The sequence below is a fragment of the Heloderma suspectum genome, chromosome 2 (genome assembly GCF_057233095.1).
Source record: "Heloderma suspectum isolate Gila_16-S chromosome 2, 16-S_ref, whole genome shotgun sequence".
NCBI lineage: Eukaryota > Metazoa > Chordata > Lepidosauria > Squamata > Helodermatidae > Heloderma > Heloderma suspectum.
Genome location: NC_139459.1, coordinates 393,976,283 through 394,047,372, shown reverse-complemented (window position 1 = coordinate 394,047,372; position 71,090 = coordinate 393,976,283). Strand labels below are relative to the sequence as shown.

Sequence of the window (71,090 nt, the reverse complement as noted above, 5' to 3'; positions counted from 1 at the left end):
AGGAAGTTTTGTAAAGGTAAAAGATGTAACACCTGGAATGTTTCAGTAACTGCAGTTAGTTCCATTAAACCTTCCGTTAGATTGGATTTTTCTCCATGAACTAAGTTTGTGGGTAACCAACTTGTTATTGTTGTTGTCATTTCATTCGTATTTGTTAGACACTTCTTCCAGAAAGAAGATTCAAGACATCTTCAAAGAAATTATTAAAACATGCAAAAATGTAAAATAGCTAAAAACAATTAACCATAAAATACCATTGTCTGTATTTTAATGTTTAAACTGAGAAGTAGGAATCAAAGAAGGGCTTTAAGCCACTGAACTTTAGGTATCTTTTCTTTTAAGAATTGTCACTGAATTGTCACAATCTCCTGGCTTGTTATTTCCTGCCCTACATTCCTCCACTGCCTTCTTCTGCTGCTGAACACTCTTGCCTATAACTTTCCCAGATATACTAATGCACACACTGAGCATTTTTACTTGAGGCTATTATTGTACGCTTGTGATTGGCCACTCACGGAAGTTTGCAAGTCCTTTTCATGACACCGTCAACCTCCAGAACATCTCCTGCACTTTCTCCCCTTTCTCCCACTTTCACAAAGATTGGAGATAAGCTGTAATATGCCTTAATGGCGCCATATTGGCAGCATGAAATGCCGCCGTTGCTCTATAATTCAGCCACTAGGTGGTGCTGTTTCATTGAACATATAGAGCATTGCCAAGAAGGGAGGTTTCCAATTGCAAATCACGCTGGACTCGCTGGTCTTGTACGCCCCTACCAACCCTACTGTTCTATGATTCTGTGTGTTTGCAGTCTAAAGGAGCCCACTGTACACCCAGAAAGACTCCAGAAGAAGAAAGCCTGGTAAGGGTGTGGGGAGGGGTTGCTTCATGTAGAGATGCTCATTGATGTCATGCAGGGCACAAGTCACACTGCTGGGCCTCACTATTCTCCTGTGTGAACAAGCCACATGTGTGTTTCATGTGTTTAAACATGAGACTGCCCCAATCATATTAAAGAAGGGGGCATATTGACCATTACTCCATCCACTCCCCACCTCCAGTTCATCCTCCATGATCATGGCTTGCTACTCACTTTGAGAAATAAATTATGGACATTAAAAAAATAAGCAAGACAGAAAGGATCTAAGTTTATAAATGCCGAAACCACTTTAACCCAAAATGGCTGTGTTAATCTTTGCCATATTCCCCAAAGGCTGCCCTTTCCTCCAGAGTCACCCACCTTCCTGAGCAGAGATGGTCCCTTCCGCACAGGGAACACAGTCATAGCAGCAAAGTGGCTTGCCTTCCTGAACCACCTTGAAGAATCCAGGGCGACAGCTTTCCACACACCTGGAGCGAGGAAGTGACTATGGATACATTCAAGAAACATCAAGGAAAATAGGTTAAGGTGAATTAATCTATGGGAAGAGACACCGAACTGGAAAGATCCCAATAGCATCTCTGGTCCCAGGTTTAACTAGGTTCAAGTTCAAGCCTGTATCCAGACCTAAGCACTTGCAACTGATACAACTGCATGTTAGTTCCTGCCAGGCCCACCTTTCTGACACACACTGGCTAGGGATGGCGGAGAATTTCTCCCTGAATCTTCGGGGGGCTGAGCGCCAATGCATTCACCCCCCTGAAATCGGTGGTGAAATTCTCCGCCCCCCTGCCCCCCCATGACGGGACTTACCTTTGGCGAATGTCCCTCCCGGCGGTGGGTCCTGGCGGCGTTTCGGTGGCGTTTCATCGCGGGCGGTGGCGGTGGCTGGTCACCCGACCAGCTGCTGCCGCCGCCATTGCAAAAAAAAACACCTAAAGTAAAAAAAAAAACCACACCTGTGATAGGCTACGTAATGATTTACGTAGCCTATCACGGCTAGATTTCCAAAGTCAGCCGTGATAGGCTACGTAAATCGTCTCGTAGCCTATCACGGGTGACTTCGAAAAAAAAAAAGCGCGTACGCAAATGGCGGCGGCCCATGGGCGCTGCCATTTGCGTTCCTTATTTTGGCAAGTCTAGTCTACGTAAAGATTTACGTAGACTACGGCGAAAATAAGGGCTTTTGCCGTAGTCTACGTAAATCTTTACGTAGACTAGACATGCCAAAATAAGGAACGCAAATGGCGGCGCCCATGGGCCGCCGCCATTTGCGTACGCGCTTTTTTTTTTCCCAAAGTCACCCGCGATAGGCTACGTGACGATTTACGTAGCCTATCATGGCTGACTTCGGAAATCTAGCCATGATAGGCTACGTAAATCGTCACGTAGCCTATCATGGGGTCTTTTTTAAAAAACTTTTTGTTTCGCGGCCAGGGAGACAGGGCTCTTCTCCCCGGCCTGAATTTCAGCCGGGCGAGGCGGGAAGCCTCCCCCCTGGCCTGAACTTCAGGGGGAAAAGCGAAGCGCCTCCCCCCCACCGTGAAGCCAAGCTGCGAAAAGGTAAGTGACTTTCGTACATCCCTAACACTGGCAATCCGACACAGAAGACAAAATACTCTTTATTGCAGCAGATCAGGTTATACAGACCAGCTTTCCAGGGCTTGTGGCAAAGCTTACAGCATTTATAGACCCCGATAAAGCAAATAGAGTTGACAGAGGCTATTGGCACAGTGCTTATTTTAAGAGAAAGTTCCAAGGATAGAATCCACGCCGAGTCAGCATTCAGTTCCAGAGAGATAGATACATAGATGTTCCCAGTCAGAGTCTTAATGAAGCAGGATTCAAGGCAGACAAGAGTTCAAGATTCAGGAAAAGTACAGGCAAGGAAGAATTCCTGGCCATTGAGATGTTCTTAGCAAAGGCCCTTTGGCTTCTGCACCCGCTTAAATATAGCAATGAGATGGCTAAAGCTTCCCTTCTGATGCCGAAGCCTGAGAGGGGAATCTGGCCTGTAAGGGAGCACCAGGTCTAAGAGTGGGTCTCTGTTCTGCCCACTTCAGTTGATGTGGTAACTTGAGTGACACTCCCAAAGAAGCCTTAGACGGCTCGGGACCACAATAACTGACAGAGCCCCACTCGCGACATGAACATATCCATAGACTATGCTCAACAACTAAGGACCTCCTCTGGTTGCCTACACCAAGGGGAGCTCGGAAGACAGCAACTAGGGAGAGGGCCTTCTTGGTGGTGGCCCCCCATCTGTGGAACCATCTTGGTTATCATTGTTATCTTTTCGGCACCAGGTTCAGACCTTTCTCTTCTCCCAGGCATTCAGCAGCATGCAATAAGTTTTAATCGATCCTGGACTGTCTTACAGTTGTTTGCTTTAAGATTGCTTGTCTGAAGTCGTTCTGGATATATCTTCTCCTGTGTAGATTGTCTGTGTGTTTTTAATGTAATTGGCTTTTAATCTCTGAATACAGTATTCTTAATGTTCTTAATCTTTGTAAACCACTCAGACAGCTTTGGCTATTGAGCGCTATAGAAATGTTAATAATAATGATAATGATAATGATTGTAAGCTCCTCGGGGTTGGCACCCATACACTTGAACTTCATAAACTGCCGTGCGCACACCGAGGGTGCAGTTAACTAACTAATTAAACAATTAATTACCAAGACACACACATACACCCAGCCTCTGTTTGGAAGGCCGTAGTTTTGACGCCCAGCTGGGGAGTGTCGCCTGAGCTCTCTCTGAGAGTGTGAAGAGCTGCTGCTAGTTGGAAATGACGGTCCTGGGCACAGAACTGAAGAACCATCTGACCAGTTACATGGCAGTTTCATATATTTCAGGCCTGATTCTTTGCCAGGCCTCCCTGGTTTAAACCTGGGATGGAGCCAGGTACCTTCTGCATGCAAAACAGGTGCTCTACCCTGGAGCTATGATTCCTCCCGGAGCAGTAGGGGATGGATGATTCCGGGGCCTCCTGCTTGCTGCATTTCAGGCTTCAGCTTCTCCAGGTGCCAGCTCAAGCCACTCCCCATGGGAGCTTAGACAGGCCTTCCGGGTGTTTCCAGCCTGCCCCAGTCCACTGCTAACACCTTCCGAACCAGCGGTTGTTTAGCACAGGGATGTGGTGGGCTCTCCCACACTGGAGGCAGTAAAGACAAGGCTGGACAGACACCTGTCAGGGGTGCTCTGACTTGGATTCCTGCATTGAGCAGGGGGTTGCTCTCGATGGTCTTATAGGCCCCTTCCAACCCTACTGTTCTATGATTCTATGATTAGACCATTGTGAAGGGGCTGAAGGGGCCTCCTTAGGTGCAGTTACTAAAAAGGCCCTGTCTTGCATTGCTTGTGGAATGCATGAACAGAGAGAAAGCCCCCTCCAAAAGACCATAAAACCTAGGCTTGGGAGAAGGCAGTCCCTCAGGCAACCTAATCCCAAGGAATTTATGGTTTTAAAGATTGTTACCAGCTGGAAAAGGACTGCTAGCCATGAGCTAGCAAATCTGTTTTTGCATGGGAGTCTCATAGCCAGCCAGCCTTGCTCATCTGGCTGCAACGTGCTGGGGAACATGGGCAGGAAGGTGCTTTTGCACCCATGTCCTGCTTGTGGGTTTCCTGTCAATAGCTAGTTGGCCACTGTAGGAACAAAATGCTGGACTAGATGGAACCTTAGTCTGATCCAGCAGGGCTCTTCTCATGTTCTTATGTTCTGACACTCAACCAGCTGAAGTTTCCAAACACTCTTCAAAGGACCATGTGAATACCATGAGATGAAGCAAATGGTTGTCCCCACCTTGTTGAGCCATGTGGGCCACACAATGGCATCCTGGTTGATTGTCATCTTGAGATCCCGCGATCCCTGTCTTCCTACGCTCCCAAATTTCACTCTTTCAACAGACCTATTGGGAAACACCACCCAATTCACAATGTCAAAGTGGGCTGCCAGGTCTCCGTTCTCATCCAAATAAACTCCATCCATGGAAGTATTGTAGAACTGGGAGTTTCTTAGGAAAGGGTGAAGCTAGAAGGACAGAGAAGACATCAGCATTTAGAAAACGGATTGGACATCTCGGTTCTGCCCATTTCAGGCTAGAATCTCCTGTAGCTCAGAGCTGGTTCCAGCTTGGAGTGGCTGTGTGTCTTTTTACATTTGCAAGGGACCTGATTTAATTCCTGAATGCCCTTTCCTTGATTTAGAAGTTTGGGAAGCTGAAGCTAGTAGACATCCACATTTGTTTGTTGCACCCTAAGGAGAATACTGAAAACTGATCCGTCACGGTTTGGGAACTATTAAAACGCTTCCAGCACACAACTCTAATCTATTAAATATACAAACAAATAGAAGAAATACTGTCCTATACAGTGGAAGAAAATGTAAGTTTAATACAAAACAGTGGGGAGAAAGGTGGCTTGTATAGACAGCATAGTAAGAAGCAGAGACATCACCTTGCTGGCAAAGGTCCATCTAATCAAAGCTATGGTTTTCCCAGTAGCAACATATGGCTGTGAGAGCTGGACTATAAGGAAGGCTGAGCGCCGAAGAGTTGATGCCTTCGAACTGTGGTGCTGGAGAAGACTCTTACGAGTCCCCTGGACTGCAAGGAGGTCAAATCAGTCCATCCTAAAGGAAATCAATCCTGAGTGCTCATTGGAAGGACAGAGACTGAAGCTGAAGCTCAAATATTTTGGCCACCTAATGCGAAGAGAAAACTGTCTGGAAAAGACCCTGATGCTGGGAAAGATCGAAGGCAAAAGGAGAAGGGGACGGCAGAGGATGAGATGGCTAGATAGCATCACCGATGCAATGAGTATGGACTTGAGCATGCTCCGGGAGAGAGCGGAGGAGAGGAAGGCCTGGCGTGCTATGGTCCATGGGGTCACGAAGAGTCGGACAAGACTTAACGACTGAACAACAACATTGCTGACACCTGTTGGATGTTAAAAAATCAGCAGCTTATGAAAAATCTTTCTCCTTTTCATGTTCTTTTTTTAATTTCTTTTTCTCCTCTTGATACTGAGAGATCTCTCTTTTGGCATTGGAGGATCAATAACTTACTGGATATTCAGATAGATTAATTTATAAAGGAAATAATGAAGAAGATAATTGTATGAGTGTTATGAATTTGGATAACCCAGCAAAGGATATCAGAACAACTCACAGCAGAGCGAATACCTGGGAGATGCCTACAGAACAATTAAGTAGAAATGCAAAATCCAGGAAAGGCTCTCTAAAAGAGACTCGGATAGGAGCTACGAAATTATCGGTGCAAGCAACATCTCTAAGCAAGGAAGAGGTACCTGAGCAGAAGCAAGATATACAAAAGATGGCCTTGGAAGAACAAACATAGAATATTATAGATGCTATAAGCAAAAGGATGGAGGCTTTTGAACTACGCGTAGAACAAAGGATGGGCACCTTTGAACAACGTATAGAAAAATGGATGGAAAGGCAAGTATTGGAAGTAAAGGAGGAGATTAAAGACACAAAGGAAGAATTGAGACAAGAATTTAAGAAATAAGATGATGCATTAAATCAAAGAGCAGCAGAATTTAAAATAATGACAAACAGAGTGGAAGTACATTTTAGAAGTGTTGCAGGACGTTATGGCAGTGCAGAACTTGACCTCAGAAAGAAATTGGTAAAGACTATAGCAGCCTTTTTGAGTAAAGAAGAGAAAACCATGGAAATGGAAATAGATTGAGCTTATAGACTGAATTTGACATATGCAAAAACAAAAGGTCTACCCAGAGATAATATTGTCCATTCTGTAAAGAAAACTACAAGGGATTCAATTCTCCAGCGGCACGATAAAACTAAACTGAAGATGGTGGGCAAAGAGATTATCGTCATCAAAGAAATTCCTGGAACATTTCTGAGGAAAAGGAGAGATTATGCATTTTTAACAACAATCCTGAAACAGAAAAAGATCATGTTTAGATGGGAATTCCCAGAAGGTGTGGTTTTCTCTTACAGAGAACAGAGATTTTAGCTGAACTCAGTTCAAAAAGCAAGAGAGTTCCTTCAAACTTTGTATATGAGGACCAAAAGTTTGTATATGAGGACCAAAGTGGTTTGGTTTCTTATCAAGGAGACAGATGAGAGATAATGTAAGAACGGTCTTGAATGTGGTGGAATATTTGGAAAAACACTCAGAAAAACAAACAGCTCTGATCTTTTTAGATGCAGTGAAAGCATTTGATAATCTCACCTGGAATTTTTTAATTAAGACTTTAGAAGAACTGGACTTTGGAGAAAACTTTATAAAATCGGTGAAATCGGTATATACTGATCAAAAGGCTCAAAACATTATAAATGGGGATTTGACCAAACCTTGTGAGATACAAAGAGGAACAAGACAAGGCTGCCCATTGTCACCGCTATTGTTTATATTGGTTCTAGAATGATTGAACAGAGATATAAGACAAAATGATCGAATTACAGGAATAAAGATTAAAAGGGAGAAATATAAGTTGAGGGCTTTTGCAGATGACTTGGTGTTTATGTTGGGAGAACATTTAAAGGGAGTTGAAATTCTAATGAAAAAAATAAAAGAATTTGGAGCAGTGGCAGGGTTCAAAGTTAATAAACAGAAAACAAAAACTTTATCAAAGAATATGAATGTTCAAGAAAAAAAAAGTTGATGGATAAGACTGGCTTCCAAACTGAAAAGAAAGTAAAATATTTGGGAGTCTTCTTGACAAATATAAATTGTATGCTTTTTCAAAATAACGATGTTAAAGTGTGGAATGAAATTAAACAAGACCTATTAAAATGGGGAAAATGACAACTATCACTTTTGGGAAGAATTGCAATGATCAAAATGAATGTATTACCTAGAATGTTATTTTTGTTCCAAATGATACCCATTATTATATCAGATTTACCTTTCAAGCAGTGGCAGGGAGATACAATGAAGTTTATATGGCAAGCAAAAAACCCGCAAGAGTTAAGATAAAAAATTTTTAAAAGATGCAAAGGAAAGAGGTGGTTTGGGACTACCAGATTTTAAAACCGATTTTTCTGCCTGCTGCTTGATGTGGATGAAATAATGGGTGACGTTGCAAAATAGAAGACTTTTAGAAATAGAAAGACATGAATTGAGATATGGGTGGCATGGTTATTTGTGGTATGATAAAACAAAAATGAATGTAGATTTTAATAATCATTATATAAGAAGGGCTGTATTAAGAAGTTGGAATAAATATAAATTAAGGTTAACATCACAGTGATCCAAATATACGCCCCAACCACAGATGCTGAAGAAGCAGAAGTAGATCAGTTCTATGAGGATCTGCAGCACCTACTGGATAGTACGCCAAAAAGAGATGTTATTTTCATTACAGGAGACTGGAATGCTAAGGTGGGTAGTCAAACGACACCTGGAATTACAGGCAAGCATGGCCTGGGAGAACAAAATGAAGCAGGACATAGGCTGATAGAATTTTGCCAAGACAACTCACTGTGCATAACAAACACTCTCTCCCAACAACCTAAGAGAAGACCTTATACATGGACTTCACCAGATGGTCGACACCGAAATCAGATTGACTACATCCTTCGCAGCCAAAGGTGGCGGACGTATATGCAGTCGGTAAAAACAAGACCTGGAGCTGATTGTAGTTCAGATCACGAACTTCTTATTACACAATTTAGAAGCAGACTAAAGAGAAATAGGGACGACCCACAGAGCAGTTAAATATGAGCTCACTAATATTGCTAATGAATATGCAGTGGAGGTGAAAAATAGATTTAAAGGACTAGATTGAGTAGATAGGGTCCTGGAAGAAATATGGAGAGAAGTTCTCAACATTGTTCAGGAGGCGGCAACAAAAAATGTCCCAAAGAAAAAGAAAATGAAGAAGTCAAGATGGCTGTCTGCTGAGACACTGGAAGCAGCCCAAGAAAGAAGGAAAGCAAAAGGCAACAGTGATAGGGGGTTGTTGTCCAGTCATTAAGCCGTGTCCAACCCTAGTGATGTCTCTGCTTCTCACTATGCTGTCTAGGTGTGCCATAGCTTTCCTCCCAAGGAGCAAGTGACTTTTAATTTCATGGCTACACTCACCGTCTGCGGTGAGCTTGGAGCCCAAGAAAATACAATCTGTCACTGCTTCCATTTCTTCCCCTTCTATATGCCAGGAAGTGATGGGGCCAGATGCCATGATCTTCATTTTTTAATGTTGAGTTTCAAACCAGCTTTAGCACTCTCCACTTTCACCCTCAACAAGAGGCTCTTTAGATTCTCTTCGCTCTCTGCCATTAGGGTGGTATCATCTGCGTATCTGAGGTTGTAGATATTTCTCCCGGCCAAATTAATTCCAACCTGTGATTCATCCAACCTGGCATTTCTCATGATGTACTCTGCATATAAGTTAAATAAGCAGGGCAACAATATACAGCCTTGTTGTACTCCTTTCCCAATTTTGAACCAATTGCTTGTTCCATGTCCTGTTCTTACTGTTACTTCTTTTGACCCTCGCACAGGTTTATCAGGAGACAGGTAAGGTGGTCTGGTACTCCCATCTCTTTAAGAATTTGCCAGAGTTTGTTGTGATCCACACAATCAAAGGCTTTAGCGTAGTCAATGAAGCAGAAATAGACATTTTTCTGGAATTCTCTTGCTTTCTCCATGATCCAGCGAATGTTGGCGATTTGATCTCTAGTTCCTCTGCCTCTTCGAAACCCAGCTTGTACTTCCGGTAGTTCTTGGTTCACATATTGCTGAAGCCTAGCTTGTAGGATTTTGAGAATAACCTTGCTGGCGTGTGAAATGAGTGCAATTGTACGGTAGTTTAAGCACTCTTTGGCATTGCCCTTCTTTGGAACTGGAATGTAAACTGATCTTTTCCAGTCTTGTGGCCACTGTTGAGTGTTCCAAATTTGTTGGCATATTGAGTGCAGCACTTGAAAAGCATCATCTTTTAGGATTTTAAATAGCTCAGCTGGAATACTATCATCTCTGCATCAAGAATGCTTCCTAAGGCCCACCTGACTTCACTCTCTGGGATGTACGGCTCAAGTTCAGTGACTGCACTATCATGGCTATCAGGGACATTCAGATTTTTCCTGCATAGTTCTTCTGTGTATTCTTTCCATCTCTTCTTAATCTCATCTGCTTCTGTTAGGTCCCTGTCTTCTTTGTCCTTTATCATGCCCGTCTTTGCACAAAACGTTCCCTTGAGATCTCCAAATTTCTTGAAAAGATCTCTAATCTTTCCCATTCTATTCTATTCTTTCCCTTTCCTTTCCTTTTTCTTTGGGATGGATTTAGTTGCTGCCTCCTGAACAATGTTACGGACCTCTGTCCATAGTTCCTCAGGCACTCTGTCTATCAGGTCTAATCCCTTAAATCTATTCCTCATTTCCACTGTATATTCATAAGAGATATGATTTAGGGCATACCTGAATGGTTTAGTGGTTTTCCCTATGTTCTTCAATTTCAGCCGAAATTTTGCAATAAGAAGCTCATGATCTGAGCCACAGTCAGCTCCAGGTCTTGTTTTGACTGACTGTATAGAGCTTCTCCATCTTTGGCTGCAAAGGACATAATCAATCTGATTTCAATATTGACCATCTGGTGATGTCCATGTGTAGAGTCACCTCTTGTGCTGTTGGAAAAGAGTGTTTTCTATGATCAGCGTGTTCTCTTGGCAGAACTCTATTAGCCTTTGTCCTCCTTCATTTTGTACACCAAGGCCATGCTTGCCTGTTATCCCGTATGTTGAAGAGGACATCTTTTTGGTGTTAGTTCTAGAAGGTGTTGTAGGTCTTCATAGAACCAATCAACCTCAGCTTCGTCGGCCTCAGTGGTTAGGGCATAGACTTGAATTACTGTAATGTTGAATGGTTTGCCTTGGATTCATACTGAGATCATTCTATCGTTTTTGAGATTGTACCCCAGTACTGCTTTTCCCACCCTTTTATTGACTATGAGTGCTGCTCCATTTCTTCTAAGGGATTCATGCCCGCAGTAGTAGATATGATGGTCACCTGAATTAAATTCGCTCATGCTTGTCCATTTTAGTTCACTGATTCCCAAGATGTCGATGTTCAATCTTGCCATCTCATGTTTGACCACCTCCAGTTTACCTTGATTCATTGATCTGACATTCCAGGTTCCTAAACAATATTGTTCTTTACAGCATCGGACTTCCTTTTCACCACCAGACACATCCACAGCTGAGTGTCCTTTTGGCTTTGGCCCAGCCGCTTCACTCTTTCTGGCACTCCTTGGAAATTCCCTCTGCTCTTCCCCAGTAGTATGTTGGACACCTTCCGACCTGAGGGGCTCACCTTCCAGCGTCATCTCTTTCAGCCTTGTGATACGTTCTTAGGGATGTCAGAGAATTTCGCCACAAATCTCGGGGAGGCTGAATGCCAGCGCATCCGCCCACGCGAAATCGGTGGTGAAACGGTCTGCCCCCCCCACCCCCCCGGGACAGGACTTACCTTGGGCGAATCTTCGTGGCGGTGGTGGGTCCAGCGGCGGTTCGGCAGCGGTTCGGCGGCGGTTCGGCGGCAGTGACTGCGGCAGCCGGTCTTCCGACTGGCAACTGCCGCTGCCATTTCCAGTAAAACAAAAACAAAAAACGTGATAGGCTACGTAAAGATTTACGTAGCCTATCATGGCTACATTTTAAAAAAATACCGTGATAGGCTACGTAAATCTTTACGTAGCCTATCACAGCTGATTTAAAAGAAAAAAAAACATGCGCGTACGCAAATGGCGGCGCCTATGGGCACCGCCATTTGCATTCCTTATTTTGACACGTCTTAGTCTACATAAACATTTACGTAGACTACGGCGAAAATAAGGGGAACGCAAATAGCGTAGACGCTACACTATTTGCATTCCCCTTATTTTTGCCGTCTTAGTCTATGTAAATGTTTACGTAGAGTAAGATGTGTCAAAATAAGGAACGCAAATGGCGGCGCCCATGGGCCCCGCCATTTGCGTATGCATGTTTTTTTCTTTTAAATCAGCTGTGATAGGCTACGTAAACATTTACGTAGCCTATCACGGCTGACTGCAGGGAGGCAAACGGCAGTGGCTATGGCCGCCACCATTTGTGGACCTGGCTGGCCAGAATTCGGGGGGGGAGGGATGGAGCGCCTCCCCCCCCAGCCAGAATTTTGGGGGGGAGGGACAGAGCACCTCCCCCCACCAGAATTTTGGGGGGAGGGACGTAGTGTCTCCCCCCCCACCGTGAATTAATTTTGTTAAAAAGGTAAGTGACTTTTGTACATGCCTACGTTCCATGGGGTTTTCTTGGAAGGAATAGTGGAGTGGGTTACCATTTCCTTCTCCAGTGGACCACATTTTGTCAGAACTCTCTGCCATGACCTGTCCATCTTGGGTGGTCCTGCATGGCATAGCTTATGGCTTCACTGAGTTACACAAGCCCCTTCGCCACAGCAAGGCAGTGATCCCTGAAGGAGTGATAGGGGGAGATATGCCCAATTAAATGCAGAATTCCAGAGGTTAGCCAGAAGAGATAAGGAATTATTTTTAAACAAGGAATGCACAGAAGCGGAAGAAGATAGTAGAACAGGAAGGACCAGAGACCTCTTCCAGAAAATTAGAAACATCGGAGGGAAATTCCAGGCAAAAAAGGGTATGATCAAAAACAAAGATGGCAAGGACCTACCAGAAGCAGAAGAGATCAAGAAAAGGTGGCAAGAATATATGGAAGATTTGTATAGGAAGGATAATAATATCGCGGATAGATTTGACAATGTGGTCAGTGAGCTAGAACTGGACATCCTGAAGGATGAGGTTGCCTTAAGAAGCATTGCTAATAACAAGGCAGCAGGAGATGATGGTATCTCAGCTGAACTGTTTAAAAACTTGCAAGCTGATGCTGTCAAGGTGATGCATGCCATATGCCAGCAAATTTGGAAAACACAAGAATGGCCATCAGATTGGAAACATCAACTTATTTCCCCATACCAAAAAAGGGAAACATCAAAGAATGTTCAAACTATTGAACAGTGGCACTTATTTCACATGCCAGTAAGGTAATGCTCAAGACTCCACCAATTCATGGAATGAGAATTGCCAGATGTACAAGCTGGGTTTAGAAAAGGCAGAGGAACTAGAGTTCAAATTGCCAATATCTGCTGGATAATGGAGAAAGCTAAGGGGTTTCAGAAAAACATCTATTTCTGTTTTATTGACTATTGTAAAGCCTTTGACTGTGTGGATCGTAACAAATTGTGGCAAGTTCTTGGTGGTATGGGGATTCCAAGTCATCTTGTCTGCCTCCTGAGGAATCCGTATAACGACCAAGTAGCAATGGTAAGAACAATGGACTGGTTTTAGATTGGGAAAGGAGTACGGCAGGGTTGTATACTCTCACCCTACCTATTCAACCTGTATGCAGCAGAACACATCATGCGACGTGCTGGGCTTGATGAAGCCAAGGCTGGAGTTAAAATAGCTGGAAGAAACATTAACAGTCTCAGATATGCAGATGATATGACTTCAAAGGCTGAAAGCAAGGAGGAGCTGAGGAACCTTATGATGAAGGTGAAAGAAGAAAGTGCAAACGCTGGGCTGCAGTTAAACCTCAAAAAACCCCAAGATTATGGCAACCAGCTTGATTGATAACTGGCAAATAGAGGGAGAAAACGTGGAGGCAGTGACAGACTTTGTCTTTCTAGGTGCAAAGATTACTGCGAATGCTGACTGCAGCCAGGAAATCAGAAGACGTTTACTTCTTGGGAGGACAGCAATGACAAATCTTGATAAAATAGTGAAGAGCAGAGACATCTCACTGACAACAAAGGTCCGCATATGGTATTCCCCGTAGTAACCTATGGCTGTGAGAGCTGGACCATTAGGAAGGCTGAGCGAAGGAAGATAGATGCTTTTGAACTGTGGTGCTGGAGGAAAATTCTGAGAGTGCCTTGGACTGCAAGAAGATCAAACCAGTCCATCCTCCAGGAAATAAAGCCAGACTGCTCACTTGAGGGAATGATATGAAAGGCAAAACTGAGGTACTTTGGCCACATCATGAGAAGACAGGACACCCTGGAGAAGAATATTGCTAGGGAAAGTGGAAGGCAAAAGGAAGAGGGGCCGACCAAGGGCAAGGTGGATGGATGATATTCTGGAGATGACGGACTTGACCTTGGGGGAGCTGCGGGTGACGACGGCCGACAGGAAGCTCTGGCATGGGCTGGTCCATGAAGTCAAGAAGAGTCGGAAGCAACTGACCAAATAAACAATTTATTTATTTTATTTATTTATTGCATTTATACCCCGCCTTTTTTCCTCTTGCAAGGAACCCAAGGCAGCTTACATTATCCTCCTCCTCTCCATTTTATCCTCACAACAACAACCCTGTGAGGTGGGTTGGGCTGAGAGTCTGTGGCTGGCCCAAAGTCACCCAGTGAGCTTCCATGGCTGAGTGGGGACTAGAACCCGGATCTCCCAGCTCCTAGTCCAACACTCTTGCCACTACACCACACTGGCTCTCAACAATAAATTAAGGTTCTATAAAAAAAAAAACACCACGTTGGATATCTTCATAAGAAGCAATGCATAGAAGAGAATTTGATAGCATGCATAAATGGATAAGATATAATGATTTACTGGAACTGTCACAAAGGGAATATAAGTTAAAATCAAGGGAAAGCTTATTGGAAGAAGGTCATGTATGTCAGTGGTTTTCATATCTGCATATTAAAGAAATCTTTAAAATAGATGAGAAAAATGGTGGATTTGAACAAACAGAATCTGAGTTTGAAATAGTGCTGTGTACAAATGATGAATACGTTATTGCTAAACTGTATAATTTACTGTTACGGCATGAGACAGAGGATGACCAAGTAAAAGATTGTATGACAAAATGGGTACAAAATGTTGGTCATAATATATCAGTGGAAGAGTGGGAAAGTATGTGGGGAAAAGATTTAAAATTTACTTGATGTACAAGTCTTAATGATAATTTTTATAAAGTTGATGGTATATGTCACCATTTAAATTGCCTAAAATGTATAAAGGTGTTTCTGGAAAATGTTGGAAATGTGAAGATCAAGAGGGAATGTTTTATCATTTATGGTGGACTTGTAAAAAAAGCTAAAACATTTTGGAAATGAATACAGTCTTTAGCTCAAAAAATATTAAAGACTACTATAGAATTAAAGCCAGAAATTTTTTTATTGGGATTAAGAGACAAACATGTAAAAGAGAAGGGGGGAACCCTCTTTCTCTACATGACAATGGCTGCAAGGTTATTGTATGCACAAAAGTGGAAGGATGAAACTAAACCAACTGTGAGCGAGTGGATCATGAAAATGATGGAGCTGGCAGAGAAGGCAAAACTTACTATTATAATTAAAGAAGAATCACCAACAAAATTAATGTTACATTGGAAACCTTTCATAGAATTTGTACAACGAATAGAGAAAAATGACATCTATGCATGTGGATTTTGAACTTTGAGATGGTTGGTTCTCTTTGTTGTTGTTAAAAATTAGAGAAATGAGATAATGTCTGTGAACTCAATGTATGATATACAACTAAGATAAGAAGTAGAGAATAATAATAAACATTTGTTGTGCAAGGGGAGCCAAAGGTAGATATCTTACAATCTTAAGAGACGTTTTAGTGTATGTGTATTGTGTGCTTACGTTGTTGTTGTTGTGTTTTTCTTTTTAAAAATAAATAAATAAATATAACAGGAATTGTACAGTGGAATACCTGCCATGGCTGTAGCCTTTGACACTCCCAACGGTCTCCACCCACCACCCTCCTCCTCCTTCTCCTTGATCTGGATGAATACGCAGCATCTAAGGCATGGGCCACTGCCTGGACAGTGTTGTGAATGATGTAGCTGTCTAGAGACAGGATCCTCCCAATGTCTTCTTGGGGCAGGGCCTCCAGTTCCTCATACTCTCTGCATCTTGTCCAGCCTTTCACAAACAGTGCATGATTTGAATAGGAACAATGAAAAGATTTCTTCCAAAAATTCCTAATAGCAGAGAAAAAGGCTCGGAAGTCATCATATTTTGTCCCTTTATTTGTCTGGATAAAGAAGGAAAGAATTCCATGTATGTGCTGTGAAGGTAGATCATTATACATCAACTCAAACATGATGTCCCATAAAGCTGTTGTGATCCAGACCTTCCCTACAATGGGTTTTATTTGGCGTTCAATTGCACGTTGCATAAAGAATATCCCCCCTAAGAAGATATTAGTCTCCACATGATAAATAAATACATGGATTTGTCTCCACTTCTCAAACAAAGCATAACTGAGTGTCAGTCGGTTTTCCTTCAGTCCTGAGAGGCTTTGTGAGAAGACAACACAAATACCATTCCGGCTGAGCACAGGTATCAATGTCCTCATGAATCTCTCTCCGATGTCAGTGTCTGGTGCAATGAGACCAACTGAGGTCCATCTGAAATGAAGAAGCAGTTTGGCAATCCCCCAGTACTGGGTTCCTTCTCTTGGCACCATCCGGTAGAAAAAGGGGAACTGAGTTTTATCATTCAGAACATGAGAAACAAATGCATAAGTGGCCTGGCAAAGAAAGGAAGAGACTAGTCATTTGTTTTGTTTCAGATAATTGCTCAAATAATTGTTACTCCAAAATTATTAGTAATGACTGGAGAGATGCTGGTTGTAATGATGTAGGAATGTACGAAAGTCACTTACCTTTCGTGGATTATGTTTATGGTGGGGGGGAGGCATTCTGTCCCTCCCCCCGAAATCCCTGATGGGGGGAAGATGCTCCGTTCCTCCCCCCTGGAATCCTCCACGGCCGGCTGAGCTCCGTGTCACCTCCGTGGAGCAACCGGCCAGGCCCAGCCAGGCCAGAGCCATCCACAGCCGAATTTTCGGCCGCAGAGGGCTCTAGGGAAAAAAAAACAAGAACAACCTGCTTACGCAAATGGCGGTGGCTACGGACGCCACAATTTGCATTCCTTAGTTTGGGCCGTCTTAGTCTACAAAAATATTTACATAGACTAAGACGGCGAAAAAAAGGGGAATGCAAATAGCTGCATCTGCTTCCATCGGTAGTACATGCCCTGGTCTCCCCTCGTTTAGACTACTGTGATGCGCTCTACATGGGGTTACCCTTGAAGATGGTTCGGAAGCTTCAGCTGGTACAGAACGCGGCAGCTCGCCTGATTAAAGGCAGCCGCCGGCGAGATCACATCACTCCAGTGCTGAAGGAGTTGCACTGGTTACCAGTTGTTTTCCGGGCCAAATTCAAGGTGTTGTTTTTGACCTTTAAACCCTATATGGTTCCTTAAGGAACACCTCCAGCAACACCAGACAGGCTGCTTAACAAGATCAGCCTTGGATGGCCTTTTCTCTGTCCCATCAGCCAGGACAGCTAGACTGGTGGGGACAAGGGAGAGGGCCTTTTCTGTGGTGGCCCCCGCTCTGTGGAACTCCCTCCCTAGGGAACTCCGCCATGCTCCCTCTTTAATGAGCTTCCATCGTCCATTAAAAATGTGGTTGTTCAGGCAGGCATTTGGGGTGGGTTAGGGTATTTTAGAAAACGTTTTTATTGTAGAATTTTATTGTTTTAAACTGTTTTATTATAAGCTGTGCATCGCCCAGAGTGGCTGGGTGACCAGCCAGATGGGCGATTAATATATTTAATAATAAATAAATAATAAAAATGATGGTTTACCAGTCCCACATCTACACAAGCCTAAAACAAAGACACCACACTTTTATCATAGAATAATAGGGATGAAAGGGGCCTATAAAACCATCGAGTCCAACCCCCTGCTCAGTGCAGGAGTCCAACTCAAAGCATCCCTGACAGATGGCTGTCCAGCTTCATCTTTGAATGCCTCCAGTGTAGGAGAGACCACCACCTCTCTAGGTAATTGGTTCCATTGTCATATTGCTCTAACAATCAGGAAGTTTTTCCTGATGTTCAGCTGGAATCTGGCTTCCTGTAACTTGAGCCCATTATTCCATGTCCTGCATTCTGGGATGATCGAGAAGAGATCCTGGCCTTCCTCTCTTTGACAACCTTTCAAGTACTTGAAGAGTGCTGTCATATCTCCTTTCTTCTTTAATGAAGAAGAAAGAAATGAAGAAAAACAGCTTTTCTCACAAGTAATCTTGCACATAAGATGCAGGCACAGCATAGGGGTTCAAGAGGAGTTTGTTCATTCCATTTTGTGTTCCGTTACACAGGCAGAAGTGAGAGGAAGCATAAGTCCTCTCAGCAATGGAGGAAGGCAGACAGAGGGGAGGGGGAAGGAATGGGGGGAGCAGGAAACCACATGTATGCTACCGAGATCCTAAGGCTAGCTATGCCGCAAATTCCCATGCATTAACTAGCTAACTGCCAAACTGCCCCCTTCCTGTAACTTGCAGATGAGGTTGCAATATTCCCAACACATTCTTCGTCAGACATTTCTGAAATGTGATCAAATAATGCTTCTGAGCAAGTAGATCCTCTGTGCTGAACCCCAGACTGATAAGACACATTGTCTTCATTTTCTAATGAATGACATTTTCAGGCTTTATAATGACAGAACACTGGAAAATGAAGAGTCCCTAAACTGCAGAGCCTCTCCTTTATCTCCATAATGGATTCAAGTGTCCTACAGTTCATCGCACTTTCCCAGCAATATTCAATGTGGCCAAAAAACAAAAGCCCATCGGAAGGGTGACCAATAGCAACACACTAGATTGCTGTCCCCTCCTCTTGGGTCACTGAGTGCCCCTGCTTACTTTCTCAGGTATAAGCATATGGCTGCTATTCAGCCCTGGGGTGGGTTAAGTCATCAACTGTTACTCTTGCAGCAAAGTTGCAGTGGAGGAAAACCTGCCCATTATCCCAGACATTCAGTGGCCAAGCCAAAGTGGATTCTAATCTTATCATACACAAAGAGGGTCTACTTAAAATCACCCAACAAGACTCATTGCCCATCCCTCCTTTAAAAAAAAGAAAAGAGAGAAAGATGCAGAAGACATTGATTACACAGTATATCCCATTGAACTCAACAGACTTCCAAATAAATACTTCGGGGATTGCGTTGCACAGGTCATCCAAGTCTCGAGACTGGTGTTATTTTCCCCCCATTGAGTACAGAGCAGTTTCAAAGAGGGATTGCTGGTTATGGTGTGTCCACTCATCCCATGTTCATTCCTGAGTGGACATAAGATCTTGTATGGCTTTGAAATTATTAAAGGCCCATTTGAGTGGAGATGGGAATGTGAGAAGAGAAAGATTTGTGACTGTCCTCCACAAGGAGGGAAACCTCTCTCAAATCACTTGCAACACTCTATAAAAACCGTTGTCTTTCTCTAGTCTCACTTTGGATGTCCACTGCCCATGTTTTGATTCTCTAGAGAAAAGTTGCAAAGTGGAATTAGGCTAAGCCTGAGAACACCCCACCCTTGTCCATCCCTACCTGTGGGATTTTGTAGATGCCCAACATGGTCGAAATCTGGATAGAGTTTTCAGAGTCGCTCCCTTCAAGAACAGCCAACACGTGATTCTGTCTTCCACAGTTGTAGTTTGGCACATTTGCCTGCCCGGTAGAGAAAAGGTCTATCAAGGCATCAGAAGTCAGTCTGGCATCAAAATAGTTATCATAGATGTTATAACCCAGGGTGATGTTGGGTAAGAGCCTGGGGTTGTGGTTGATGTCCTGGATGGCAAACAAGAAAGAGAGGAAGTACCAGTACTTGGTGGATCGTTGCCTGCAAAAAACAACAGAACAAAACAAAACAAAAAACCATGCACCATGTCACCATCCTGCTTGGAATGAAAATAACACAATCAGGTCTTGCTTCTTCAATTCCATGACCTTTTCCAAGCAATGCAAAGCTCTAGGTTTTAATCTCTAGAACTTTTCACATGCTAGCACTGATCCAGACAGAGCCAAAGCTGGAAACACAACAGCCACTCCCCTCTTACTGGTTTGTGCATGTTGGAGTGAGGGTGAATCTCGTTCCAGGTTCAAGAGCCTGTATCCATGTGAAAACAAAATAAGGGGAGACATAGATTCCAGCCCTGGAGTTAGGCATGCATCATCTTTTGAAAAGCCACCAAACCATATAGGTTATAGGAAACTGCCAATTCTAATAAACATTAAAAACAAGGTTTTAATAAAAGATTACTAACAAGGTTAGAAAGATCTACGAACAGTCCTCAAGTATTCCCTACATACATACTATAATAATTGGTGTCTATATCTGGGCTATACCAATTTTACAATACCCCTGTCCCATACGCGCTTCGACCCAAACGGTCCTCATCAGTGGGAAAATAAACACAAATGACAGCCCATATAATCACCAATTACAAATCATGTCTCATAACTGCAGAGATTCTACATAAAGCCAACAGTTTTTAAACTCATAAGATTGCTGGCTTCTCACCAAGTAGTATGTATGTGCGTCTGCTGGATAAGGGAGTCTAAACATTTCCTCCTGTACCCGAGATGGTAAAGTTCTTCCATCAATATATACTGAGCAGGACTGTATCTAGCTCTATTCCAAGAAAGAAGAAGATTTTTTAACACTACGTGCTACTCCACCATGCAGCTTGGACCCTGTGTTTTATTAGAATTGGCAGTTTCCTATAACTGATATTGTTTGGTGGCTTTTTTGTGTGGTTTAGGATATGACCTTTTTTCTGTGACCATCTTTTGAAAAACCATATCAGGGGAAAGGATTTGACCAAAAGGTTCGTTAAATGGAACATTTTCTGAGTGAATTAGAAGGTGAAGAGTGGATGTACTTGCTTGTGCTAAAATAGACCATCAGTGAACATTATCCTTCATGCGTGTGAGAGAGAAAGATGGGCTGAATTCATGTGAGTTGCCATCTCTTCGAGCTCTTCCTTAAGTCATCGGCCCTGCATCTCCCCCCTGCCTTTTTTGTTAGATTTCTGCCCTGCAGGTCGCTTGCCTCCGTTCAGAGTGTTTTAAAGAAAAGTGGGTGCTTATTTTGTATATCAAAGCGAGGGCAGAGACAGCTCACTATCCTCCCTCATAATGCTAGAACCCGGGGTCATCCCATGAAGCTGATTGGTGGGAAATTAAGGGCAGATAAAAGGAAGGACGTCTTCACACAGCACATGGTTAAACTATGGAACTCACTACCACAAGATGTTGTGATGGCCACCAGCTTGCATGGCTTTAAAAGGGGACTGGGCAAATTCATAGAGGATACAGCTGTCAATGCCTACTAGTCCTGACAGCTATATGCTACCTCCAGTATCAGAGGCAGCCTGCCTATGTACACCAGTTGCTGGGAAACATGGGTGGGAGGGTGCTGCTGAGCTCATGCCCTGCTTGTGGGTTTCCCACAGCCAGATGTTTGTCCACTGTGTGTGCTAGTCTTGATGGACCCGTAGTCTGATCCAACACGGCTCTTAATATGTTTTTATGTTCCTGTGTGTTACCAGCTTTTGCAATTCAAAAAGTCCCTGATGGCTGCAGCCCATGAAACAGCAGGCGATTGTGTGTGCTGTTTGTTTGTTTATTTATTTATTAGATTTCTATACCACCCAAGAGCGAAAGCTCTCCGGACAATCACTGAATGGTGCATCCCCAAAGTCTTCCCCCAAAAGGCAAAACAGAAAAGTGATTGATCAGGTACCAGAGAACTGGCCCAGACCCTGGCCACGAGGGGTGACTGGAGCTCACAAAACCCCTGGAGGGTGAAGCAGCACTCACTCCATCACCACAAAAGGACTTGCCAGCGAAGACGTCGGCAAAAGGGAGGCATGCTGAAGTTGTGTTGATGGAAGCGAACCTCCGTTGCGAAGAGGACCCCGCTGATGAGGTGGTCTCCCGGCCTGTAATGATTCAGGGGGTATATTTTGCCCCGTTTCCGAGTTGATGGACACTCAGCCTTCAGGATCCCACAGCCTACGTGGGGCAACAGCAGCAGCAGAAGGATCAGCAGCAAGATCATTCTCCGTGTGCCTGGGAAAGTCGCCTGCCTTGCGACTGCGTCTGCAGCAGCTTTGCTAATACGGATGGAGCCCAGCCGTGGCATCACGTCTGAAGGGGACGAGAGCAAGAACAGCAGCACAGCCCCTGCCTGCCCTCAACCTGAGCGCTCAGTGGCTCCGGAGGCATTTATGCGCCTCTCCTTGCACTTCATTGCTGCTCTTGATTCTGATGTTTATGTCAGAGACAATCTTTGGTGGAAAATCCCTGGAGCTCTGGACAGCAGAAGAAGGATCAATCACCATGATTTGTATAATTATAAGGAGAAGAAGCTTCACCTCTTGCAATATCCTGAACTCTCTCTCTCTGTGGCTGTGTGTGCAGCTGGAGAAAATATATTTGCAAAAGTTCCTAGTTGGGGCTTCCCACACAGGCATGGGTTACTGAGGGGGCAGTTGAGCTTGGCTGACCTTTCGTTTAAAACACACACACACACACACACACACACACATTACCAAGAGCCAGGATCAAGACTTCCCTTAAGGAGTGATGGTGTTAATGGTTTTGAGGGGTTCAGTCAGGAAGGAGTTAATGGGGCCAGACTGACTGCAAATGCCCCTTAATAGTTTCCCAATAGCCTCTAGAATCAGAATCATAGACTAGTAAGGTTGGAAGGGGACTACAAGACCATCGAGTCCAACCCCAGCTCAATGCAGGAATCCAAGCATCCCTGACAGATGGCTGTCCAGCCTCATCTCGAATGCCTCCAGTGTGGGAAAGCTCACCACCTCCCTAGTTCATGGGTTCCATTGTCATCTTGCTCTAACAGTCAGGAAGTTTTTCGTGATGTTCAGGTGGAATCTGGCTTCCTGTAACTTGAGCCCATTGTTCCATGTCCTGCATTCTGGGATGATCGAGGAGAGACCCCGGCCTTCCTCTCTGTGACAACCTTTCAAGTTCTTGAAGAGCGCTATCATATCTTCCCAGTTCTTTCAGTCTCTCCTCAGAGGGCTTTGTTTCCAGTCCCCTCATCATCTTCGTTGCCCTCCTCCGAAGCCTCTCCAGTATTTATTTATTTATTTATTTATTTATTTATTTCTATACCACCCAATAGCTGAAGCTCTCTGGGCTTTTCACAAAAATTAAATCCGAACAGCACACAATAAAACAATTTAAAATATGTAGAACATTAAAACCACAATATAACAATGCAGCCACATAAAACCTAGCAGCGGTGCAGAAATTTAAAATACAGATTTAAAACAGCTAAGCTAAAAGTCTAGAAAGCTAAAATGCTAAAATGCCTGGGAAAATAAAAAGGTCTTCACCTGGCGCTGGAAGGAATACAATGTAGGTGCCAGATGAACCTCACTAGGGAGCTCATTCCAGAGCCAGGGTGCCACAGCAGAAAAAGCCCTCCTCCCTAGTAGCCACCCGCCTCGCTTCTGTCAGCAGGGGCTCATGGAGAAGGGCCGCTGAGGATGATCTTAAGGTCCAGGCAGGCACATATGGGAGGAGGCGATCCTTCAGATAACCTGGCCCCAAGCCATTTAGGGCTTTGAATGTTAATACCAGCACTTTGAATCGGGCCTGCAAATGGACTGGCAGCCAGTGCAGCTGAAAAAGTACTGCCGTAATATGAGCTCTCTGGCCAGTCCCTGTTAACAATCTTGCTGTGCTGTTTCAGACCAGCTGAAGTTTCTGGACTGTTTTCAAAGGCAGCCCCACGTATAACACATTGCACTAATCCAGACGAGAGGTTATCAGAGCATGGATAACTGTAGCTAGGCTATCTCTGTCCAGATAAGGATGTAGTTGGTATACCAGCCTAAGCTGATAAAAAGTGCTCCATGCCACTGAGTTCACCTGCGCTTCAAGTGACAGTTCTGGATCCAAGAGCACCCCCAAACTATGAGTGTGATCCTTTAGGGGGAGTGCAACCCCCTCCAGAACAGGTTGAATATCACCTAGCCAGGCAGATGGACCACCCACTAGCAGTACCTCCGTCTTGTCTGGATTGAGTTTCAGTTTATTGGCCCTCATCCAGTCCATTCCTGTGCCCAGGCACTGATTCAGAACAGCCACTGCCTCACCTGGTTTTGATGAGAAAGAGAGGTAGAGCTGGGTGTCATCTGCATATTGATGGCACCTCAGCCCACACCTCTGGATAACCTCCCCCAGCGGTTTCATGTAGATGTTGAACAGCATGGGGGATCAAACAGAGCCCTGTGGAACCCCATGGCACAATTGCCATGGCACAGAGCAATAATCCCCCAGCACCACCTTCTGGAATCGGCCATCCAAGTAGGAGCGGAACCACTGTAGTGCAGTGCCTCCAACTCATAACCCAGACAACCTATCCAGAAGGATACCATGGTCAATGGTATCGAAAGCTGCTGAGAGGTCCAGGAGAGTCAACAGTGTCGCACTCCCCCTGTCCCTCTCCCAGCAGAGGTCATCCCACAGGGCGACCAAGGCAGTTTCCATTCCAAAACCAGGCCTGAAGCCCGATTGAAATGGATCTAGATAATCCATTTCTTTCAAGAGTGCCTGGAGCTGTCCTGCAACCACCTGCTCAAGCACCTTGCCCCAGAAGGGGATGTTGGCCACTGGCCTATAATTGTTAACATCCTCTGGGTCCAGGTTAGGCTTTTTCAGGAGTGGTCTAATTACTGCTTCTTTTAAAGTGGCAGGCACCACTCCCTCTCTCAAGGAGTAATTTATAACCTCCTGGACCCAGCCGGACATCCCCTCCTTGTTTGATTTAATAAGCCATGAAGGGCAAGGGTCAAGCACACAAGTGGTTGATCGGACTTGGCCAAGCACCTTGTCCGCATCCTCAGGCCTCAGTAACTGAAACTCATCCAGTAAAACTGGACCAGACGCATGCAGGGAAGGAGCTTGTGTTCCAACCTTCTCAAGGATAAACATGCCCAGTTCTTTCAGTCTCTCTTCATAGGGCTTTGTTTCCAGTCCCCTGATCATCTTTGTTTCCCTCTTCTGAACCCTCTCCAGTTTGCCTGCATCCTTCTTCAAGTGTGGCTCCCAAAACCAGACACAGTACTCAAAATGAGGCCTATCCAGTGCTGAGTAGAGGGGAACTAGTACTTCATGGGATTTGGAAACTAGACTTCTATTCATGCAGCCCAAACAGCATTTGCCTTTTTTTGCAGCCACATCGCATTGTTGGTTCATATTCAGCTTGTGATATACAACAATTCTAAGTTCCTCCTCGCTTGTAGTAGATACTTGTAGATACTTGTTGAGCCAAGTATAGGGATGTCAGAGAATTCCGTGACAGATCTCAGTGAGGCCGAATGCCAGTGCCAGTGCATTCGGCCCCCGAAAACCATCACGGAACGAAGCCCCCGCCCCCCCAACCCACAAAAGGCGCACGGGACGAAATGCCCGCTGCCCCCACCCCACGAAAGGCATGCGAAACGGAGCACTTACCTGCTCCTGTCCGTGCTGCTGTGCGAATGGCTGCTGTCCTGCGGCCGCCATTCACTTCCTCCTTCTTCAGCCATGATAGGCTACGTAAATACTTACGTAGCCTATCACGGCTAATGCAGGGATGCCATTTGCATCCCTATGGAGGCCGTGATAGGCTACATAAATATTTACATAGCCTATCACGGCTCACTACAGGGACGGAAATGATGGTGGCTTGGCCATGAAGTGGAGCCGGCCAGCCAGGATTACGGGGGGAGGGACGGAGCATTCCCGCCACATGCGGAACCTGGCAGAGCCAGGTAAGTGGGGTTTCGTAAACCCCTAGCCAAGTATCGCCCATCTTGTAACTGTGCATTTGGTTTCTTTTTCCTAAGTGTAGAACGTGGCCTTGATCCCTATTAACATTCATTCTGTTGTTTTCGGCCCAGCACTCCAGCCTATCAAGATCACTTTGAATTCTGTTTCTGTCTTCCAGGGTATTAGCTATCCCGCCCAATGTTGTGTCATCTGCAAATCTGATAAGCATTGCCCCTAAGCCATTTGGGATTTTACATGTATTTTCCTTGCTTTTCAGGCAAATTTTGCTACCTGGACATCAGTGTCAGAAAGGAGCACACATATGACTGGAGAATGATGGCAAGATATGTAAGCCTAGGACGGTCATAGAGCACGCATCTGAGTAAACAGGGGGAAACAATCATGATCTACCCAGACCCACAAACGTAAAGTATTTGATGGACTGGAATTTTATCACGACTTCCTTCCAGAAAGGCGGATGGCCTCTGGTTTCTCTTCAGATCGTATAACACAGTTGTGTGAAGAAAGCCATAAAAGCAGAGAGATGTAAAGTTAAGTGTTGTTGTTGTTGTTGTTCAGTCGTTCAGTCGTGTCCGACTCTTCGTGACCCCATGGACCATAGCACGCCAGGCCTTCCTGTCCTGCGCTCTCTCCCGGAGCGTGCTCAAGTTCATATTCATTGCATCCGTGATGCTATCTAGCCATCTCATCCTCTGCCGTCCCCTTCTCCTTTGGCCTTCAGTCTTTCCCAGCATCAGGGTCTTTTCCAGGGAGTTTTCTCTTCGCATTAGGTGGCCAAAATATTGGAGCTTCAGCTTCATTATCTGTCCTTCCAATGAGCACTCAGGGTTGATTTCCTTTAGGATGGACTGATTTGACCTCCTTGCAGTCCAGGGGACTCGTAAGAGTCTTCTCCAGCACCACAGTTCGAAAGCATCAATTCTTCGGCGCTCAGCCTTCCTTATAGTCCAGCTCTCACAGCCATACATTACTACTGGGAAAACCATAGCTTTGATTAGATGGACCTTTGTCGGCAAGGTGATGTCTCTGCTTTTTACTATGCTGTCTAGGTTGGCCATAGCTTTCCTCCCAAGGAGCAAGCGTCTTTTAATTTCATGGCTACAGTCACCGTCTGCGGTGATCTTGGAGCCCAAGAAAGTAAAATCTGTCACTGCTTCCATTTCTTCCCCTTCTATATGCCAGGAAGTGATAGGGCCAGATGACATGATCTTAGTTTTTTTAATGTTGAGTTTCAAACCAGCTTTTGCACTCTCCTCTTTCACCCTCAACAAGAGGCTTTTGAGATCCTCTTCGCTTTCTGCCATTAGGGTGGTATCGTCTGCATATCGGAGGTTGTTGATAATTCTCCCAGCAATCTTAATTCCGACCTCTGATTCATCCAACCCGGCATTTCTCATGATGTACTCTGCATATAAGTTAAATAAGCAGGGTGACAATATGCAGCCTTGTCGTACTCCTTTCCCAATTTTGAACCAATCGGTTGTTCCATCTCTGGTTCTTACTGTTGCTTCTTGACCCTCGTACAGGTTTCTCAGGAGACAGGTAAGGTGGTCTGGTACCCCCATCACTTTAAGAATTTGCCACAGTTTGTTGTGATCCACACAATCAACGGCTTTAGCGTAGTCAATGAAGCAGAAATAGACGTTTTTCTGGAATTCTCTTGCTTTCTCCATGATGCAGCGAATGTTGGCGATTTGATCTCTAGTTCCTCTGCCTCTTCGAAACCCAGCTTGTACTTCCGGTAGTTCTCGGTTCGCATACTGCTGAAGCCTAGCTTGTAGGATTTTGAGCATCACCTTGCTGGCATGTGAAATGAGCGCAATTGTGCGGTAGTTTGAACACTCTTTGGCATTGCCCTTCTTTGGAATTGGAATGTAAACTGACCTTTTCCAGTCTTGTGGCCATTGTTGAGTGTTCCAGATTTGTTGGCATATTGAATGCAGCACTTTAACAGCATCATCTTTTAGGATTTTAAATAGCTCGGCTGGAATACTGTCATCTCCGCTAGCTTTGTTGTTACTAATGCTTCCTAAGGCCCACTTGACTTCACTCTCGAGGATGTCCGGCTCAAGTTCAGTGACCGCACTATCATGGCTATCAGGGACATTCAGATCTTTCCTGTATAGTTCTTCTGTGTATTCTTGCCACCTCTTCTTAATCTCATCTGCTTCTGTTAGGTCCCTGCCTTCTTTGTCCTTTATCATGCCTGTCTTTGCACAAAACGTTCCCTTGAGATCTCCAATTTTCTTGAAGAGATCTCTAGTCTTTCCCATTCTGTTGTTTTCCTCGATTTCTTTGCATTGTTCATTTAAGAAGGCCTTCTTGTCTCTCCTTGCTATTCTCTGGAACTCTGCATTCAGTTGGGTATATCTTCCCCTTTCTCCCTTGCTTTTCGCTTCCCTTCTTTCGTGAGCTACTTGTAAAGCCTCATCAGACAGCCACTTGGCTTTCTTGCATTTCTTTTTCTTTGGGACGGATTTCGTTGCTGGCTCCTGAACAATGTTACAGACCTCCGTCCATAGTTCCTCAGGCACTCTGTCTATCAGGTCTAATCCCTGAAATCTATTCCTCACCTCCACTGTATATTCATCAGGGATATGATTTAGGTCATACCTGAAAGGTTTAGTGGTTTTCCCTACGTTCTTCAATTTAAGCTGAAATTTTGCAAGAAGCAGCTCATGATCTGAGCCACAGTCAGCTCCAGGTCTTGTTTTTACTGACTGTATGGAGCTTCTCCATCTTTGGCTGCAAAGGACATAATCAATCTGACTTCGATATTGACCATCTGGTGACGTCCATGTGTAGAGTCGCCTCTTGTGCTGTTGGAAAAGAGTGTTTGCTATGATCAGCATGTTCTCTTGGCAAACCTCTATTAGCCTTTGTCCTGCTTCATTTTGTACACCAAGGCCATGCCTGCCGGTTATCCCGGTGATTTCTTGACTTCCTACTTTAGCATTCCAATCCCCTAAGATGAAGAGAACATCTTTTTTTGGTGTTAGTTCTAGAAGGTGTTGTAGGTCTTCATAGAACCGATCAACCTCAGCTTCTTCGGCCTCAGTGGTTGGGGCATAGACTTGAATTACTGTGATGTTGAATGGTTTGCCTTGGATTCGTACTGAGATGATTCTATCATTTTTAAGATTGTACCCCAGTACTGCTTTTCCCACCCTTTTGTTGACTATGAGTGCTACTCCATTTCTTCTAAGGGATTCTTGCCCACAATAGTAGATATGATGGTCACCTGAATTAAATACGCCCATGCCTGTCCATTTTAGTTCGCTGATTCCCAAGATGTCGATGTTCAATCTTGCCATCTCATGTTTGACCACCTCCAGCTTACCTTGATTCATTGATCTGACATTCCAGGTTCCTAAACAAGATTGTTCTTTACAGCATTGGATTTTCTTTTCACCGCCAGACACATCCACAGCTGAGTGTCCTTTCGGCTTTGGCCCAGCCGCTTCACTCTTTCTGGCGCTACTTGGAAATACCCTCTGCTCTTCCCCAGTAGCATATTGGACACCTTCCGACCTGAGGGGCTCATCTTCCGGCGTCATATCTTTTAGCCTTGTGATACGTTCCATGGGGTTTTCTTGGCAAGAATACTGGAGTGGGTTGCCATTTCCTTCTCCAGTGGACCACATTTTGTCAGAACTCTCTGCCATGACCTGTCCGTCTTGGGTGGCCCTGCACGGCATAGCTTATGGCTTCACTGAGTTACGCAAGCCCCTTCGCCACAACAAGGCAGTGATCCATGAAGGGGAAAAATTTAAGTGTATTATAACCCAAAATATTAAAACAACGACAACGTTACTGGATTCTTTCCTACATGCTCTTTTGTTAAGCATCATTCTAATTCATTATGCATTATTCCATAACCAGACAGGGAGAGTTCAGAGATAAGCTCTCAATTGTTATCTCTGTTTTAATTGATGGAATTGGGAGCTGCCCCTTCATGGATCACTGCCTTGTTGTGGCGAAGGGGCTGCGTAACTCAGTGAAACCATAAGCTATGCCACGCAGGGCCACCCAAGACGGACAGGTCATGGTGGAGAGTTCTGACAAAATGTGGTCCACTGAAGAAGGAAATCGCAACCCACTCCAGTATTCTTGCCAAGAAAACCCCATGGAACGTATCACAAGGCTAAAAGATATGATGCCGGAAGATGAGCCCCTCAGGTCGGAAGGTGTCCAATATACTACTGGGGAAGAGCAGAGGCTATTTCCAAGAAGTGCCAGAAAGAGTGAATCAGCTGGGCCAAAGCCGAAAGGACACTCAGCTGTGGATGTGTCTGGTGGTGAAAAGAAAGTCCAATGCTGTAAAGAACAATATTGTTTAGGAACCTGGAATGTCAGATCAATGAATCCAGGTAAGCTGGAGGTGGTCAAACATGAGATGGCAAGATTGAACATTGACATCTTGGGAATCAGCGAACTAAACTGGACAAGCATGGGCGAATTTAATTCAGCTGACCATTATATCTACTACTGTGGGCAAGAATCCCTTAGAAGAAATGGAGTAGCACTCATAGTCAATAAAAGGGTGGGAAAAGCAGTACTGGGATACAATCTCAAAAACGATAGAATGATCTCGGTACAAATCCAAGGCAAACCATTCAACATCACAGTAATTCAAGTCTATGCCCCAACCACTGATGCTGAAGAAGCTGAGGTTGATCAGTTCTATGAAGACCTACAACACCTTCTAGAACTAACACCCAAAAAAGATGTCCTCTTCATCATAGGGGATTGGAATGCTAAAGTAGGAAGTCAAGAAATCACCAGGATAACAGGCAGGCATGGCCTTGGTGCACAAAATGAAGCAGGACAAAGGCAGAGTTTTGCCAAGAGAACACACTGATCATAGCAAATACTCTTTTCCAACAGCACAAGAGGTGACTCTACACATGGACATCACCAGATGGTCAATATCGAAATCAGATTGATTATGTCCTTTGCAGCCCAAGATGGAGAAGCTCTATACACTCAATAAAAACAGGACCTGGAGCTGACTGTGGCTCAGATCATGAGCTTCTTATTGAAAAATTTTGGCTGAAATTGAAGAATGTAGGGAAAACCACTAAACCATTCAGATATGCCCTAAATCATATCCCTTATGAATATGCAGTGGAGGTAAGGAATAGATTTAAGGGATTAGACCTGATAGACAGAGTGCCTGAGGAACTATGGATGGAGGTCCGTAACATTGTTCAGGAGGCAGCAACTAGGGATATACAAAAGCCACTTACCTGTCCTCGAAGCTTTTCACGGTGGGGGGGAGGCACTTCGCTGCTCCCCCCGCAAAGTTCAGGCCGAAATTCAGGCCGGGGGGGGAGGCTTCCCGCCTCGCCCGGCCGAAATTCAGGCCGGGGAGGAGGCGCCTCGTCTCGCCCGGCCGCGAACTAAAAAGTTAAAAAACAACAACACGCCCCCGTGATAGACTATGTGACGATTAACGTAGCCTATCACGGCTAGATCTGCAAAGTCAGCCGTGATAGGCTACGTAAATCGTCACGTAGCCTATCACGGGTGACTTTTTTTTTAAAAAAAAAGCGCGTACGCAAATGGCGGCCCCCATAGGGAGCCACCATTCGCGTTCCTTATTTGGTCGCCGTAGTCTACGTAAAGATTTACGTAGACTACAGTGACCAGATAAGGAACGGGAATGGAGTTCTTCTGCCAGTTCCTTTATGACTCTAGGATGCAGTTCATCTGGCCGTGTCCCTTGACCATACACCTATCATTCTCAAGCTGCAATCCTGCCCCTTCAGCCTGTACTTCGCCTTTGCTACGGGGGTCATAGACCCTCTTTTGGAAGAAGACTGAGCCAAAGTAGGAATTGAGCACCTCTGCCTTTTCTTTGTCATCTGTTATCGTTTTGCCATCCTTATTTAATAGCTGAACAACCATTTGTTTCCTCTGCCTTTTATTATGCACGTAGCTGAAGAAAGCCTTTTTGTTGTTTTTAGCATCCCTCGCTAACCTCAGCTTGTTCTCAGCTTTAGCCTTCCTGACGCCATCCCTGTAATTCTGTGCTACCTACCTATACTCTTTCTTTGTTACTTGGCCTTCTTTCCACTTCCTATATGTGTCCTTTTTTGTTTTCAGGTCATCCCTAAGCTTGTTGTGAAGCCACATTGGCTTCTTCTGTTGTCTTCCACCTTTTCTTCTTGTTGGAATGGTTTGTGATTGTGCCTTGAGAATTTCCTTTTTTAAAAGCTCCCACCCATCTTGGACTCCTTTTCTCGTTAGCGTCACTTGCCATGGGACCTTACTGATCATTGTTCTGAGTTTATGAAAATCAGCTTTCCTAAAATCCAGGGTACGCGTTTGGCTACACTCGGCTCTTGCTTCCCTTAGAACCAAGAACTGAAGTGCAACATGGTCGCTTTCCCCCAGAGTTCCTGTAACTGCTACTTGATCCACTAAGTCATCTCTGTTGGTTAGGATCAAGTCAAGGATAGCCAGTCCTCTAGTTCCTTCCTCTACTTTCTGTAGGAGGAAGTTATCCGCCACACAAGTCAGAAATTTCCTGGAGGGGCCATGTTTTGCAGAATTTGTCTCCCAACAAATATCGGGGAAATTGAAGTCCCCCATTACTAGTCCATCATGCTTCCTTAAAACATTGGCTATTTGCTTTTCAAAAATTTCATCCTCATCTTCTCCTTGGTTGGGTGGCTGGTAGTAGACTCCGACCACCAGGTTCCTTTTATTCTTTGCTCCATTTATTTTGATCGAGATGCTCTCGATGGGGCTACCAAGCTCATCCTCCTGTATTAATTAACCTAATCAATAACTACAATTTCCAAACAAACACTATTCTTAAGAGGTCACAGCAATAATGAAAAAAGAAAAAGAAAACAGAAGAAGGAGAGGGAAGAAAAGAAAAAAAACATAAAGAAAAATATATATAAAGAATTATTTAAAAAATAATAATTTAAACTCCATTACATAAAAAACTTCAGATCCCATTCTGCTTAAAAATTATATCTATAACATTGGTAATATTACGATTCAATGCAACGTAAATAATGAACCTAACATTTCAATATCATATCATCATTCTTATAGCAAGGAAGCAAGCCTACAATTCATTTCCAGTAACCATATATTGCCCTTCAGCTAACATATAGTAATAAAGCTTAACAATTTAACCAACCAAAAATCTTACTAACCACTAATAATAACAATAGAGATTTAAAAGTATACATAATAATAATAATAACAATAATAACAACAAATCACTAATAACTTTTATAATATTATATAATAAGCTTAAAATTGACCTCACAACCATCACTAATATATTTTGTAATAGATATATAAATGGGTGTACACATTGTACAGGATATCATATCCATTTTAAAAAGAGTTTAAAAAAAGAGAAAAGGAGAGGGAAAAAAAAGAAAAAAAAATCTCTGACCTAGCCTGTATCTTCCAGGCTAAACATAATCAGTTAACAAAACATGTTTGTAGATTCCAGTTCATAGTGGTGGAACAGACATCTCACATGATTTTCCATTTAGCTGCACCTCCGCCATTTCATGATTTAGGAATGTCTTCATCTGGCCTTCAGAAAAGATGCAAAATTAGGGATGGGGGAGAATTTCTCCCCGAAACTTCGGGGGGGGCGAGCGCCAATGCATTCGGTCCTCTGAAGGTTGTTCGGGGAGAAATTCTCCGCCCCCCCGCCCCACCCGGATGGGACTTACCTTTTACGAATGTCGCTCCCGGCGGCGGGTCCCGGCGGCGGTTCGGCAGGTCTTTGTCAGGGGCGGGGGCGGCAGCCGGTCTTTTGACCGGCTGCCGCCGCCGCCATTACAAGAAAAGTAAAACAAAAACAAAAAACACGCCCCCGTGATAGGCTACGTAACGATTAACGTAGCCTATCACGGCTAGATCTGCAAAGTCAGCCGTGATAGGCTACGTTAATCGTCACGTAGCCTATCACGGGTGACTTTGAAAAAAAAAAAAGGCGTGTACGCAAATGGCGGCCCTCATAGGGAGCCGCTATTTGCGTTCCTTATTTGGTCCCTATAGTCTACGTAAAGATTTACGTAGACTACGGCGAAAATAAGGGCAACGCTATTTGCGTTGTCCTTATTTTTGCCGTAGTCTACGTAAATCTTTACGTAGACTACAGGGACCAAATAAAGAACGCAAATGGCGGCTCCCTATGGGGGCCACCATTAGCGTATGCGCTTTTTTTTTTTTTTAAAGTCACCCGTGATAGGCTACGTGACGATTAACGTAGCCTATCACAGCTGACTTTGCAGATCTAGCTGTGATAGGCTACGTAAATCGTTACGTAGCCTATCACGGGGGTGGTTTTTTGTTTTTTTTTTCACGCTGGGTAGACGGGGTGCTTCTACCCAGCCTGACTTTCGCCCGTGAGGGATGGGGCGCCTCCCGCCCGGCCTGAATTTCGGCCGGGCGAGGCGGGAAGACACCCCCCCCTCGCATGAACTTCGGGGGGAGAAGTGAAGCGCCTCCCCCCCACCGCGAAAAAAGCTGTAGGACAAGGTAAGTCCCTTTCGTACATCCGTATACAGCAGGGTATTTTAAATGATATCGCAAATTCATTTGTTTTGCCAATTTTTTTGCCTCAGTAAATTGCCTTCTTTTATCAGCAATTTCTCTGATGTAATCCGGAAATAGCATAACTTTATCTTGTTTCCAAAAAAGGTTTCCAGCCTCTCTTGCCAAGTGCAGGATATCATTTTTTGTAGGGATGTACAAAAATTCCGCCACGGATCTTGGGGAGGCCAAATGCCAGCGCATTTGGCCCCCCAAAATCGGTGGCAGAACGGCCCCCCAACCCCCCCGGGATGAGACTTACCTTGGGTGGATCTTCCTGGTGGCGGCGGCTGCGGCGGTTGGTCTTCCGACTGGCTGCCGCCGCCGCCATTTCCAGTTTTTTTAAAAAAGTGATAGGCTACGTAAATATTTACGTAGCCTATCACGGCTACGTTTTTTTAAAAAAAGTGATAGGCTACGTAAATGTTTACAGAGCCTATCACGGCTGACTTTTAAAAAAAAAACAACGCGCGTACGCAAATGGCGGCGGCCATGGCTGCCGCCATTTGCATTCCTTATTTTGGCACATCTTAGTCTACATAAACATTTACGTAGACTAAGGCGGCGAAAATAAGGGGAACGTAAATAGCGTAGATGCTACGCTATTTGCATTCCCCTTATTTTCGCTGTCTTAGTCTACGTAAATGTTTACGTAGACTAAGACGTGCCAAAATAAGGAATGCAAATGGTGGCGGCCGTGGCTGCCACCATTTGCGTATGCGCGTTTTTTTTTTTTAAGTCAGCCGTGATAGGCTACGTAAACATTTACATAGCCTATCATGTAAGGATAGACGAAAGTCCCTTACCTGGCCCCGCAGCTTGCTTCGCGGTGGGGGGGAGGTGCTTTGGTTCTCCCCCCAAAATTCTTGGTGGGGGGGAGGTGCCCCACCCCTCCCGGCCAAAATTCAGGCTGGGGAGGGCGCCCCATCCCTCACCGCCAAAGTTCTGGCCGGGGGGAAGTGCCCCGTCTCCCTGGCCGCGAAATAAAAAAATTATGGGGAAAAAAAAACATGTGATAGGCTACGTAACGATTTACGTAGCCTATCACGGCTGACTTTGAAAATCTAGCCATGATAGGCTACGTAAATCGTTACGTAGCCTATCTCGTGTGTGTGTGTGTGTTTTTTTACTGGGAAATGGCGGTGGTGGCGGCTGGTCGGGAGACCGGCCGCCGCCCCTGCCCCCGCCGAAACGCCGCCGAAACGCCACCGGGACCCGCCGCCAAGAGGGACATTCGACAGAGGTAAGTCCCATCCCGGGAGGGGTGGCGGGGGGGTGGCGGAGAATTTCACCACCGATTTCGGGGGGCTGAATGCGTTGGCATCTGGCCTCCCGGAGATTCGTGGAGAAATTCTCCGCCATCCCTAGCATAGACCCCTAACATCAACATTGATACACCATTCAGTGAGATTTTAGCTCCCACAAAAAGTCCTTGTTCATCTGACAATACCAATTCCGGTCCCAAATGTGGCTTAATATATAGCACTACTCCATTTTTCTTTTTTCGGCTTGCAGTTATAAACTCTTCACCTAATTTCGGCTATTGGGCAGTATAGAAATGACTGACTGAATGAATGAATGAATGAATAAATATTTTTTAATTAATACTGGCTCTTGTGAAGGTGTTTTGTCAGTCACTGTCAGGCCAAGCTCACCTTTGCCCTTTATTGAGCCCATAATAGACAGACATAATAGACATTGTCAGTCAATGTCAGGCCAAGCTCACCATTGCCCTTTATTGAGCCCATAATTTGTTGTTGTTGTTGTTCAGTCATTCAGTCGTGTCTGACTCTTCATGACCCCATCAGGCCAAGCTCATCTTTGCCCTTACTGAACCCATAAAAGACATGACACTAACTTTGATGAGTTGTCGCAAAGATGTTTTTCTTCTTCTCTCCACCTGTGCCTCAAGCCACAGAGAGGCCACGAAGGTGCAGAGGTGATGCTCCTTCCCTGTATAATTATCTATATCATAGTGATTTCTTTTTCATTCTTGCCAAATCTCAAGAGATTTTTTTTTTAATTGGAGATTGCCTTTGAGACCAATCCACTAAATGTCCGAATGCAGGGCATCATGTGGTGACTTCTTGCATGGTGCCTGAATGATCCTAGTGCATGAAATAGCACTTGGGCTGAGATTTAAGGCAAGCAGGCAGGCAGGGGTAATAAGGATGTGTGAAGCCTGACAGAATCCCCTTTTGGCTCTGAGCTCATTGCATTGGCAAAGGCACAGCAGGCAGCCTCCTTCTGGCAAGGGTTGTCTGGCCTCGGGCAGCCTGTGAGATGCAGAAGGCAAAATGCCCCTTGCATCTGATCCAGGATCAATCAAAAGCAAACAATTATCACAGGCCAGGAGACCTCCTCATTAGCGGCGTCATATCTACAAAATACACTCTAAACCAAGACCCATACATCTTTTCTGAGCCCCCGCTAACCAGAATTGTGAGGTAAGTCATTATTTCTTGGCAGATCGGATGCTTCCCCACCTGTGCTTTAAGTGCCCCCCCCTTTACCAGAGACGGCGCCTATTTCCTAATATCCCTGGTCATCCTTGGTAAAGCACCGTTCCCACTTGGCTATTCCACAGGGTGTTTCAAGAGGAGGCTTTTCATGTGCAGACGGCTCGGGGCCTGGCTGCTTGTCAGACCATCTCCTGGCATACGTGTTTGAAGATCAGTTGCTGTGCCCCTTTTGTGTGCTCTGTCGCCTTCGGAGGCACAGTTGGTGGCGATGGGTGAGAGGCTGTTTGTGGTGGAACCAAGCCTGTGGAAATCTCTGCCCCAAGAGCTGAGGTTCCCACCCTCTTTAATTCACACACAGCGCAGGCGTGGCTATTGCCGGGTTCTCCGCTCAGTGAGGAATGAGGCTGGGGGTCGAGGTGGAGTTGAACACCCTGGATTGCATGCATGAGGTTGTTTGGTACCAGGAAGAGCAACAACTCCCCGCAACAGACAAGAGGTCTTAGACGCGCCTTCCTTAAACAGGACAGCCAGTCATGGCTTGATTCATATTTCACCATACATTTTGGTCAAGCACAAAACCATTTGTTTGTCATGCAATATCTGCAGTTAGGAAAATTCCCGCCGTTCTATTCTGGGTTACAAAAACAGGCAACGTTGGGAATAAACTTAAGCCAGCTCAGCAACTGGCCACACCCTCCCATAAAGACATGCTGAGAATGACCCATGGCCCTGACCCGGCTTATCTTCAGAACAAGGCTGTCCAGGGAAAGGGTCACTGGGATTGGGTTCAGATCTCTCACTATCTCGGCCCTATGAAAAGATCCCAAACCCACATCACTCCAATACCTTTATTAGGTGAACCAAAATGACATGAAATGGTTGTGCAAGCTTTTGAGATTGCCAGATCAGACGATCTTTGTGCAAGATGATGCACAAAGCAGGCTGGGGGGAGTGGAAAGGGAACGAAAAAGGACGAGGATGTTGAAGTCCGGGTGTCCGCACGATCACAGTCTTAATTTGGAAAGGAGGAGGAAGGGTCTCAGTAGGAATAAAGGAACTGGCAGAAGAACTCTCAGAGCCACTGTCCATTATCTTTGAGAAATCATGGAGGATGAGCGAAGTGCCAGATGACTGGAGGAGAGCTAATGTTGTCCCTATCTTCAAAAATGGTAAAAAGGTGGAACCTGGGAACTACAGACCAGTCAGTCTGACATCAATCCCTGGGGAAAGGGTCACTGGGATTGGGTTCAGATCTCTCACTATCTTGGTCCTATGAAAAGATCCCAAACCCACATCAGCCCAATACCTTTATTAGGTGAACCAAAACGACATGAAATGTTTGTGCAAGCTTTTGAGATCCCCAGTTCTCCAGAGATCTCCAGATCTCAAATGACATGAAATGTTTGTGCAAGCTTTTGAGATCTCCAGATCTCTTCATCAGGCAAGACGTTGCACAAAGCAGGTTGGGAGGCGTGGAAAGGGAACGAAAAAGGATGAGGACGTTGAAGTCTGGTGTCTGCACAATCACAGGCTTAATTTGGCAAGGAGGAGGAGAATGTCTGAGTAGACATACAAATAAGTTTCTCACAGGTCAGGTGATGGTTTAGGTTTCACCTGGAATTGCTGGAGTGGCCCCTTGGATGGCTGGGAACAAGCAATGGGAATATATTTCTGTTTGAACAAGCATTTGAGTCTTTGTTGCTTGGTCATATTTACTGACCTCTATTTTAGCTGCTTTGTGTTTTTGTCTTTGCTTCTGGTTTTAGCTTCTTGTAAATGTGTTTAATGATTGTCTATTGTTTTTATGCTTTTATATTTTGTAAGCCACTTTGAGTGACTCCTCTGTTTTTGTAGAGATCTAGATGTCTTAAGTATATACATAATAAATATGTGGTTCAACACCCCTTCTCCCCCCATGCCCAGAAAAACTTACAATCCGTAATGGGGTAGGGGTTCAGCACTTGTGAGATGTATATTAGTTGGAAAGCTCTTTAGATTTATAAAAGAAAGAATGTGACTTTTTTTCCATTGAATATAGGATTACAGTGTGTCACCATCTGTTCTTTTTCTTTCTGCAGTGTGCCAAAACAGATATATGTCAGATACTGGCACATCTTGTCTTTCTTTCTTGCCATTTCTGAGATCAACCAGAATCCGAAGCGCTTACCCAACATCACTCTGGGCTACAACATCTATGAGACCCATTTCCATGGGAGAATAACTTCCGATGCCATGATAGACCTGCTTGCTGGTGGAGCAAACAGCGTTCCCAACTACAGCTGCGGAGGACGGAATAACCTGGTGGCCATTGTGGAAGGGGCTGAATCTGACATCGCCATCCATATTTCAGCCATGTCGGGCATCTACAAAATCCCACAGGTAGGAATTGGGAGGGGAGAGGAGATCAGCTCCATGTAATTGCACTCTGTACGTTCTTCAGGGGAGCCAAGAATGGGGCACGGGACATCAAAACGTGAGGTTAAAAGAAGACCACAGTCCTGAAGAATGGTTTGAAAAAGATTTTGTTTCCCGTGTTATACAGTTAGATTTCTTTTATCCCTCTGTCCCCTCTAGTCAAGCAAGTTTGGGAAGCAAAGCAAACTCCTCTGCTGAGCAGAGAGTGAAGGTACAATTAAGATACACAGACTTGTACATCTAGTCCTATATTTCCTACCTGCCTAGCCTATCTAATTTCAGAACATGTACAAATGGTGACCTCTGCTGGAATGAAAGGAGAAGGAGGATGAGATTCAAAATGGTGGGCAATACCCATGCAAGACCTCTGGAGTTAAAAACTATTTATTTGTTCGTTCTTATGTATTTATCCCAGGATTTCTGTACATTTTGAATATTCTGTGGATCCTCTGGTGTCATTTAGAGATTCCTTCCTCACAAGCCTCCCCCACAATGCTTTCTCCTCAGCCCTGCTTTCTCTGTTCAGATTTATAAAAAATCAAGGGTGCTCACAGCCTGGTCCAGCCAGGGAAATATGGTAAAGGGCAAGTGGTGGCAGTGAGATGAATTGATTAATTTACTAAAGAAATTTTTATTAATTTTGGAGAGCCTTCTAAGTCAGAGAGAAGTGGTGCAGAGGAACAATAATTTTTGGGGTGGGGTGGGGTGGGGGGCTAATTCCCATCCAATGCAAGGAGAGTTCTATCATGGGTTAACTCTTCCCACTACCCGGACAGGCAAGGAAAATGTAACTGGGCTTTTTGCCTTCATCCTGGGCTCCATGGCTCCTCCGAGCAAGTTCAATCCTTGCCTTCACGTGGGACAGAGTTTGTTCTTCTGCCTCTACCTGAATATCTCTATTCAGCCCTGTTTTTATCTTACTGTTTTTCCAGTTACTTACCTCTGCAAACTTTATAGTTTCTTTCTTTCCCTTTACCAGTTTTTTCTCCTCCCTTTTTATTCCCCCAAAGGAGCTTTTTCTTTCCTTCTCTTTGCCTTTTCTTCTTTTGCTGCAAGATGGCTCCAACAAGCAAGAAGCGCTCCAAATCTATAAAGGACAAAAAGAGCTGTCAGCATCTCAAATCATGATTGTCAACATCATCTTTATTATCATTATCATCATCATAGAATCATAGAATCATAGGGTTGGAAGGGGCCTACAAGACCATCGAGTCCAACCCCCTGCTTAGTGCAGGAAGCCCGATTCCCAGGTGGTCTCCCATCCAAGTACTTACGAGGGCTGACGCTGCTTAGCTTCTGAGATCAGATGAGATCAGGCAAGCAGCATTACTGGAGGGGTATCATAGAATCATAGGGTTGGAAGGGGCTACAAGACCATTGAGGCCAACCCCCTGCTCAGTGCAGGAAGCCTGATTCCCAGGCGGTCTCCCATCCAAGGACTAAGCAGGGCTGATGCTGCTTAGCTTCCAAGATCAGGCAAGCAGCATTACTGGAGGGGTATCATAGAATCATAGGGCTGGAAGGGGCCTACAAGACCATTGAGTCCAACCCCCTGCTCAGTGCAGGAAGCCTGATTCCCAGGCAGTCTCCCATACAAGGACTAACCAGGGCTGACCTTGCTTAGCTTCCGAGATCAGACAAGATCAGGCAAGCAGCATTACTTGAGGGGTATCATAGACAATTCTATGGAAAATTCTATGAAAATTCTATGGTGCTGGAGGAAAATTCTGAGAGTGCCTTGGACTGCAAGAAGATCAAACCAGTCCATCCTCCAGGAAATAAAGCCAGACTGCTCACTTGAGGGAATGATATGAAAGGCAAAACTGAAGTACTTTGGCCACATCATGAGAAGACAGGATACCCTGGAGAAGATGCTGATGCTAATGACAGTGGAAGACAAAAGGAAGAGGGGCCGACCAAGGGCAAGGTGGATGGTTGATATTCTGGAGGTGACGGACTCGACCTTGGGGGAGCTGGGGGTGGCAACAGCCGACAGGAAGCTCTGGCGTGGGCTGGTCCATGAAGTCACGAAGAGTCGGGACTCGGAAGCGACTGACCGAATAAACAACAACAATCATAGAATCATAGGGCTGGAAGGGGCCTACAAGACCATTGAGGCCAACTCCCTGCTCAGTGCAGGAAACCTGATTCCCAGGCGGTCTCCCATCCAAGGACTAAGCAGGGCTGACCCTGCTTAGCTTCTGAGATCAGATGAGTTCGGGCACATCCAGCATCTACATATTGCTTAATATAATAAAATATCTATGTGGTTCACAAATAAATATAAAAATCACATTTAAATACGCTACTAAAAACCATTTCAATTACATTAACAATAACAGTACAAAAATATAAAAGGAACCATAGGATACAGCAGCTTATGATTAACCGCAATTTCTTAAAAGCCAGAGAAAGCCCTTGCCACTGGGCTCACCAAAGGTAGGGAAGGGCAATGATGCAACTAAAGCTGTGCCTTGGTGGCAAAGTCAAGGGTCCCAGAGCTCGGAGGCCTCCAGATGACAACCCAGGGAGCAGAAGGTGATGAAAAGCAGAAGCAAACTCCATTTTCTCCCTGCAGCCACGATGGTGCTATGACTGAACTGAGTTTAAAAGGCAAAACTACACATGCTCAGAGATAATTCAAGGCAGCAATCCAATGGCCACTAGACAGTGGCTAGACGGCCATAGGATATCTTCTTTTCTGGGAACCGACCTCGGAGCCCGCACTCCGAGGTCGGTTCTGGAAGAGCTGACCTCCTCTCACTTCCATGCTGCCTTGGAGGCAGCATGGAACATCCTCCGTGCTCGGAAGAGGAGTGCGGAGCAGCTGAAAAGGGGCATGTCTGGGGGTGCTCCAGGGCAGGGAGGGCAGAAATGACTGTATGACACATCCAGAAATGTGTGGTACTGGAGCCTCCTCCCCCACTCGGCCCGCTCGTGGCTAGACAGCCGAAATCGGCTGTCCTGCAGAAAACGCAGGGGAGGAGGAGTGCGGAGGGAACGATCCCCTCCATGCTTTTCCTGCATTGCATTGGAGGTGGTCACCTCCGAGTTCAGAGGCAGCCACCTATCTGAATAGGATTGTACCCTAAGTGAGTTTAAAAAGCAAAATGCTCGCCTTTTAAATGAAAAATCACATTGAAATGCAAAACCACATTGAAAATGCAAAATCACATTTTAAATGCAAAATGCTCACTGCACATGCTCAGAGATAGTTTAACTGAGTTTAAAATGCAAAACTGCACATGCTCAGAAAAAAAAATCAGGGTTGCCAAACAGTTATTTTGTTGCTAGTGTTCTAACATATCAAGACTCTAGAAGCAATGTAGAAGCAATGGTACAGCGTGGAATGGTGGTTGGGGTCGTGAAGAGAAATATTAGTTATGTGCATCACAACTGAAGCAATGCACCTAGGCCATCTAGCAGGACCCCCATAAGACTACTTTTATGAGTGTCCACAAATATACCACTTTACTCTCTTTTAATTAAGTGAATGGATACCATTCACTCCCTTTGGGGGAAAAGTTTTTTTTATGATTGTAAATTGCCTTAGTGGCATTTTTCTTGGTGGAAAGGTGGGGTACAAATCAAATCAATAAATAAAATAAAGCACTGCCTTTCAGAAGTGAGTGTTTTGGTAGTGGGTGGGGTGCCACTCGTGGTCTGGCCCCCACTGGCAAGCACTCAACAAGGATCGCAATTAGGGATATCAGAGAACTCCACAACAGAACCAGGTGTTTGGATTTTCATAAATCTAACCTGGAGATTCCACAGTGGATTGGATTTTCCTGTCTTGGGAAGATTCCACAGACCTGCAGACCGGTTTGCACATTTTCGCATATGCAAATTTGCAGAGATGAGCATTTGCGCAAATGCAAATGTGCACAAATTGAGAAACTTTTCTTTTGAAAAAATTCTGTTGATGGGTGGGCAAGGGAACAAAAGGCTCCTGACAATTTGCCAAACACAGACGGAATGGATTTTCCAAAAACCGTACATCCCTTGTTGCAATGTCCCTCTTTCAGCAGAGCCAAGAAAGAGCTGCTGCACCACAAGGTGTCCTTGAGAGGTTTTAGCATTTCCCCACTCCCCGTAGACCCCTCAGCCCTCATGTGACAGGCACTGTGTTAGATATCAAGAATTCGAGAATACAATCATCTGATTTTCATCCTAAGAACTATACACCTTTCTCTTCCTTGCCTTGCTAGGTGAGTTACGGCTCTGTGGCTCATGTTCTTCATGATAAACATCAGTTCCCTTTCATCTACCGCACGGTCCCAAAGGAAGAAACCCAGGTTGCAGGAATGGTCAAACTGCTCCTGCATTTTGGGTGGACGTGGATCGGTCTCCTTGCTCCAAGCAATGACAATGGAGAAAGGTTCTTGAGCACCTTGACCCCTCTGATGATCAGCAGTGGAATTTGTGTTGCCTTCTCAAAGAGACTGTTAGTACAAATGAATTATCTTCGCTTGTTCCAGAGTGAGCCACTTGTCATGTGGAGACGAGTCAATGTATATGTGTACGTATGGGACTCTAGCTACGGATTTAATCCATTCATCTTAATACAAAGAAGGCTTGAAGAGGAACAGATTGGGCTGAAAGTCTGGATCACAACATCTTTTCAGGACATCTTCTTGAATGTGCTGACTCAACCCAAATCCTTCTGCTACTTCCATGGTTCTTTTTCCTTTGTGGTGAAGACCAAGAGAGGGACAAAATTTGACAACTACGGTCCAATGTCACCGGATACGACACAGTTTTGGCTGATAGCATTTCATTGTTTCTATTCAAAGCATGTCTTGTCTATGAAAGGCTGGACGAGATGCACAGAGAAGGAGAAACTGGAGATGCTGCCCCAGGAGGAGACTGAGAGAACCCTGTCTCAAGACAGCTACAGTATTTACAACAGTGTTCAAGCTGTGGCCCATGCCTTGGAGGCTGCATATCCCTCCCAATCAAAGAGAACGCTGTTGGTGGGTGGAGGAGAAAGGCTGGAACCTCAAAGGCTGCAGCCATGGCAGGTATTTCCTTTCCCTATTCCAACATCACTGCAAATTGCCATCTGTTGTCCAACTCTGGAAACACGATCCTATATCTCAAATATATAGAAGTAGCATATCAATACAATAGCATGTTTACTTGATTGCAACATTAAAAAGAAAATTTTATAGCTGGATTAGTACAATTCTTGACAGATCTTGAAGAAGGACAATCACAAGTGATGTTGCTGTTTACCCCGTACACTCATCTGGGGCTTACACTCTAGATAGAACATCCACTAATACAGCCTTTGCCTGTAGTATGTCCTGCTAAAAAGTCATAGTCCTGTAGGGCCAAACTCCACCATAGCAATTTATGGTTTGAACTCTTAACTTTGGCAAGCCAGCAAAATGGAGAACGATCTGTCTGAAACTGGAATTTTCTGCCCCACAAGTAGGGCCTGAGTTTACCCAAGGCCCACACAAGGGCTAAGCACTCTTTCTCAATAGTAGCCAGGCTTTTTTCAATAGTAGCCAGGCTTTTTTTCTCAGGCTAACAATTTTTTACTCAGATAGGCAATAGGGTGTAAGTCTTAGTCGGGCCCCTCTGCTGTAACACAGCCCCAAGTCCCAAATCAGAAGCATTTGTCTCTAAGACAAAAGGAGAGTCCAAGTCTGGGGCCCGCAGAATAGGCTAGTCCATCACCTGGGTTTTCAAAGCATCAAAGGCCCACTGACACTGCTCTGACCATTCGACTTCAGGAAGTTGCCGCTTTTTATACAGATCGGTCAGGGGCATCACGAGACTGCTGAAATCAATGGGGGAGAAAACTATGGTAGTAACCCACTAGGTCCAAGAATGACTGGACTTCTTTCTTGGTCATCAGGACTAGCCAGTCCTGGACGGAATCAATCTTAGCACCCAGGGGCTTCATACTGCCCCCTCTGACCTAGTAGCCTAGATATGTCCCTCCCACCAGTCCAAACTGGCACTTCTGGGCCTTCCAGTAAGCTCCTCATTATGAATCTGTTGAAGCACTCAGCATAAATGATCAAGATGGGTGTCCCAGGTCTGACTAAAAATAACCACAGCATCCAAAGTCACACAAGCAAATTCCTCCGGCCCATTTAGCAGTCTGTTAATGAGTGTCTGGAAGATCTCAGACTCATTCCTCAACCCCAGAGGGAGGACTGTAAATTGAAACAACTCCTAATGAGTAACAAAAGCAGAGCAGCATCTTCATCCATGGGCACTTGCCGATACCCTTGGTCAAGTTGATAGAAGTGATATATTTAGCCTTGCCCAATTGTTGTATGAGATGGTCCATTCAGGGCATCGAATAAGCACCAATCTGAGTGATCTGATTTAATTTGCGGTAATCAATTCAAAACCTAATCCCTCCATCCTTCTTCGCCACCAGCAGCACGGGCAACGAACACAAGCTATGGGAAGGTTGAATGACCCCCCCCATGTCTAACGTAGCTTGAATCTTGGTGGCAATTTCTTCTGCATGCTTTCCAGTAGCCCAGTACAGCAAACACTGAATAATCTCCAATTAGAATAAAATGCTGCACCAAGGAGGTTTGCCAGGCTGTAATGGCCCCAGGCCCGTACCAAGTCACCTGTAGTATTAGAGGGGCCTAGAGATCCATAATGCTTTGCTTTGGTTCATTGTTAAGTGCAATTTCCTTGCTAGTGGGCCTCTGAGCTTGTGAGATGAGTCAAGGGTCAATATTGCCACCTCAGCACATTCCATGCTAAGGAGATACCGTTTATCTTATCAGGGGCTAGGAAGCACATGAGAAGTGAGGCTCTGTTTAGGCTCTGTTTACAGGTGGCTGTGCTGGGAAAGTTCTCATGGTTTTCCCTCTGAACAAGTACTGTTAGTCTATGCTGGGAAAGTTGCAGATGAACACTAATTAATGCTTGCTGCTGTCATGCTGCCTCATTGCTGACATGTATGTTATAAGACCCATTGTAACCCTTGGCTCTGGATTCAGAGAAGCTGTCTGATCCAACCATTGGGTACGCCTGTGTGTTGTAAGTACTCAATAAAGGCTCCCTGCGAGTGGAAAGGGCGGGGGGGAGAAATGACGAGATGACACAAATTGATTTGGGATAAAACAGGGCCACATGTATTGATAGATTACAATCTGCAAAGAAAGCACCGGCGGGCACACTTCCAAAAGACCAACATGTCAGGTAGAGTGAGGCATTCGTCATCTGGGGCGAGGCGTCCACCCTCGCCTGCCAATCGGACATACCCAGTTCTAGGCTCGGAGACCTTCCCCTGTCACCACCCCTTGAGCCACAGAACCCGAGTGGGTGAGGAGGGTTGGCCTCAGAGATAAGCCTTATCTCCCGACTGGGGCCACAAAACCCAGAGCTGGAAGCCTCGAGCCTTACCAGTCACCTGAAATGGTGCCTACGAATGCTCATCTGTCCTCTCTCCCAGCGGAGATCCCGCCCGGAGCTGCCACAGGAGGGCGACAAGCCTCTGCTTACTCGCCCTCCCCCCTTCTGCGCAGTAAACACTCCCAAATGCCCCTTCACAGATCGGCCAAAAAGACGTCATTGCCTAGTTGGGTGAGGTGAACACCATCCGCTCTGTAGAGCATCCCCTGCGCAGGAGAAATGTCGGAGTGGGTGATGGTCCGGTCGCCCTGTTTGACTAGAAAGTTCCTGATCTCCCTGTTGACCTTCTTACGGGCCCTATCCATGGTGCGAGGATCCAAGCCGTCCCTCCAAGCCACTCTGGGTAGCAGGTTGGACCAGATAATGGTGATTCCCAGCCAGCGACGCTGAATCAGCCGCAAGTCCTCCCAGGCTTGAAGAATCAGGGCCTTGCCTTTCAGCAGGCCTAGATCGTTCCCCCCTAAGTGCAGCACTAGAATCTGTGGGGGGACCTTCACCAGCCCTTGCTGGAATAACGTGGACAGGAGGCGCTCCCAACGCATCCCGCGTCTGCCCAACCACTGAATGGTGGCATAGCGGCTGAGTCCTAGCTGGGATCCGCAGCTGGAGGAGGTCTTCCGACCGGCCCAGAAAACCATACTGTGCCCACAGATGAGCACCTTCCGTGGTTCACTTGTGCTCCAGCCATCTTGAAGAACAAGCAAAAGTAATGAACAGAAACGTCCTCCCAGGCTAGAGTTCCGGCAGTGGCCTCACGCATGCCCGATACGCCTTGGAGCTCCACCTGCTGACCGACTGCACTTTGTCTGATGTGAACCCCAGAGACGCAGCGGTGGAGGCAGCCCCAATCCGGAAGGAATGTGTGCCAAAGCGAAGAGCACCCAAACCCAATGCCTTTGATGCTCGCTGTGTGGCTGCCCAATACTGATATTTGGTTAAAGGAGAGGAGTCGCTATGACAAAAAAGCGGGCTGGGCAGATTTCCCCAAACCTTGAGAAAGTCCCTCAATGCAGTGACCGGACAGAGGTCTGGCATGGGGGCTGGAAACAGGGATACGCTGACGACCCTCCCCCTGGTCAGTCTTGGACCTCCTAAGCCAAATAAGGGCCCCCTGCTGAAAAAACTGGAAGTCATTAAACTGCAAGGCTCGTCCCAACAGGTCGCCCCTAGAAGACACCACCAACTCCGATATCCTGAATGCCCCAAAGAATGCTGTAAGAGCCGCAGATAGGGATGTCAGAGAATTTCTCCACGAATCTTGGGGAGGCCAAATGCCAGCGCATTCGGCCCCCCGAAATTGGTGTAGAAACGGTCTGCCCCCCCTGCCCCCCCCGGGATGGGATTTACCTTGCTGGAATGTCCCTGGCGGCGGCGGCTCTGGCGGCGGTTCGGCGGTGGTTCGGCGGCGGTTTGGCGGCAGTTCGTCGTCGTCGTCGGCCGGTCTTCCGACAGTCTGCCACCGCTGCCATTTCCAAGTAAAACAAAAACAAAAACAAACAAACGTGATAGGCTACATAAAGATTTACGTAGCCTATCACAGCTAGATTTTTAAAAAACACCGTGATAGGCTACGTAAATGTTTACGTAGCCTATCACGGCTGACTTTGGAAAAAAAGTGGGCACTGCCATTTGTGTTCCTTATTTTGGCACGTGTAGTCTACGTAAACATTTACGTAGACTACGGCGAAAATAAGGGGAACACAAATAGCGTTTTTCCTTATAAAGGCGCAATGGGCCACCAGGGGGCAGCAGAGCGCTCAAGAGCACGGGAAAATCCCTGGCACCCTCCTGGAGGAAAAACAGAAAGCAGCCGGTGACCCGCTGTGGGTAGCAGCGAATGGACAGCTGATGGGGGTTGGCGAGCCGAGGAACGGGAGGCAAACGGGGGAAGCAAGCCCAGGGGAGGGAAAGACTTTCCCTTCCCTCCCTTTACTATAGGCTACCCGGAAGCACCAGGAAGCCACACCGAGACCCCCACCCGCACAAAACTGGCCCGGCTATGCTGAGGGCAAATGCAGCTCCTAGGGATGCTCAGCGCCGGCAAGGTAAAACACCCCTCGGGAGGAAGAAAGCGCAAAAGGGGCAGGCAGGGAACAAAAGACTCCCCCCCCCGAAACAGCCGAGGAGGGCTGGAGCGCTGCATAAACCAGCGGGTCAAGAGAAAGGGCAGGAGGCGAGGGGGAAGCCTCGTGCTTGTGCCGCGGGGGAGAGGGGAGCAAACCACGCTGCTGAGGACGCTGCCGCTGAGAGGAGGAGGTGCCTTGTCCCTTGGATGCTGCCACTGCTGTGTGCTGCCGCCGCCGACACTTAGTCAGGTGAGTAGGTCGAGGACCGAGGATGCTGCCAATGCTGCCGATGCCGAAGAAGAAGGTGCGCAAAATTCCATCTCGAATGGCCGGAATGAAGAGGCGGCTGGACTGGCGCGGCCTAAATAGCGGCCGGCTCGACCCGCCCCCCGATGACGCCAGGGGCGAAGGCCAATGGCCTTCACCCTTGTCCCGTCCTCCCCCCCACCCGCAACAGTCCCCCCACCACAGCCAAGCAAGCTGGGCGCGGGGTGAGGGCACTTGTAAGCAAACCTGGATCTGGCTTATCACTTCTGCGGCACCTCCAAACTTTAGCAGCCCACAGCCGGGGCATACACAGGCGCACCTCAGAGCATAATTCGGCAATTCACCAGCACCTCCCCCCCACACACAACTGCAGCTGCTGGTTAGCTGAGAGAGTAGAGGGAAGGACAACTTCTTCCACCCACCCTTCTTGCTTGCATTCGTCCAGCAAATCAGTCACTTGACCCACATCGTCTTTCACCACTGTATACTAGAAAAACCACGTGGCTACTGTCCACATAACTTTTAGCACATTTTCATGGAAAACTTTGGGTTTTTGGACAGAATTAGGGACATCCCTGAAATAGTTAATTTCACCAGGGGACCCTCGGACTTCAGAACGAGCTTGTCAAGTTTAAATAGGTTTCAGAACAAGGACCTGCAGACAAACTGGAGAGGGTTCAGAGGAGGGCAACAAAGATGATCAGGGGACTGGAAACATGGCATGTTTAGCCTTGAGAAGAGAATACTGAGGGGAGATATGATAGCGCTCTTCAAGTACTTGAAAGGTTGTCACAGAGAAGAAGGCCAGGATCTCTTCTCGCTCAGCCCAGAGTGCAGGACATGGAATAATGGGCTCAAGTTATAAGGAAGCCAGATTCCAGCTGAACATCAGGAAAAACCTCCTGACTGTTAGGGCAATACGACAATGGAACCAATGACCAAGGGAGGTGGTGGGCTCTCCCACCCTGGAGGCGTTCAAGACGAGGCTGGACAGCCATCTGTCAGGGATGCTCTGACTTGGATTCCTGCCTCGAGCAGGGAGTTGGACTCAGTGGCCTTGTAGGCCCCTTCCAGCCCTACTATTCTATGAGTCTATGATCTATGATCTATGATTCTATGACCTGGCCCCCTGGCTGAAAAACCTGCATCTTGGCTTTCTTATCATACCAGACTTGTTGACCCTGTTGGGTTTGTCCTAGTTTGCCCCAGGCAAACAGCAGAACATTTTTCAATGAGTTTGGCAGGGTCTGCATAGGGATGGTGGAGAATTTCTCCCCGAATCTTTGGGAGGCCGAGCGGCGATGCATTCGGCCCCCCAAAGTTGGTTGGGAAATTCTCCGCCAGCCCCCCCCCCCCCCAGGACGGGACTTACCTTCGGCGAATGTCCCTCTCGACGGTGGGTCCCGGCGGCATTTCGGCGGTGGTTCGTCACGGCAGGCAAAGAATTAGTAAGGCAGGGCTTGATCCCAGTCTGTGGGGTGCATGGACACATAGGCTTTAATCATCTTCCCCAAAGTTTGATTGATTCACTCCACTAGTCCAGTGGTCTCATGAGGATGAGGGATGGAGGTAATGTAGAACACTTCAGAGATCTCCCTCATCTTAAGAAGGAGCCAGGATGCAAACCCACAGCCCCTGTCCAATACAAGGGTCTTGGGCACTCCTAAGCAGGAACAGATGGACAAAAGGGCTTAAGCCAAAACAGGGGCAGTGATAGGGATGGCAGAGAATTCCGCCACGGATCTCGGTGAGGCTGAATGCCAGTGCATTCAGCCCCCCAAACTCTGTGGTGGAATGGCCTGCCCCCTGCCCCCCCATGGATCCCCCCTGGGACGAGACTTACCTGGGGCGGATCTTCCGGGTGGTGGTGGCTTCAGCGGCGGCTTCGGCGACAGTGTCTGGTGCAGCTGGTCTTCTGACTGGCTGCCGCCGCCACCAGGTGCAGTCTTGGAAAAAAAAAAAAGTCGTGATAGGCTACGTAAAGATTTACGTAGCCTATCATGGCTAGTTTTTTTTTTTAAAAAACAAAAAACTATGTGATAGGCTACGTAAATCTTTACGTAGCCAATCACGTCTGACTTAAAAAAACAACAACAAAAACTCACATACGCAAATGGCGGCTATGGCCGCCGCCATTTGCATTCCTTATTTTGGCCCGTCTTAGTCTACGTAAATATTTACGTAGACTAAGACGGCAAAAATAAGGTGGAACGCAAATAGTGTCTGCTACGCTATTTGCTTTCTCCTTATTTTCGCCATCTTGGTCTATGTAAATATTGACATAGATTAAGACGGTCCAAAATAAGGAATGCAAATGGCGGTGGCCATAACCGCCGCCATTTGCGTATGCGTGTGTGTGTGTTTTTTAAGTCAGACGTGATAGGCTACGTAAAGATGACATTAACAGGATGAGTTGGAGACACAGCAGTCAGGCCCTGGGCAGCTTCATCCCAACGCCCTTGAAAAGTGGGGTCACTAGCCTGCGCCTCCCGAAATATGGGGGCAGCAGAAATCCCCCAGACAGAGGCTGCCCTTCTTCCCCGGCTGGGTGGCTCAGCCCCGGAAGTGTTGGCACTGTCTCCGCTGCCATGGTGACTGCAACTCTTGCTTGCTTGCTTGCTTGCTTGCAGGCTCTAAGGCCATGATCTCTCCCACATGCCCTCGTCCCCCCCCCCGCATCAAAGGATTTCAGAGAATCAGGAGGTGCAGCCTCTGCCCCCAGGGAGGAAGGCCACTTCCTCTTCACCAGCTCCTCGCTCTGCCCGCTTGGCAGTTTGGCTGCATGTGATGGCCTGGATCCATGCCACTCTGTAGCCCAGATCCATCCCAATCAGCATCCCCCAGGGAACGTTTACATGCTAGATTACACTTAGCTCTCCCTGCCAACTCCGGTACTCCACAAAGACTCGTTCCAGGAGGTCACAAATATTACTTATTTATTTATTTACAATATTTATATACCGCTGCATATCTAGAAAAGATTTCGGAGCAGTGCACACAAGAGACAGTAAATGGATAAAAAGATTAAAACACCAGATTAAAATTATGCACTTTTAAAAAACAGAATACCAATAAAAAACATGACTGGTCAATTAAAGAATGTCTCCTGGAACAATGCTGTTTTCAGGAGGCATTGGAAACAGCACATTGTTGGTGTCTCCCTGACCTCCAGGGGCAGGGAGTTCCATAGCAAGGGGGCCACCACGCTGAAGTCTCTTCTCTGGGTGGACTCCAATCGAGCCATAGGTCCATGTGGAACCACCAGGAGCATGCCCACTGATGACCTCAGGGATGGGGTGGGTTGAGAAGGGAGAAGGCACTTCACCAAAAATGTCTGCTGGTTTAGCATTTGACCTTCATGAACAAAATGTCTATCAGTCAAAGGACTGTCAGCTCCAGTGTCACTATACCCAGTGACACCAATCTGATTGATCTTTATCAACGCACAGAACTGTGGTTGGCTCCACTGGATCTCACAGCAGCAGAAGGAACTACACCCTCCTGATGGGTTAAAAAAAATCACACAAAATAAGATGTGAGTTAAAAATAGCAGGAACCCATATCTTTCCTCCTAAGGTTTTTTTTTTGGGGGGAGGAGTGGACACACTTGGATTTCTCCCTTGATTTCTGTGGGCAGCTCTCACTTCTGCCTCTGGGGACATTTAAAAACAACTTTTCAGTGTGAACCAGGAAATGGCCTATCCACATAATGAAATGGTTCTCTCTGCCCCTTGTTAATCTCAATGTGTCTCCTCCTCCCTTTCCAGCCACCCTGTTCTACTCACCCCTCCAACGCAGTTGTCAGATTATTCCAGATTCACTCACTGAATCCCCCTTAAACTGAGGTATTATGGGGCCTTCTAAACACTTTCCACCCTTTAGGATATTTTTTGGCAGATGTATTGAGAATACCTTGGGGGGCATGAATGTACTGGTACCTCCCCCTTGTGTGTACGTGCTGCTGTTTTGGCTACCTAGGCACAATCATGGAGAAACTCAAGTTTGTATTAGAAGGAGTGATGACCTGGCATCTGGTCATTCCGAAATGCTGGAGCAGAAACAGGGGACTCCAGAATGTATCTCAGTTGTGACAGCAAACACACACACACACACACACACACACAATAGTCATCCACTGAGTCCAGGTGTGCAACAGACTCAATTCATGGGAGATTCAAGTGTGAAGTGAGCTGGGCTGAGATATCCATCGTGCTTTCATGTATGCTAGTTAACAACGCAATGCTGGTTGTTTTCTCTGTCATTCTAGCTCCACACTTTCCTAAGAGAAGTCCAGTTTTCTAACACTTCGATGGGTGGACTGTATCTGTCTGAGGATGGGGAGCGGACAGTCAACTATGATATCAGGAATTGGATATTTTTCCCCAATATGTCTTATCGTAGAGTGACAATTGGGAGTGTAGAGGGACAGGCAATGCAGGACATAAAGCTCACCATTAGCCCAGAAGCCATTGTGTGGCCCACGCAGTTTAATGAGGTAGGGGGAATTATTTCTTTCTTTCTATTGCTTGTGACATCTGTTAAGTGTTCCCTCTATTAATTTGTTGAATAATTCATGGATCCATAGGATCATCATAGCATAGTAGGGTTGGAAGGGAACTATGAGTCCATCGAGTCCAACACTCCACAGTCATCTGGGACTTTGGCTGCAATCTTATGCACTCTTACTTGAGAGTAAGTCCCACTGAGTATTGTGGGACTTACTGTTGAATAAACACGTGCATGGATAGGGAGTTGTTTTTATCCCTCTCCCATAATGCTAGTTTAGAGGTCAAAAGTATAATTTGAATGTCGAGGTCAACAAGTTTGCTCGGGAAGCAAGGGGACTATAAAGCTCAACAGAACGTCAGGCAGCAATCACAGAGGCAAAGGAATTTTGTGGGGCCACAGAAACAGCCATGTGAGCTGCATGTGGCCTGTGTGTTGACCACTCCTATTATATTGACCTTTTTCATGAGTAAAACTTAAACTTGGTCACTGGAAATGTTCTGGTCTCTTTTTCGGGTTGGGGGTGGTGGTTATGAACCCAACATCAAATAGCCAAACTCCACACTACCTAAAGCAGATACCTGAGACCCAGAGAGGTTCAAGGCCGGTTTGATGGAGTCACTCAGAGAAATAATATTCCTAACACCTTTTCCTTCATGCTCCTTCTCTTTATCACTAGACTGTGCCTCGTTCCAGGTGCGTCGAGAGCTGTCCCCCTGGATACGCCAAGGAGATTCAGGAAGGAAAGCCACCTTGCTGCTATGCTTGTGCTCCATGTGCAGAAGGGACAATCTCCACACAGGAAAGTAGGTGACTTAAGAGGAAAGGGCCAATATTTGAAGTCAAATATTGGAGTCTGCCTGAGCCCTATCTTTTTAATTGGAGGCTCTCTCAGAAATTAGGCTTGCAGTGACTGGAAAGACAGCCTTTTTGGTTGTGGCACCCATTAGAGGAATGTCCTCCCCTGCTGCGACTGATGTTATTCGAGCCAGAGGTGAAGATGTCTTTTCTTTGCTCAGTCATACTAGTACTTGGAGTGAATCTGGTTTTAATGATGGTATTATCCATTCTCTTGAAGGTTGATACTCTTTTGTTTTAATTCTGGTTTTCATATTGATATCATTATTTCCGTTTTCATGGCATCCCAGTGTCTTTAATTCCATAAAGTGGGTTGAAAGAAATGACCTTGGGAGGCAATTTCTGGGATACAATGTGTGTGTGTGGGGGGGCTCAATGCATCCTTCTCTGGCTGTTTGGGATGGACCTCAGAGTTCACCTCACAAGGACCCCTCCTCTTAAGCCCAGCACACAGCTTTTGGTGTATTAAAACAGTAAGGATGTTTCAGATTACTTCCCTATTTAAGCTGTGGGGGTAACAGTGCATGTCAGCCCCCCTTTCGCTGTGGCATGAGTATTCAGAAAGGGCGGCTGACACGCACTGCAACCCACCATCGCTTAAATACAGACGTTAACTGGAACATCCTTACTGTTTTTATACATATGGAGCTGTGAGCTGGGCTTAAGAGGAGCTTCCTTGTAAGTGATCTTGCCAACTCAGTCAGTGAGTCAGGAGACCCTGCTGAATGAGGTGAGGTGGGGGAGATTTTCCACATAACTCAGGTGGAGTCACTTCTGGAAGCAGGGCCCTTCCTCTTGTAGAAGGTCCCTTCTTTCATGGACGTGGGATCCTGGATCCAAACCATGATTGTTTCCTGCCTTCTTCTACATCCCCATCCTTTCTCCCAAAATGAAACATTTGACATGTTTCAGTGAAATGTCAAATACATGTCAGTGAAGCTGAAGTCACTCTCCTTCTTTTCAGATGCGGATCATTGCAAGAAGTGTCCAGGACATCAGCAGCCAAACAGAGACCGGGATCAATGTGTCCCCAAGAATATATCCTTTCTGTCCTTTAAAGAACCTTTGGGGATCACCTTGGTTTCCTTTGCCCTATTCTTGTCATTAACCACAGGCTTTGTGTTCGGAATCTTCATTAAATTCCAAGACAGTCCAATAGTCAAAGCCAACAACCGGGACCTCTCCTACATTCTCCTGGTCTCCCTCCTGCTTTCCTTTTTGTCCTCCTTCCTGTTCATTGGCCGGCCAAGGAAAGCGGATTGTCTTCTGCGCCAAACAGCCTTCAGTATAATCTTCTCGGTCGCTGTCTCATCTGTGCTGGCCAAAACGATCACTGTGGTGCTGGCCTTCCTGGCCACAAAGCCAGGGAACAGAGTGAGAAAATGGCTAGGGAAGAGGTTGACCAACTCCATTGTCATTTCTTGTTCCAGCGTCCAACTTGTCATCTGCTCCATCTGGCTGGGTGTCTCTCCACCCTTCCCTGACTCTGACATGCACTCCCAGCCTGGACAGATCACCCTGCAATGCAATGAAGGCTCTGTTCTCATGTTTTATGTTTCCCTTGGCTACATGGGCTTCCTGGCTGCCATTTGCTTCACAGTGGCGTTCCTAGCCAGGAAGCTGCCTGGAGCCTTCAACGAAGCCAAGCTGATCACCTTCAGCATGCTGGTCTTCTGCAGTGTGTGGGTGTCCTTTGTGCCCACCTACCTGAGCACCAAGGGGAAATACGCGGTTGCCGTGCAGGTCTTCTCTATCTTGTCCTCCAGTGCTGGCTTGCTGGGCTGCATCTTCATTCCCAGGTGCTACATTATTCTATTGAGGCCTGATCTGAATACCAAGGAGCATCTAATAATGAAAACAGAAGATGGCATCTGATCCTAAGTGCTAGCGATTCATTGTATTACATTATAGGCCATTAAGATCTTGCAGATCCCTGGAGAGCCTCTATCACCTGAAATGTGCTAGGTGTAAAAAATAAAAATCTTGATGGCATGCTTGGATTTGGTTTCTCCTCCTTTGTGATCATCCAGACAAGCATCTGCTTGCATTTCACAAATAATTTTTCTCATTAAATAAAGACAGATTAATCCAGTAATCAAACTGGCAATGATAATCTTAACTGGTTAATTCAGGGATGTTGCTGTGTACTGAAAAGACAAGTTTCCCACATCCATAAGATACAAATTTTCCTTCTCTGGCTGTCCATCCTTCCGTTCAAGTTTCTATCTAGCCAAAGAAGCCATAGTGACTACAAAGGAGCCATGGGGACTCCAGCCTAAATGTCCTAGCAGATGGGTTGCTGAGAAGGGTGAAGGCTGATATCTAATTTTATGCTCACAACAATCCTGCGAGGTTGGTTAGGCTGAGTGGTAGTGAATGGTCCAAGGCAGTAGGCTCTGAGCAGGGATTTGGCTATTATGAGGGACATGGATAATCCAGTTTCATTCCAGAATTGACACATCACATAGTTTAACTCTAGAATATGGCACCACAGGATGTAGTGATGGCCACTGACTGGGTTGGCATTAAAGGGGATTAGACAAATTCAAGGCAGCCAAGGCTAATAGTCATGATGGCTGTATGCTCCCTGCAGGATCAGAGGCATTCTGCCTCTCCATACGACCTGCTTGGGAACGTGAGATGGGGCAGAGGGGATGGGTGCTCTTGTGTTCACATCCTGTTTGTGGCTTATTTATTTATTTATTTATTTATTTATTTAAATATTGATATACCACCCTACAACAAAAGATTTCAGAGTGGTGAACAAGAAAGATAAAATAATAAAGCACCATATTAAAACTATTAATCATTTTAAAAGAAAGAAATTCTGAAATTAATAAAGCCCGACTGGTCTCTCAAGGAAGGCCTCTAGAAATAACAATGGGCTTCCCATGGGCATCTGATTGGCCAGTGTGGGAAACAGTTTGCTGGACTGGATGGACCCTCGCTCTGATCCAGCAGGGATCTTCCTATGCTCGTATGTCTAAGTATGTGTGATAGACATTTTCTTCAAGAAAAACAGCACCTTTCTAAAAAGTTGGGCTGTGTGCTGCTTCGGTCCAAACCCCCCAAAACAAAGCAAAGCCGGTGCCTCATCTTGCTATGAAGTGGATCAGAACAGCACCAAGGCACCCTGAAGCAAAGTGGGTCACTTACGAGGCACCTTGGTCTGCCTTGTATATTTGCAGCTCTTCTTATGCCTTCGGAGCAGCCCAGACAGGCTGTGTCCAAAATGTATCACCTTTTGAGATATCGTGCGGAGGAGGAGGAGGAGAGAGGGGGGAAGGCGAGCAGATGCAGAGGCATCAAATGTATCGATTTGAGAGAGATCTGGCCACCAGGGAAGGGCTTGGTAAGGTCAGAGGAGGAGGAGGAGGAGGAGGGAGTGTGCTTTGCTGTGAGTCCACCTCCGTTTGCTCCTTGGGAGAGAGGTGGTGTTTCTGGGCAGGAGGGACTGTCTGAACATTATTTGGCCAGAGCAGTGGTCTCCAAAGTGGGGTCTGAGAAGAGATCCTGACCTTGCTCTCTGTGACAGCCTTTCAAGTACTTGAAGAGCACTATCATATCTCTCGCCTCAGTCTTCTCTTCTCAAGGCTAAACATGCCCAGTTCTTTCAGTCTCTCTTCATTGGGCTTTGTTTCCAGTCCCCTGATCATCTTTGTTGCCCTCCTCTGAACCCTCTCCAGTTTGTCTCCATCCTTCTTCAAGTGTGGTGCCCAGAACTGGACACAGTACTCCAGATGAGGCCTAACCAGTGCTCAGTAGCTGGGAACTATTACTTCCTGGGATTTGGAAGCTATGCTTCTATTAATGCAGCCCAAAAGAGCATTTGCCTTTTTTGCAGCCATATCACATTGTTGGCTCATATTCAGCTTGTAAGCAACAACAATTCTAGGATCCTTCTCGCTTGTATTGTTGTTGAGCCACGTATCCCCCATCTTGTAACTGTGCATTTGGTTTCTTTTTCGTAGATGCGGAACTTGGCAATGATCCCTATTAAATGTCATTCTGTTGTTTTCTGCCCAGTGCTCCAGTCTATCCAGAAACTTTGAATTTCGTTTCTGTCTTCTAAAGGATTAGCTATCCCGCCCAATTTTGTGTCATCTGCAAATTTGATCAGCATTCCCTGCACCTCCTCCTCCAAGTCATTAATACAAATGTTGAAGAGCACTGGGCCCAGGACTGAGCCCTGCAGTACCCACTCGTTACCTTTCCCCAGTTTGAGAAGGTCCCATTGATAAGCACTCTTGGAGTCCGAATCTGCAGCCAACTGTGGATCCACTGGATCATTGTTTCATCTAGCCCACTTTGAGCTAGTTTGCTCATCAGGAGATCATGGGGCACTTTGTTGAAAGCTTTGCTGAAGTCGAGGTATATGATGTCTACAGCATTCCCACGGTCTACAAGGGAGGTTACTTGATCAAAAAATGAGATCAGATTTGTGTGGCAGGACTTGTTTTTGACAAATCCATGTTGGCTTCGAGTAATCACTGAATTGTTTTCAAGGTGCTTCCAGATGGATTGCTTGATCACCTGCTCCAGAATTTTCCCAGGGATTGATGTCAGACTGACTCGTTTGTAGTTCCCAGGTTCCTCCTTTGTACCCTTTTTGAAGAGAGGGACAACGTTAGCCCTCCTCCCGTCATCTGGCAGTTCCCCTGCCCTCCATGATTTCTCAAAGAGAATAGACAGCGGTTCTCAGAGTTAGTGATGTACGAAAGTCACTTACCTGGTCCTGCAGCTTGCTTTGCAGTGGGGGGGAGGTGCTTTGGTTCTCCCCCCAAAGTTCAGGTCGGGGGGGGAGGCACCCCGCCTCGCCTGGCCGAAATTCAGGCCGGGGAGAAGCGCCCCATCTCCCCGGCAGCGAAATAAAAAAGTGAATGAAAAAACAACAAAAGCACACACCCGTGATAGGCTACGTAATGATTAACGTAGCCTATCACGGCTAGATTTCCAAAGTCAGCCATGATAGGCTACGTTAATCGTTATGTAGCCTATCACAGGTGACTTTGGGAAAAAAAAAGCACATACGCAAATGGCGACACCCATGGGCTCCTTATTTGGGCCCTGGTAGACTACATAAAGATTTACGTTGCCTATTTGCAATGTAAATAGGCTATTTGCAACGTAAATGGGCTATTTGTGTTGCCATTATTTTCGCCGTACTCTACATAAATCTTTACGTAGACTACCGGGACCAAATAAGGAACACAAATGGCGGCGCCCATGGGCGCCGCCATTTGCGTATGCGCTTCCCCCCCCCCCAAAGTCACCCGTGATAGGCTACGTAACGATTAACGTAGCCTATCCCGGCTGACTTTGGAAATCTAGCCGTGATAGGCTACGTTAATCGTTATGTAGCTTATCATGGGTGTGTTTTTTTTTTCATTCACTTAGTAATGCTGGTGGCGGCAGCTGGTCGGAAGACCAGCCGCCACCCCCGCCCCCGCTGAAACGCCGCCGAAACGCCGCTGGGACCTGCCACCGAGAGGGACATTCGAGGAAGGTAAGTCCCATCCCATGGGGGAGTGGCGGGGGGTGGCGGAGAATTTCACCAACAATTTCAGGGGGCCGAATGCGTTGGCATTCGGCCTCCCCGAGATTCGTGGAGAAATTCACGGCCAGCCCTACTGAGAGTTCTTCTGCCAGTTCCTTTATTGCTCTAGGATGCAGTTCATCTGGCCCTGGAGATTTGAATTCATTCAAAGTCATTAGGTGTTCCTTGACCATATGCCTATCGATCTCAAGCTGCAATCCTGCCCCTTCAGCCTGTACTTCGCCTTTGCCAGGAGGGTCATAGACTCTCTTTTGGGAGAAGACTGAGCCAAAGTAGGAATTGAGCACCTCTGGCCTTTTCTTTGTCATCTGTTATCATTTTGCCATCCTTATTTAATAGCTGAACAACCATTTCTTTCCTCTGCCTTTTACTATGCACGTAGCTGAAGAAAACCTTTTTGTTGTTTTTAGCATCCCTCGCTAACCTCAGCTCGTTCTCAGCTTTAGCCTTCCTGACGCCATCCCTGTGCCACCTCCCTGTTACTTGGCCTTCTTTCCACTTCCTATATGAGTCCTTTTTTGTTTTCAGGTCATCCCTAAACTTGTTGTGAAGCCGCATTGACTTCTTCTGTTGTCTTCCACCTTTTCTTCTTGTTGGAATTGCTTGTGATCGTGCCTTGAGAATTTCCTTTTTTAAAAGTGCCCACCCATCTTGGACTCTTCTTCTCATTAGCGTTGCTTGCCATGGGACCTTACTGATCATTGTTCTCAGTTTATTAAAATCAGCTTTCCTAAAATCCAGGCTATGCGTTTGACTACACTCGGCTTTTGCTTCCCTTAGAACCAAGAACTCAAGTACAACACGGTCACTTTCCCTCAGAGTTCCTGTAACTGCTACTTTGTCCACTAAGTCAGCTCTGTTGGTTAGGATCAAGTCAAGGATAGCCGATCCTCTAATTCCTTCCTCTACTTTCTGTAGGAGGACATTATCCACCAAACAAGTCAGGAATTTCCTGGAGGGGCCATATTTTGCAGAATTTGTCTCCAAACATATATCGCGGAAATTTAAGTCTCCCATTACTACTACATCATGCTTCCTTAAAACATTGGCTATTTGCTTTTCAAAAGTTTCATCCTCGTCTTCTCCTTGGTTGGGTGGCTGGTAGTAGTCTCCGACCTCCAGGTTCCTTTTATTCTTTGCTCCATTAATTTTGATCCAGATGCTCTCAATGGGGCTACCAAGCTCCTCCTCCTGTATTTCTGTGCAGAGATATGTATTTTTCATATACAGTGCAACCCCACCTCCCTTTCTGTTCCTCCTGTTCTTTTTGAACAAGTTATATCCTTCCATTGCTGTATTCCAGTCATGGGAGTCATCCCACCAAGTCTCAGTTATACCTATCAAGTCATAATTTCCCTCTTGTATTAAGAGTTCAAGTTCGTTCTGTTTGTTTCCCATACACTGGGCAATAGTATAAAGATATCGAAGACCATGTGCTTCATAGTCTGGCTTTCTTCCTACATGTGTCTGAAGACTATTATTGGGCGCTATCAGAGCGGTTCTCTCCGTTGCAGTGCATGTGCCTATGTCCATGGTTACCCCCAACATTACATCTCCCTTCCCCGTATCAAAAAGTGATTCTCTTGATGTCACATGATTTTTGCAGAGCATATCTCCCCAAACACCATCCAGTCACAAAGCACATCTGCCTCCATGAAGTGAAGCAGAAAAATCACGGATCCGCCACTTGTGAGTGCAGCCATGGTGCAAAAACAGAGATCTGAGGCAGGGATCCCCAGGACCTCCTCATGATTTTTACAAGAAACCTACCCCCAAACACCATCATATCACACAGCACATCTCCCTCCATGGAATGAACCAGAAAAATCATGGATCCGCCACTTGTGGGCACAGCCACAGTACAAAAGCAGAGATCCGAGGTAGAGATCCTCTTGACTTCAGATGGTTTTTACCCATTTGAGGTGAAGCAGAAGAACTGGTTTTCTTAGTGCGCATACTTGGTAGGGGTGCACGAAAGCCACTTACCTAGTCTCGCAGCTTGCTTCGCGGTGTGGGGGAGGCGCTTTGCTGCTCCCCCCGAAGTTCAGGCCAGGTGGGGGGAGGCTTCCCTACTCGCCCGGCCGAAATTCAGGCCGGGGGGGAGGCGCCTCGCCTCGCCTGGCCGAAATTCAGGCCAGGGAGGAGGCGCCTCGCCTCGCCCGGCCGCGAAATAAAAAGTAAAAAAAACAAAACGCCCCCGTGATAGGCTACGTGATGATTAACGTAGCCTCTCACAGCTAGGTCTGCAAAGTCAGCCGTGATAGGCTACGTTAATCATCACGTAGCCTATCACGGGTGACTTTAAAAAAAAAAAGCGCGTACGCAACTGGCGGCCCCCGTGGGAGCCACCATTCGCGTTCCTTATTTGGTCGCTGTAGTCTACGTAAATCTTTACGTAGACTACGGCGAAAATAAGGGCAACGCAAATAGTTGAAATTCGCCCCTGACGAAGACCTGCCGAACCAACGCCGGGACCCGCCGCCAGAAGGGACATTCGGGAAAGGTAAGTCCCATCTGGGGGGGGGGGGTGCGGGGCATGGGGGGGTGCAGAGAATTTCGCCAATAAACTTCGAGAGGCCGAGCGCCAATGTATTGTGCTTAAGATGAGTCTTGTGCTTTGACGGGGGGAGGAGTTGGGCAGGGGGGGGCCCAATGTAAAAATTCAGAGGATCCATATTGAATTGGGTGCCTTATCCATGGCTTGATAACATGAAGCCCCAAATTTATGTTTCTGTCACTAGGGATGGTGGAGAATTTCTCCCCGAAACTTCGGGGGGCCGAGCGCCAACGTGTTCGGCCCCCCGAACAAGTTTCAGGGAGAAATTCTCTGCCCCCCCACCCCCTGCACCCCCCCCGGGACGGGACTTACCTTTGGCGAATGTCCCCCCCGGCGGCGGGTCCGGCCGGCGGTTCGGCGGGTGTTCGTCCGGGGCAGGAGCGGCAGCCGGTCTTTCGACCGGCTGCCGCCGCCGCCATTCCAATAAAAGAAAAAAAAAACGCCCCCGTGATAGGCTACGTGACGATTAACGTAGCCTATCACGTCTAGATTTGCAAAGTCAGCCATGATAGGCTACGTGACGATTAATGTAGCCTATGATGGCTGACTTTGCAGATCTAGCCGTGATAGGCTACGTTAATCGTCACGTAGCCTATCACGGGGGCATTTTTTTTTTTTAAAAAAACTTTTTAGTTCGCGGCCGGGTGAGGCGAGGCGCCTCCTCCCCGGCCTGAATTTCGGCTGGGCGAGGCGGGAAGCCTCCCCCCCGGCCTGAATTTCGGCTGGGCGAGGCGGGAAGCCTCCCCCCCGGCCTGAACTTCGCGGGGGGAGCAGCGAAGCACCTCCCCCCCACCGCGAAAAGCTTCGAGGACAGGTAAGGGACTTTCGTCCACCCCTATCTGTCACTCAGTCCATGGGCATAGATGCGTCCTGTGATATGACAGTGTTTTGGGGAATCTTTCTCGTAAAAATCATGAGGATCCCTAAGGATCCCTGCCTTGAGTCCATGTTTTTCACCCTGGCCGCACCCACGAGGGCAGATCCATGGTTTTTCTGGTTCAGTCCATGGAGGCAGATGTGCTCTGTGATATGATGGTGCTTGGGGGTATGTTTGTTGTAAAAATCATTTGGATCGCTGCCTTGGATCTCTGTTTTTGTGCAATGGCTGCACCCATGAGTGGCGGATCCATGATTTTTCTTCCTCAGTCCATGGAGGCAGATGTGCTCTGTGACTGGATGGAAGCTTTGGCAGTCTCCTCTTTCAAAAGCATATGAAAGCATGAGGATCACTTTTTGATTTCATGGATCCTTGTTTTACTTTCTTCCTGTGCTATGACACCTATGTTAGTATCCCCACCTTTCTGTAAGAGGTTTACTGATCAATCTTGTGTTTGCTCATTTAAAAATCCAGGACATTTCACCGTACTTGCTAATCTCCCCCCCCCCTTTTAATGCTTTCTCAACTATTACTTTGCCCCAACTTTCTGTGTATGTATGTGTGTATGTATGTATACATACACACACACACACACATATACACACACACACACACACACACACATTCACACACACACACACACACACACACGTACTTTCCTTTGTTCTTGGCTCCTCTCCACCTCCCCTTCTCAATTTTTGTTTCCTCCGCTTCCAATTTTTGATCTCTTTTCCCTAAAACAAACAAACAAAGCCACAAAAACACTAAATCCTTTCTCTTCCCCCACCCCTTGCTTGTAGTTTAGTGTTTGCTTGTCTTTTGCTCGTGTGTGTGTGTGTGTGTGTGGGCTTGTGCTGTGTGGTCAAGCAAACAGTGTGTGTCAAATGGTGACAAAACAGTCCACATTTCCAAAAACAGTGGGCAAAGCACTACACGCATTCAGAGCGATTATTTAAATAATGTAATACTACACTGTGTGTGGCCAAGCAAGCAAGCCCAATAGGAGGTATCTTCAGGGTCTTAGCAGGGGCAGAGGTGGGCGAGGTGCTGCTGTGCCCGCCTGGCAGGGTTGCTGTCCTTGTTTGCTTCCTGCCTTCCAGCCAGTGTTTTCCCAGGCAATTCAGCCAAAGGGACACTGAGGTTATTGACTGTCAATAGGGACGTAGAACTATTTGCACTTCAAAGAAACCAACAGCCACGTTCAGGCATAGTGAGCTTGTCACGACTTCAACACCAACTGGGCCAAATTGCCTGAAATTTAGTAGGTGGACACCCCTTGGGGGTGGGGGAGAGTCCCAGATTTCATGTATGTATCATAAAATGTGAAAATGTTATGGCCATTTGTGTTTTGCCATGCAAATCAATGGGAAAATGCCAAAGACGAGTGTTCTGGATGTCCGAATCTTGCTTGGTATTCGGATCTGAGTCATAGCAGAGGGGGTCCGAATCAGTCTGAAACAGAGCAGGGCCACTTTGGAAGATCCAAAGTGGCATCCAAAGTAGAGCAGAAGGTCTGTGCACAGTCTTTCTACAAAGTATCCGAAGGGCTAAGTTACCTAAGGAGGTTGGACTCGATGGTCTTATAGGTCCCTTCCAACCCTACTATTCTATGATTCTATGAACATGGCTCTGACCACCTGCAGAATGCACATCCCCTCTGAGCAGAAGCAGGAAAAAGGACATCACTGGTCTCTTCATGTTGGGAGATTATTACTGCACCAAAATCCTTGTTAAGTTGTTCTTCCTCTCTTTTAATTACAGCGACACTTCCAAACCTTTCAATCAGAAATCAGGAATCATAAATATTAACACACAAATCCACCCCCACCCCCAACAGCAAGTAAAGAAACAGGATTTGAAATAAAAATAAGACAGCAGAATATTTCATTAATCACTTCTATCACTTTCCCCTCTTTTTAATTATTAACACGTCTAATCTATCATTCTTCATGTATTCACGTGATGAATTCTATTCAAATTGAAACCATGTGTCAACAAGAGTCTTGTGGCGTCTGAAAGACTAACACATTTTAAAGGGTATACATTTCTCTGGCCTGGAATCATAGAATAGTAGGGTTGGAAGGGGCCTATAAGACCATCGAATCCCACCCCCTGCTCAATGCAGGAATCCAAGTCAGAGCATCCCTGACAGATGGCTGTCCAGCCTCGTCTTGAAGGCCTCCAGTGTGGGAGAGCCCACCACCTCCCCAGGTCATTGGTTCCATTGTCGTATTGCTCTAACAGTTAGGAGGTTTCTCCTGACGTTCAGCTGGAATCTGGCTTCCTGTCACTTGAGCCCATTATTCCGTTTCCTGCACTCTGGGATGATTGAGAAGAGAACGTGGCCTTCCTCTCTGTGAAAACCTTTCAAGTACTTGAAGAGCGCGAGCATATCTCCCCTCAGTTTTCTCTTCTCAAGGCTAAACATGCCCAGTTCTTTCAGTCTCCCTTCATAGGGTTTTGTTTCCAGTCCCCTGATCATCATCATTGCCCTCCTCTGAACCCTCTCCAGCTTGTCTGCATCCTTCTGAAAGTGTGGTGCCCAGAACTGGACACAGTACTCCAGATGAGGCCTAACCAGTGCTGAGTAGAGGGCAACTAGTACTTCCCGGGATGTGGAAGCTATGCTTCTATTTATCCACTTCACCTGATGTGTGATGTGCTGTCCTCAATAGGCAGGTATCTACATATATGTGAGTGTAGTGCAGCCTTGGGGAAACTCCGGCCTGAAGTTCAATCTGGGCTGACAGGTCCTTCAGTTCAGCCAAACAGCTCTCCTGTCATACTATGACCTCTTCCATCCCTAAGCACGTTGATGATGTTCAGAATGGCCTACTAAGGCATGGGCCCTGGATCTTCTGACCTGTGCCCTGGATCTTGAGAGCTGTGCCAATTGCCATCATCTGCCTGAATTAGCGATGTCTGGTGGGGGGAAATTCAGCCCTTTGAGGGCTCACCAGATTTGCCTTGAGCCCTTGGCTCAGCCTGTGTTTGCAGGGAGAAGGAGAAACTTGCATACAGCTGCCAGCAATAGGCAATTGTTCCACCAGTCACTGTGTGCAAGTCTATCCTTCTCCCCCCTGGGGCCTGGCAGGGAGAAGGAGAGAGTTCTGCACAGTGCCCAGTGGTGGCAGAACGGACAGCGCCATGGCTCCTTCCCTCCCTGCCACTGCCACTATCCTCATTGCCAGCTGCTCTGCACACCTCTCTCCAGTGAGAGAGTCATGCAGATCAGCTGGCAATGGCAACGGTGGTGGTGGAAGTCTGCCAGCTGGCCCGAGTCGACACAGGTCGAGTCGGGCCAGCTTTTAGACAAGTGAGACAGAATCTGGGGGGACAAGCTGCCAAAAGCTCAGCAAACTTGACCCTCCTGATGGACTCCTCTGACATCCCTAGATGGAATGCAAGCTTGCTTCTTCCCTCTGAACTGGCCATGAATACAGCTACTCCAATGACTTGAAATGTCTAATGATGGATCTTAAAAAGTTGCACTTTCCAAAGCAAGATTTAACAAGCCCACTAGTAGAACCAGTAGGAGAGAAACGCCCTCTGTCGACAACCCACATTTATAGTTGGCTGGAAAAAACTGACCTATCCTGACAGAGAGGTACAATTGCAAGGGTAGGCAACCCCTTTGGACTGATGACAAATTTGGCAATTGGAGAAACTGTATCATCATCACAAAATGGCTTCCATTGGAGGCACAGGACAAGTAACCTACAGAAAACACTGCGTACTGGGCAGAGGAAGGGTCTCAGTACCAGCACACTGATCAACTCCTTTTTACACTAGCAGGCTTCAGCACCAGCAGAAACCAATTTTGCACCAATCCCAGCTGCTGGTAAGAAACTCATGACCACTCAGTGTTGTGCGTAAATTAACATACATGCTAAAAGATTATTTTAATCCTGGCTGTTGTGAAGGTGTTTTGTCAGTCAGTGTCAGGCCAAGCTCACCTTCGCCCTTCACTGAAACCCATAACAGACATGATGCTAACTTTGATGAGTTGTTGCAAAGATGTTTTTCTCCTGTGCTCCACCTGTGCCTCAAGCCACGCAGAGAGTCCACGAAGGGGCAGAGGTGATGCTCCTTCCCCTTATAATTATCTATATCATAGTGATTTATTTTTCATTCTTGCCAAATCTCAAAAGATTATTACTACTGTTACTAGTATTTTCCTGGAGATTGCCTTTGAGACCAATACACTAAACAGCAGAATGAAGGGCAATATGTGGTGACTGGTTTCATGGTGCCTGAAAGTTTTAGTGCATGTGGTAACTATTTCTGGTGCATGAAATAGATCCTGTGCTAAGCTTTAATGCAGGGAGGCAGGCAGTCGGCCAGGCAGGCAGGGTGGGAGTGGGACTATCCCTGTGTGACATTTAGCAGGTCCCGTTTTGGGCTCTGAGCTCATTGTGTTTGCAAAGGCACAGCAGCCTCTGTCTTGCAAGAGTTGTCCAGCTTCTTCTGACTGGAAGGGAGAGCAGGAGTCACACGGGGGTTGTAGAAAGCAGGAAGGGCCAGAATGACATTGCCGCTGCTTGTTATGCTTCTGTTGTTGCCCTGTGCAGCCTGTGAGATGCAGAAGGCAAAATGCCCCCTGAATCTGATCCCGGATCAATCGAAAGCAAACAATTATTACAGACCAGGAGACCTCCTCATTAGCGGAGTTATTTCTTCAAAATATGTTGCCCATCAAGACCCATACGTCTTTTCTGAGCCCCCACTAACCAGCATTGATAGGTAAGCAATTCTTTCTTGGAAATTTTAATGCTCTCCCAACTGCCCTCCAACTGCCTCCCTTTGCTAGAGAGAGCTTCGATTTTCTGGTGTCCCTGGTCACCCTTGGAGAAGCAGTATCCCCACTTGGCTATACCATAGGGTGCCTCCAGATGAGGATTTTAGAGGCAAATGACTTGGGATCTGGCTACGTGCAGGACCGTCTCCTCCCTTGTGAACAAGCCATTGGAAGTCTGGAAGGGTTTTCGATTAATAAAAGAAAGAATGAGACTTTGTTCATTGACTAGGGGATTACAGCATGTCACCATCGGTTCTTTTTCTTTCTGCAGCAGGACAAAACAGATACATGACAGATACTGGCACATCTTGTCTTTCTTTCTTGCCATGTCTGAGATCAATCAGAATTCAAAGCTCTTACCCAACATCACTCTGGGCTACAACATCTATGAGACCCATTTCCATGGGAGAATAACTTCCGATGCCATGATAGACCTGCTTGCTGGTGGAGCAAACAGCATTCCCAACTACAGCTGCGGAGGACGGAACAACTTGGTGGCCATTGTGGAAGGGGCTGAGTCTGACATCGCCATCCACATTTCAGCCATGTCCAGCATCTACAAAATCCCACAGGTAGGAATTGGGAGTGGGGAGGAGGTCAGCTCCATGTAATTCCACACTGGAGCCAAGAAGGAGGCACGGAGCACCAAAACTTGAGGCTAAAGGAAGACCACAGTCCTTACAAATGGTTTCAAAGACATTTTGTCCCCCCTGTTACACATTTAGATTTCTTTTGTTGTTGTTGTTGTTGTTGTTCAGTCATTAAGTCATGTCCGACTCTTCGTGACCCCATGGACCATAGCAACCCAGGCCTTTCGTGTCCTCCACTATCTCATGGAGTGTGCTCAAGTTCATATTCATTGCATTGGTGATGCTATCTAGCCATCTCATCCTCTGCCTTCACCTTCTCCTTTTGCCTGCAATTTTTTCCCAGCATCAGGGTCTTTTCCAGGGACTTTTCTCTTCGCATTAGGTGGCCAAAATATTGGAGCTTCATCTTCAATATCTGTCCTTCCAATGAGCGCTCAGGGTTGATTTTCTTTAGGATGGACTGATTTGACCTCCTTGCAGTCCAGGGAACTCGTAAGAGTCCTCTCCAGCACCACAGTTCGAAACCATCAATTTTTCGGCACTCAGCCTTCCTTATAGTCCAGCTCTCACAGCCATACATTATTACTGGGAAAACCATAGCTTTGATTAGATGGACCTTTGTCAGCAAGGTGATGTCTCTGCTTCTTACTACACTGTCTAGGTTTGCCATAGCTTTCCTCCCCAGGAGCAAGCGTCTTTAAATTTCATGGCTACAGTCACTGCCTGTGGTGATCTTGGAGCACAAGAAAATAAAATCTGTCACTGCTTCCATTTCTTCCCCTTCTATATACCAGGAAGTGATGGAGCCAGATGCCATGATCTTAGTTTTTTTAATGTTGGGTTTCAAACAGCTTTTTCACTCTTCTCTTTCACACTCAACAAGAAGCTCTTTAGATCCTCTTCACTTTCTGCCATTAGGGTGGTATCATCTGCGTATCTGAGGTTGTTGATAATTCTCCCAGCAATCTTAATTCCCACCTGTGATTCATCCAACCCGGCGTTTCTCATGATTTACTCTGCATGTACGTTAAAAAGGCAGACTGACAATATGCAGCCTTGTCGTACTCCTTTCCCAATTTTGAACAGAATGGTTTTTTGTCTGGTTCTTACTGTTGCTTCTTGACCCTCATACAGGTTTCTCAGGAGACAGGTAAGGTGGTCTGGTACACCCATCTTTGAAAGAATTTGCCACAGTTTGTGATCCACACAATCGAAGTCTTTAGCATAGTCAATGAAGCAGAAATAGATGTTTTTCTGTTATTCTCCTGCTTTCTTCATGATCCAGCGAATGTTGGCGATTTGATCTCTAGCTCCTCTGCCTCTTCGAAACCCAACTTGTACTTCTGGTAGTTCTCGGTTCACATACTGCTGAAGCCTAGCTTGTAGGATTTTGAGCATAACCTTCCTGGCATGTGAAATGAGCGCAATTGTATGGTAGTTTGAATACTCTTTGGCATTGCCCTTCTTTGCAATTGGAATGTAAACTGACCTTTTCCAGTTCTGAGGACACTTTTTAGTGTTCCAAATTTGTTGGCATATTGAGTGCAGCCCTTTAAAAGCATCATCTTTAGGATTTTAAATAGCTCAGCTGGAATACTGTCATCTCCACCAGCTTTGTTGTTAGTAATGCTTCCTAAGGCCCACTTGACTTCACTCTCTAGGATGTCCGGATCAAGTTCAGTGAACGCACTACTATGGCTATCAGGGACATTCAGATCTTTCCTGCATAGTTCTTCTGTGTATTCTTTCCAACTCTTCTTAATTAGGGATGTACAAAAGGGACTAACCGTGTCCCGCAGCTTTTTTCGCGGTGGGGGGGAGGTGCTTCACTTCTCCCCCTGAAGTTCATGCGAGGGGGGGTGTCTTCCCGCCTCGCCTGGCCGAAATTCAGGCCAGGCGGGAGGCACCCCATCCCTCGCCGGTGAAAGTCAGGCTGGGTAGAAGCACCCCGTCTACCCGGCCGCGAAAAAAACAAACAAAAAACCCCCACCCCCGTGATAGGCTACGTAACGATTAACATAGCCTATCACGGCTAGATTTGCAAAGTCAGCCGTGATAGGCTACATTAATAGTCACGTAGCCTATCACGGGTGACTTTGAAAAAAAAAAGCACATACGCAAATGGTGGCCCCCATAGGGAGCCGCCATTTGCGTTCCTTATTTGGTCCCTGTAGTCTACGTAAAGATTTACGTAGACTACGGCGAAAATAAGGGCAACGCTATTTGCCCTTATTTTGCCCTATCTGCCCTATTCTGATCTGCTTCTGTTAGGTCCCTGCCTTCTTTGTCCTTTATCATGCCGGCCTTTGCACAAAACGTTCCCTTGAGATCTCCGATGTTCTTGAAAAGATCTCTAGTTTTTCCCATTCTATTGTTTTCCTCGATTTCTTTGCACTGTTCATTTAAGAAGGCCTCCTTGTCTCTCCTTGCTATTCTCTGGAACTTTGCATTCAGTTGGATATATCTTCCCCTTTCTCCCTTGCTTTTCACTTCCCTTCTTTCCTCAGCTACTTGTAAAGCCTCATCGGACAGCCACTTGGCTTGCTTGCATTTCTTTTTCTTTGGGATGGATTGAGTTGCTGCCTCCTGAACAATGTTACAGACCTCCGTCC

At 46.2% G+C, this 71,090-nt stretch overlaps 3 protein-coding genes across 4 annotated transcripts in view; 1 reads left to right on the top strand and 2 right to left on the bottom strand.

Moving 5' to 3' along the window:
- LOC146356477 (vomeronasal type-2 receptor 26-like) overlaps positions 1-1,816 on the bottom strand; it is a 4,595-nt gene extending 2,779 nt beyond the window's left edge. The window contains exons 1-2 of the mRNA XM_084841225.1: positions 1,694-1,816; positions 1,241-1,367 (exon numbers count right to left, since the gene is read on the bottom strand). Coding sequence (XP_084697351.1) covers positions 1,241-1,367; positions 1,694-1,750 — 184 coding nt within the window. The 5' untranslated portion in view covers positions 1,751-1,816. The remainder of the gene's footprint in view (positions 1-1,240; positions 1,368-1,693) is intronic.
- Positions 1,817-15,046: 13,230 nt separating this feature from the next.
- LOC146356476 (vomeronasal type-2 receptor 26-like) lies at positions 15,047-25,306 on the bottom strand. Its single transcript, XM_084841196.1, has 4 exons — positions 25,236-25,306; positions 19,290-19,529; positions 16,558-16,755; positions 15,047-16,422 (listed from the first exon to the last, which is right to left on the bottom strand). Exons 1-4 carry the CDS (start codon positions 25,284-25,286, stop codon positions 15,505-15,507), a joined length of 1,407 nt encoding a protein of 468 aa, XP_084697322.1. The 5' UTR covers positions 25,287-25,306; the 3' UTR covers positions 15,047-15,504.
- A 134-nt stretch (positions 25,307-25,440) lies between these two features.
- On the top strand, positions 25,441-44,176 carry LOC146356475 (vomeronasal type-2 receptor 26-like). 2 transcript variants are annotated; one of them, XM_084841206.1, is made up of 4 exons: positions 25,441-25,534; positions 25,810-25,880; positions 38,671-38,971; positions 43,216-44,176. In XM_084841206.1, the coding sequence occupies exons 3-4, from the start codon at positions 38,825-38,827 to the stop codon at positions 44,113-44,115; spliced, it is 1,047 nt and encodes a 348-aa protein (XP_084697332.1). In that variant the 5' UTR covers positions 25,441-25,534; positions 25,810-25,880; positions 38,671-38,824; the 3' UTR covers positions 44,116-44,176. The 2 variants fall into 2 exon arrangements, with proteins under 2 accessions (XP_084697332.1, XP_084697330.1); XM_084841204.1 differs by having other exon boundaries at positions 25,810-25,957; positions 43,216-44,174.
- The last annotated feature ends 26,914 nt before the right edge of the window (positions 44,177-71,090 follow it).

Excerpts from the sequence above, each read along its gene's own strand:
- LOC146356476 (XM_084841196.1), bottom strand. The coding sequence starts at position 25,286 with ATGGCGGCCGCAGGACAGCAGCCATTCGCACAGCAGCACGGACAGGAG. Across the intron at positions 19,530-25,235 it reads AGCAGCACGGACAGGAGCAG|GACATCAACCACAACCCCAG; the intron begins GTAAGTGCTCCG and ends TTTGCCATCCAG. Across the intron at positions 16,423-16,557 it reads ATAAACATAATCCACGAAAG|GCCACTTATGCATTTGTTTC; the intron begins GTAAGTGACTTT and ends TTTCTTTGCCAG.
- LOC146356475 (XM_084841204.1), top strand. The coding sequence starts at position 25,935 with ATGATCTACCCAGACCCACAAAC. Across the intron at positions 25,958-38,670 it reads ATCTACCCAGACCCACAAAC|TGTGCCAAAACAGATATATG; the intron begins GTAAAGTATTTG and ends TTCTTTCTGCAG. Across the intron at positions 38,972-43,215 it reads GCATCTACAAAATCCCACAG|GTGAGTTACGGCTCTGTGGC; the intron begins GTAGGAATTGGG and ends TTGCCTTGCTAG.